The following is a 72,089-nucleotide window of genomic DNA, read 5'->3' on the forward strand; positions in this document are numbered from 1 at the left end:
GTTGAGATTGTGAGTGATCAAACAATAATCATGCCCTTAAAGTATAACATGAAAAACTACAACCAACAGTTAATATATCTCCCCTACAGATATAATGTGGTTGGAGGGATCTTCTTTAGGTTTACCATTAGTTTTAGGAATGATTAAGGGTAGATTAGTTGGCATATTGGCCAATTTGGATAATTATGGATAGAAACCTTAATATTATTTGAGGAGATTCAAACCTGCCATATATGTAGAAGGCATTGGTTGGCATTGTAGTATTCAAAGGATGGGGTTGAGGAGATTAGTTCACTATATCATGTTATCAAAGTAGGATCAGACTTTCTAGGTTCAATTCAGTGGACCACTCGAATGCTTGCACACTGGTTGGTTTAATACTCAATTGTAAACTGTCAATTACAGAACCATCACAGTTAAGGTCCTTTCAGGAATATCAAAATTTTGGGTTTATTTCATTGCAATTTGAATCATGTGTGTTTTTAAGTTCCTCAAGTATGATTCTACCCAATAACAAATTTTCATTGAAGGATTTCACAATCTCAATGGATACTTATAGTTAACAATGATAACATCTACACAATGTTCCCTAGGTTATGCTGATTTTGAACTAAGAGATTACTGGAACGCTTACATACGTATCATGCATATCACCACTTTTTTCTCCCCAAACCACAATGAAACAATAACAACAACCTCCATGACAAATGCAACGATCGTTCATTGAAGGAGGATATGGATATTTTGTATGACAAGAGCTATCGAGGTTTACTAATTGACCCTGATGCTGCTCTATTGCAAGCCTATGTTGATATCCGTGCGCCTTGAGAGAGCTAAAAACATCATACCCAAATAGTTATAAGTGGCCTTTAACAAATCCATTGTGAGATAACAACATTGTAAGCATGTATGCCAAGTATGGCAGTCCAGGAGATGACCGACTATTTTATGATAAAATTCTAGGAATCACGCCCTTACACATGGTCGTTGAGACATGCGAGGCCAAGGGAATCTCAATCGCCAGACTATCAATTTCCCATTCCAGTTATATATCGATATATTCATTTTCCGATCCATTACCATTACCAACCCACTGCTATTAACTGCTACTGAATCCAATAATGGAATGTTGCATTTTGCCAAACGGTTCTTTTTTTACATCACACCATACTTCTGCTTCATTCAACTTCCATATGCGAACAGAGTCATGGCCCTTGTGCTCCACTAGCACCTCTTGCCCATTGTAATCCCCTAACTTTTCAGGACTAATCCTTTTGCATCTCTGTGGCAACGGGATTTCTGTCCACAGCCCGTTGGCAATATTGAAGGCTACCATGAGATTAGGGATGGGATTCGGGGGATTGGGAGGCAGAGACACCCAGTAAAACTTGCCATTATAGAAGATACCCTTTCCAGTAGGCCGAATATGGTCCGGGACCATCATGGAAACTTGAGTCCAGGCGTTGGATTCTGAATCATAAATACACATCACAATTCTTCTCCTGCTACTAGAATATCTGCCCAGCAGGAGAGTGCAACGCCTTGTGGAATAATCGAAAGCCAATCCATTGAAAACGAAAGCAGGTATTGGAGGACGAGGCAGCTGTACCCAATTCCTGGTACTGGGAATGCCTATGGAAAGATCAACATATCCCCTTTTCTATGACAACAGAAGATGCCCTTGCAAGTATTCACAACGACAACGACGTGATTGAGCAAAGGAACTTTGTACATGTCTGAACTGCGTTCTTCTATAACCCAAGAATCCACGTCATCTTTTGGATTCCAATGGATCTGAATAAAAAACCCAAGGGTGGAGTACAGCGACCAAATTGGAACAAGTCCTTCGAAGGCATCACGGGAAGACAGTAGATGTTTCCACTGTTTGCACACAGTCCTCATTTTGCCAAGAACCCTAATGGGCAGCCTCGCTAAAATCATATGCAACAACTCTTTTGGGATCCTTTGCCATATTTCAGCTTCTATTGCTACAATATTTCTATTTCACAGAAAATATAAGAAATATTTTTCTTCCTGTTGAGGCTGCAACTCTTCCTGGAAACCTCCCAGCACTTCTGCGCAGTCCGCTCTATTTTTCAAGATCCAGAATTACCTCAACAACATACACAAAGATCATGGCATTCCAAAACACCACACTACATATTCATAAGAGCAACCTTTACAAAAGCATCTGACTGAAATTCATTCCTAGTTACATAACTATGAATCAATTTACCTTCTTCTAGAGTTTCTAAATGATCACAAGCTTAGAGCACACCTACCACTGTAACTGAGTCCAGAATCACACCCACCAGCTACAGCTGATGAAAGAATGCGAATACCTCCTTATATGATCTATGATTTCTCAGTGCATAACCGAGAAGCATTGTAGAGCATTAAACCACACTCAATTTAGATGTTTTCTCAACATTTGACATGAACCTCGACAGATCCAAATTTAGGATAGAAATGATTTCATCCACCACAAAACGTTGGAATTGAACCCATTTATGCCTATATGATAATGAACTTCTTGCCCTATTGCAAAGTTGATATGTCACTAAAATCCTAGTACCAATGGGAACGTAAAGTCAATTGGGAATATGCCTTCATTTTACATTTGGTACTACAGTGTAGGTGTTTGCCCGCTCAGCCGGTTTGTGGCAAACTCTCATAATTACATTCCATGGGTTAATATTTTTCCTAGTTCTTTTTCTAAATTTTGATGATAATTGAAGTGCTGGGTTTATGAATATATTCTTTCTTTTTATCATATATTACCAGCGTAACATTTTTCATTTACTCAAACTATGGATCCTGAAACTTTATTGACAATTAAATTAGAATTGTGGAAGTTAGTTTCTAAACTTGCAGAGCTGTTTTATCTATATATGTAAAAGAGAAGTAAAAGGTATGAATAGAGAAGAAGATTATTCATCGTTATATGCAAAAGAGAAGTAAAAGGTATGAATGGAGAAGAAGATTTGGAGGCTTTTTGGTGTTTATTTTGCAGTTTTGAGATGGCTAGTAGTGTACCATAGCTTGATGAGAAAATGGTATCTGGTGCATCAAGATGAAGACTCTTTTCTACTTGTAAGAAATATATGAGATATCCAAGTGTGAAGATGATGATAATGACTTTGTGAGTTTTGCTATATTTTTTTTTTAATCTGATTCTATTTATTTTGAGAATGTAGTAAAAGAAAGAAAATGGTGTGATGACATGGATGAAGAAATCCAAACAATTGAGAAAAATGAGACCTGAGAGATAGTAAATCTTCTAGCAGAAAAAGGAGTTATTAGTGTGAGGTGAGTTTATAAACCCATGAATGATGTATAATGCATAATTGAAAGGCACAAAGCACAACTTGTAGTCAAGGGTACAAACGACAATATGGAAGAGAATATAATCAAACCTTTGCTCTTGTACAAAGAATGGAAACCGTTACAGTTGTCATGGCAATAGTAGCTCAATACAAATGATAAGTCCATCAAATGGATGTAAAATCAACTTTTCCCAATGACGTATAAGTTAAGAAAAGCATTGTGTGGGTTCAAGCAGTTGCCAAATGCTTGGTATAGCTGCATTGACTCGTAACTATTGAGCAATGGTTTTAGTAAAAGTAGCAGGAAGCCAAACAGTTTACATCAAAGTTAGCAATGAAGGTGAAATTATAATTATTTGCTTGTATGTAGATGATTTTATTTTTACAGGAAATAATCTATCCATAGAAGAATCTAGATTAGCAGTCGAGAAAGAAATTGTAATAACAAAAATGGGCTTATTGAGATATTTTTTGGTATTAAAGTCGAACAAACAAATGAAAGTATCTTTATATCTCGAACCAAGTATGCAGGGGTTATCTTGGAAAGATTTAGGAAGTTGAATAGCAAGCTAATGCCAACAATTATTGCATGGTGCATAACAGATGGAGGCCTTACAAAGATGGTCTAGTGGGGTAGAATTTTCTAGCGAAAATATTAGGATACACATTTACCCTTATTCTAGTGTTGAATAAAAATATCGTGAAAAGTAATGTGTTGCTAGTTTTGGATAAAAAGACCCTCAACTTTCTTCGCAACTTTGTGGTCACTGGCCACTTATGAAAGGAGTAGGCATCTTTAGAAATGCGGTGCCATTTAGAGGAAATACTAATAGCAACAGGGAAAAGGAAATTATTCCGTTCATTTAATTATTTTTCAATTGTCTGGTCATATTGTGAGCTGCAATATATATCACAAGATTGTTTTAGTACTAGTAAACAATGATTAAATATATAATAAATTTGAACCTTTTGACATTTACAGGACATTCCTCTCAATTTACAAAAAAATAAAGTATGAAAATCATGTTGGAGACAGTTCTGAAGTTTGGAGTTTTTATTTTATTTTCAAGATTAATTAAATGGGTTTGGAAGATTGGGACTTATCTATTCACTAAGGTTTTAAAGAAATTATATGCATAAAACTTATACTAACACCTCCTAGTGGAATTGATAGTGCACTAATTTGTTGCTTGCTATTATCTTGGTTTTGGTACCACCATATAGCATATACGGGTTCAAATTCTATTTTCCATGATGGACAGTTGAATCTGTTTCAACTCTAATTGTTATTGAGGGGTTCCACAAGGATGTCACATGAGCATTTATGATGCCCATTTTAACATAGATAGCCACCTATGTTAAGGTTCTATTTTGCAGTTCCATGTTATTTATGAACATTATATACATTTGGTTGGACACGTGAAAATCGATTGATGGATTGGATATTGATGATGGACATGTTGGATGTATGACCAAATGTATGACTTACTTGGTTACAATTTATCTAGTGCATGACTTGTCAAAGTTATTGTTGCATCGTATAGGCTTATATAGATATGATTTATCTAATCAATGACTTAGTGAAATTATGATTTATCTAATGTAAGATTTATTTCCAATAGGAACAACAAAAATTGACACGTGGACACTGGGCTTAATAAACATGATGTTTAAGATCATGTACCTATATCTATTTTGTGGTTGTATATATGCATGGATGAGAACTAAACTACAGGTTGGAAAGAACCATATGATAACCAAGATATACTATTCCATTGGGGAAGGTCGAGATGACCAATGAGGAAAGGTACGATGTACATTGTTCTATTACATTTGGTATCTACTTGATATGCACTCTTATGACATGAGTAAAATGCAAATGACAGGTGGCAAGACGACCTGACTGGATTATTCGATGACAAGTCCAACCAGCTCTGTAGTGTGGTCCGTGCTCTGAAGGAGGGGTGGAGGTGTTTCCCACCGTGTATCCTCCGAAACCTGGAATCGTGGGGAGGACAGCTGAACGCTCCCCCTAGACGTGTGGTGACGATTGCCAAATGCCTGCTGGGGAAAGTTTGGTCGAGGTATTCGATGCTTCCACCATGTCGGTCTTATCAGTGGTTAGTATGGCCGTTGCCACTGATAGAGCAGCAGAGGATGGATAGGGTGGGAACGGAAGTAGGTCAAGGTGGATAGGAAGCTATAGATCAGTTGGAGACTCTTGATGGGAAGTAATGCCATTATCTGACTCATCGAATTTTAATGCTATAACTCTTTCTGGTTTGCTATGCTTTCAAACTCCTTGTATCTTTTCATTCTAACTTTGGGACGAAGTTTTCTGAAGGAGGGGTGTATGTAATGCCCCACTTAAATCTTATCCTACAAATTGTGTTAATATTTACATTATCTGAAAATATTGAGGAATATTGGTCTAAAATAAATTTATGATTTCCATTATTCAAATTCCCCACTTACCTTCTCAATTTGAATATTGTGTAGGATATGGTCTCCTTCCATTAATTCAAAATATATTTATTCATTCACACACCCCAATGTACCCTCACATTTAATAAGGAGAAGACAAAGTCCTCTCCATCTTATCATCAATATATATTTTTATTCATTTCACATTCCCCAATGTACCCTCACATTTAATAAGGAGGAGACATGGTCCTCCCCATGTAATTACACTTCACATTCCCAAATGTACTTCCCCATTAAATTCTCAATTTTAAATTCATATCACAATTCCAAATGTACTCTAGCTTGGAAGAGAAGTCAACCAAGGATGGGTGAGAGTTAAATACATTAATGAGAGGTGGTTGAGGAAAGAGGGTATAAAAGGGAAGGGGGAAGGAAGAGGAGGGGGAGTCTTGCTTAGGATTGTGGGGGTTGGTTGTGATTGTTTGGCCTTGTTATGATTTTGGGAGACCTTGGAAACCTGTGGAGGTTTCTTGGGTTTGAGAGGAGGAAATATCATTATCTAGTTTTGCACATTCTTCTTGAGGACACACTATATCTGGTTGGACTTGGGCACGGAGGGCTAGGGAACCTGTGGAGGTTTCCTGGGCTAGGAATTTGTTTCCTAGTTGGCTGGGAGGTAAATCCGGTTGGGTCGGCCAGAAGGAGCGTTCAGCTGGAGCTATCAGACAAAGGTATCATCATCAACCGCCGGAACAGGTATTTTTCCATGGACTACTCTTGTTAAGTTGATATCAATGGAATGCTCACCTTAATTTATGTTGCTTATGATAAAATGATTAGATGTTAAATGTTTAAAGCTATGTGAAAAGGTCAGCAAGCTCCTTTTATTATTTATAAATTAACAAGAAAATAGATCTGTTAGTGTATAATAGATTGAGGCTCTAATAATAGGAATCAGGCCCTTACAATCATGGTAGACTAAGGGATTTCTGGATTTGATGTCTTCTTGTCATGAGTGACTGTAGATATAGGTACATGGATTATACATGCCGTGACAATGAACGGGATGAAGAAAGAGCGCATGATAGGAGACTTTTTCGTGAACAGATGAACACATGAAGCATGCAAAGTACTAGCGAAGGGGATACATGTACATGAAACATCAAGCGGACACCAATACTATCGAAGACTACACACACCTTTCCATGCGGAGGTGAAGCTATGTTACACCAACAGCACACTTATCATTCAGCAGCACTACATCTCGGCATGGACACCACCATCAGCATGAACATACTTACACTACCATGTCAAGTCATGTCATGAATCGTCTCAACCACATCACTACTGTGGGCCACACTGTTGTAATCAATGTAATGTAACGTTGAATTCCAAGAGGCCCACATTCGAAGTTGAAGAGTCATGTTAGGTGAAGAGTCATGTAAGTTGAACGGTCATGAGGGAAGTTGAAGAGTCACAAGGGTCAAGTTCACCCTTGGCTATATGCCCCTCATTTTTATATGTAAAGGACTTTTCACCTTGGCTCCTCCCACATATCCTCGAGAGTTTATAGTCTTTTCTTTGAGGAGCAACTAGTGGCTCCAACACCCCACTATCAGAATTAGTGATGTAATGGTGTACAAATGTGTTTTGGAACTTTCTATTAATTCAGTAGTCTGTTATAGGCCATCACATTTTCACACATGTATTGTATTCATTTGTAAGACTATTCTTTGGACATTTGTAATGCATGTTGGTTTAACCTATATTAAGACAATTGAACTATTTCAGCTGTTTTAGTACATATGTTGTTCGAAATGTGTTGTATTAGTTGTTAACATTGTCTCGTCCATGTGGACTATTTCGCAGGACATTCAACAAATTCTTTCTCGTAAACTTGTTATAACGACGTCGCACTCATGTGGAATACTTCGTTGGGTTTGTACGTGCTATCTATTCACTATGTGTTTGTGACTTCCGCATCTATGTGGACTACTCCACCAGAAGCTATGCATGTCCTGTTGTGTTGTGTGTCTCTAACAAATTTGGGAATATTCCCTTTCGACTTGAGGCTCACTCTCACCCTCTCCCTCTACAGAGAAAGAACCTTGGCACAAGTGACACTAACCACTCACCAGGCACAAGAACCTCATTGTTTGAAGACAAAGTAAACAACTCTCATGTGCTAAGAAGAAAGAGCTAAGGAAAATCTTTATGATAATGGAAACTGGGCTATCATACCAAATGGGACTCCTACACCAAATGATGCGAGTTCTAGTTGGGACTTCATACCGTGGAGATACCCTGAATGTTGGCAGGTCCAACACTGTCAACACGTTAACCATTATATGTTTTCAGTAAATTATGAATCTCCACGACATCTAGTTTTTGTATCATTATAGTTATCACTTGTGCTCATAATTATATTGTGACATTTCAAGGTGCTACACTATGAAGGTCTACACATGGTGGCGTGCCCTTTATACTCTGGCATGTTTTCCACGCACAGGTAAGATCTAATCACTCCTTTTTTTTTAGTTCCTTTTATTTTGTACACAATTTGTATTCAATAGGGTTTGACTTTAGATACATAGCACTAATTTTTTGGCTCCACTATCATGCAGGTGCGTGTTGCCCTCTATAACAATCTCCATTGAGTTCGTAGTCAATACAACTACCAGCTTGATCCACCTTCCTTCTCAATGGTTCCAATTTAACTGGGCATGCCAGTGAAATTTACTAAGTCATGGTGATGATGTGTTCCCCTCTCATGAACAGTATGAATGTTAGGGTTTTAATGGGCTACCTGAAGTTTCTTAACTTATTTTTCTCCCTTAGCTCATAATTTTTAGATCTTCACTAGTTATACACAATTCATATGTCCCTTTTTTTCCCAAGCTCATTATGATGGTGTCCCTCCACAATGTGGGTGCAAACCTTGGTTCATTGTGTTATCCATCATGATATGTATGAAACAAAATGGATTCTTAATTAGCCCCATAGTAGGAACAATTCGTTTTTCACCATGCGTTACTTAATAACTGAATTTTATTATGGTTGACTATGTGTTTCTCTTAGTGACTGTGTTTCTTTATGACCTGCACAGGTGGTCCTCAAATTTGTCAATGATGTATTTTCAATTGACAGTTTCCATATGAATTTATAATTAAATATTTATCTAATTCCCATCCTTTGTATTATATTGGTTGGTTCACTGCATCTATAATTAGTTAGAATTGTGAGACAGAGTGGATCGAATTGTTATTACAAATCTTGTATGATAGTAGCTATAACTCTAGAAATTTGATTTAATATCCTAGGATATATGTATATATATCACTGTTGCCAAATGAATGGAAAAGTGGTTCATTTTACTTTCTGACTCATTATATGTCCTTTGTGTGTACTATGATATATTCTCAATTGTTTTGTTTGGTTTCTGCTTGGTATTCCTGCATATCGTGTACTACTCGCCTCTTGATGACCCTTACATTTTTTTCGGATACAAGTGCAAGATACTACTACGCATAGCTCATTAAGAACTCTAACTAACTACACCTAAAGTTGTTGGTGCATTCTTTCCAAATATATCACATGGATGTCAGTATTTTACACCTGAGATGAAATCTTCCATGCTCTAAACCATTTTCCCTCTTGTGACCTTGTCAATGTCTTTTCATCTATACATGGAATGAAATATATCTGAAGCATATCTTTTGTGAACAGAGGAGATCTAATCCCATAGGTGTTGAATACTACAATCAATATATTCAATTTATATTCATACCTCCCATTTCCTGTGTTAGCGTACTTTCTCATACAAGAGTAACCTCTACCTTGTTTTACTATTATTTACAAATAAAATCTCCAATAGAAGTTACACATAATGTGGTAACAAAATCCTAATTCATACCACTAAATTTAAGATATGGCAATGCATGTGTTTCAGCAATACAATAGAATCAGTCTCCATGTTGAGTCACAATTCCAATCAAATGATCAAATTACATACACAAATTCAACTCAATTTTCACAAATATCTACATCTCTACATTAAATTCACTTCTCTGGAAACCAAGTTTTTGTACTAATATCAACTCAGCAGTACAAAAACCACGTATGACTATTCCTAATGAGAAAATGAGAAAATAAATTACAGATAATTCAAATATCATCTTCTTTAGGGCACTTGGGAATTTCATATCTTTTTCCACCCAACCAAGAACTATATTCCTCTAATTCACCCCCCAATTCAAGAAGTTATTGCGAGGTCTTGGCCCCCTTCTTGATATCTTCAGTAGGTGTTTAATACCTTTCTTTCATGATAAAGTTTTCGTTAGCGGCGTCCCGCTTTTGTTGAACTTTTTTTATCCACTTGCCTAGGCTTTTCCAAAAAAAGCCCACCTTTTTCTCCAGTGGTGCTTTTAGGCTTGTCTAAGCTTAACATCTTTCCCCAGCTAAGCAACTTATTGGATCTTTCTCTCTTATCTATTAATCTTATCTAGAATTTTATCTATAATTCTTTTCATGAAAGAATTATCCATTCTCATTTAGCTATGAGATTATATTCTTTTGTTTTGGCAAGAATCTTGTTTCTAGGTGTTTCATTCCCAAGTATTTCTGACCCCTTCTGGGTATCTATTTATTCAAATTATTTATTTACATAACATATCTAGGTCTTAAATAATTCATTCCATCCACAGAGGGATATTACACATTGTGACAACTGTGGTCACCCATGGACAACCATGGTCCAACATCACATTGTGACAAATATTGTCTCAATAGGAAAATCAACCATGGTCAACCATGGTCCCACGTCACATAAAAGGTTGTCTCAATATGAAAATCAAACATGGTAAACCATAGTCTAAGTCTGCATTGTGACAAAGATTTTGTCAATATGAAACTCAATTGTGGTCAACTATAGTGAACCATGTTTATTATTATATCGTCATTATTGTTTAATAATTTTCTTTTTATATTTTTTGAAAATGCATTTAATGATCAAAAGTAAATATTTTCCCAAAAACTTATCTCAAAAAACTCGATATAGATCAGAGAAACCTTAATTCAATTAATAATAATATTATTAATATCATTTTAATATTTATATATGTGTTAAAATAAAAATAATATAAATTTTGTAATTAATATAAAAATATATTGATAATATTTTTAATATATTAATATTAATATTTCAATATTTTTTTTAATTATAATAATAAAAAATATTATAAATTTAATATACTAAGAATTATTACAAATTTTAGTTTTTGATGATGATGGTGGTGGTTAACATCCACTAAGACCAAACTTTGGTCTATCAGACCTAAAGAAACAAATTATTTAGTTTGATTTAAGATTTTATTCCTATGCTCAAAAAGCTTGGAGAGAAGCTTCCCGAGCTCGCTATAATTTTGACATCGTAAAAGGCTACGAAGGTTAGACTTGCGACAAAGATTATGAAACTGAGATCTAATGTGGTTGGATGCGATGCACTCTAAGAGGAAGTGGTTTTCACCCTCGATGTTCCTATTCTCACAGAGATGGTGTTGGAATAATACGGAGAGTGGGGGGTGAATCAGTGTTACAAAAATCTTTTCAATTCACACAAAAATTTGTATAAGCAACTTTAGTTAGTGAAAACTGTGTGTATACGCAACTATGGTTAATGAAACTCACGTATAACTTGTAGACTTATAATTTTAAGTTATTCTTCAGATGTTGATCATTAATCTGTGTGTCAGAACCATATAAACAATAACCAGAAAAATAGAGCAAACAGTCGCACAAAAGAACACAAGATGTAAGGTGGAAACTCAATGTGGGTGAAAACCACCTGCTGCAATTTGTCTCTATCTTATTTCAATTAGAAACTTCCTTTTACAATGATTTTGTACTGGTGCAGTGTTATACCAGTACACAGGCTCCTACCTGCAGAAGGCTACAACCTTATCTTTTCTTCCAGGGACCACGTTTCATAAATTTTCATACTAGATCCATGAATAACATCAATTATACATCAAGTATATCTACAACAATCAATCTCCTTTGTACAACCCAATATAGAATCAACCAAACACTTCTCAGAATGTTGTAACCAGAAAACAGTAACAGTAACCAGACACCAATTCTGAACCCAGAACACTACAACAATAAACAGAAGTAGCTAAAGCATATTTCATGAAACGTATGCTACTTCACTATGCAGAAACTTGTGTACATACGCAGCCCAACTACTGTATATGCTTTCTTCAGTTGCTGAACCTGTGTGAATACACACCTGTGCCGCACCGAACCTGCGTACAGATCTATAAAAGACAATTCTCCTTTTTCAATTATTCAGACATTATTATACCCAGTTTATCAGATTTACAGATCTAATCATGCGCCAAATATAACAAATCAAACATCATATAATGATACTACTATTCCAGCCTTAAGATCTTGATTCATCAATAAAACTTATCCATCTTTAGCGCTCAGGTTCCTCCTTGGTTCAGATTCAGCAATGCACCATAAATCAATCACCATTATTCCAGATCTTTCTCCTCTTAAGATATTCAACACTTCAGTCGATACCATTACCAAATGATCTCCTTCGCTTTTTATAGTCTTAGGCCTTACTCAAACCATGGTACAAAACCATTGAGAACCAATATTAGGGACCCAATACGTGGGTTCAACACTTTGGATGCAATACCAAGGACCAAAATCATAGGTTCAAATATGTCGGACTAAATACCATGGATCAAACATAAATTTTCCCACATGTACCCATGTATGCGCTTTTTCTTTGCATGAAAGTGCATGCATACGCATATGCGCCTTTTGATCGGTGTTCTCGCGTATATACGCGACTTTGCTAAGATGAACCTGCGTATACCTTATTTTCTTCCTTTCTGAGAGCCTGAACTGTAATCTGCCCTTTGAGTGAGTTGCCATCAAGGACAACACTTGTGCCATAGTCCCAAACCTGTGTCATAATGCCAACAATCTCCCCCTTTGAACTTGATGGCAACCCCAAGTCACTCAAAGTCATTCCCTCCCTTTGACATCAAGGGCAAAGGGTTATGCTCCCCCTGATTATATGCTGAATTTTTTGCTCTGCTCTGTTGTCCAAGCTCCCCCTGACTGTAGGCAAGGTTTGCAAGAAGATGTTCTACAAGAATTATAAATGACCTTCCTACCACCAAAGACTCATACATGCATCCATCTCCCAACCAAGTGGGAATTGACTCATCTACCCAACCAAGTGGGGATACACCAAGAAGTGACACATGACAAAACAAGAACATTACTTCATCCATCCCAGGCATAGTGGGGAAACCAAGATAGGCTGTTACATGACCTTGATAAGAAAAGAAATACATGACATAGAGACGAAATATCTACAGCAAGATTAGGATGGTTAACAACTTTTGTCAGTAGCATCTATCAATCATCATTCAGATCAGCAACCATGTTCTCCCTCTGCACCTGTTCCACCTGAAATCAAAACAACTGTGAAATTGAACCAAGATCTTCTAAGATAATGCCAACAATGCATTATTAGAAGAATATATGCTCCCCCTGAACCTGTGCCAGATGATCTCTGTTAGACCCATAACAGACTCTTTTCATCCTGAGTTTGGCCCCACTGCTTTTCTTCAAACCAGAATATACGCGACTGTACCCACAGAAACCGGCGTATGTACGTGGATTACCCACTTGAAACTCACGTACAACCATTAATCTCTGAGAACAGACAAGATTCAACAGCAAGATGATGCATCAACTACCCCCAGCTTCTGTCTGAGGTATTCAAATGTCTCCCTGGGCAGTGGTTTGGTGAGTATATCAGCAACTTGTTCCTTAGATGGAACATACTCCAACTTGACCTTTTTTTCAAGCACTTGTTCCCGGAGAAAATGATACTTGATAGCTATGTGCTTAGTCTTTGAATACATGATAGGATTCTTTGAAATACTGATTGCACTTGTATTATCACAAAAAATGGAAATAGGTGGAGTACAAGTGATTTGAAAATCTTGCAATGTTTGCATCATCCAAAGCAGTTTTGTGCAGCAAGATGCAGCAGCTACATATTCTGCTTCAGTTGTAGATAATGCAATGGAACTTTGTTTCTTGCTGAACCAAGATACTAATCTAGGACCCATGAAGAATGCACCACCACTAGTGCTTTTCCTGTCATCCATGCTTCCTGCCCAATCTGCATCTGTATATGCATGAAGTGTGAGATCTGTAGCTCTAGGATACCAGAAATCATAGTTTTGAGTCGCTTGAAGATACTTGAAAATTCTCTTAACGGCCTGAATATGAGTTTCCCTTGGATTTGTCTGAAACCTTCCAACTATCCCTACTGCATGAATAATGTCTAGTCGGTACCTGTTAGATAGAACAAACTACCAACCATGGATCTATAGGTTGGTTGATGTACAGCTGTTGATTCATCATTTTTGCTGAGGTTGCATCCAGTTACCATAGGGGTACATACTGGTTTCGAATCCTCCTTCCCATATTTCTTCAAGATCTACTTGAGATACTTGGTTTGTGATATAAAAATACCATCTTTGTTTTGTTGAACTTGTAAACCAAGAAAATATGTAAGCTCACCAAGCAGAGACATTTCAAATTCTTTTTGCATCACCAAGGCAAAGTTTTGACTCATGTCTTCCTCATTTCTAACAAAAATGATATCATCAACATACACAACAAGTATTAGCAATTTATCCTTGTCAATTTTTATATATAGATTGCTATTTGTTGATCCTTTTGAAAAACCTTATTGATGAAGGTACTTATCCAACCGATAATACCAAGCTCTTGGAGCCTATTTAATGCCATAGAGAGCCTTTTTGAGTCTACATACAAGTTTTCGATCATTTCCAAGGATAAACCCATCTGGTTGCTCAATATATACTTCTTCATCCAGGTTTCCATTTAGAAAGGCAGATTTCACGTCCATCTAAATACTTTGAACTTTTGAAAGCTAGAGAGAGCAAGGAACATTCTTATGGCCTCAAGTCTAGCAATTGGTGCGAAAGTTTCTTCAAAGTCTATACCTTCTTGTTGTGCATACCCTTTACAAACAAGTCTTGCCTTGTTTCTAATCACATCTCCATTTTCATTCAGCTTATTTTTGAAAATCCATTTTGTCCCTATGAAATTCTTATCTTTTGGTCTAGGAACCAATTCCCAAGTGTTATTCTTTTCAATTTGTTCAAGTTCTTCCTCCATGGCCTTGACCCAGCATTCATCTTTGCATGCCTCTTTTACATTTTGTGGTTCGGTGGAGGAGAGCAATGCTAGATAGCTTGAAGCTTCTGAAATGGTTCTTCTTGTTTGTACACCTGCCTCTTTCTGCCCCAAAATTTGAGTTTCTCGATGATTCTTCTGAATGTATCTTGATGGAGTCTTTTCTTCTATCCTTATATGTTCTTCTGGTGCCTCATGGGTTTCTTCTTCGTCATAAATCTGATTTGATGTTGAAGGATAGTCCTCACCATTTTCTAGATCCTCAGATTTTACTTTCCTAGGAGTGTTTCCTTCTTCATTAACCACTACATTAATACTTTCAACAATTTTTCCAAGTCTTTTATTGTAACACTTATATGCTTTGCTGTGGGGAGAGTAGCCAAGTAGAATTCCTCCATCTGCTCTAAGTTCAAACTTGCCAAGATTTTCATCAGTCTTCTTAATGTAGCATTTGCTTCCAAAAATTTTGAAGTATTTTACCGTGGGAGTCTTACCATATCAAAGTTCATGAGGAGTTTGAGTGCTGTTTACTCGGATGTTTGTCTTGTTAAGAATAGTAACTGCAGCAAATGCGGCTTCACCCCAGAAGGTTGCGGGAGTTCCAGATTCATCAAGCATAGCATGAGCCATTTGTTGAATTGTTTTGTTCATCCTTTCCACTAATCCATTTTGTTGAGGATTCCTTGCAGTAGAAAATTCCCTTCTTATTCCATGTTCTTCAAATCGAAAAATTCATCTGAGGTAAATTCCCCTCCTTGATCAGACCTGAGGCATTTGATTCTGCGATCTGATTTGTTTTCCACCAAGGCTTTGAATGATTTGAACTTTTCGAAAGCTTCATCTTTATGCTTCATAAGTCCTAACCAACACATCCTGGAAAAGTCGTCAATAAACAATATAAAGTATTCTTCTCCTCGAGGTGACCTTTTCCTAGTTGGACCACATACATCAGTATGGACAAGTTCAAGTGGCCTACTAGCTGATCCTTCCTTTTTAGGGAAATTAGCTCTAGTTTGTTTACCAAACTGAGATGATTTGCATATTGTATTGTCTAGAATTATAATGTCAGGGAGATCACGAACTGCCTGATATTTGCATGCTTTCCTTATCTGAGAGAAGCTAAGGTGCCCCAATCTTCTGTGCCATAGCCAGTGTTCATCATTCTTGCTTAAATAGCATTTTTGTTGTCCTCCCTTTAGTACGTATAAATTATTTGGAGTTCTTATGCCTTTGATCACTGTTTCTCCTGTACGAAGGTCACGAACAATACATCCTTTTGATCGAAATATTACCTCAGTTTCTTGATCACACATTTGACTGACACTCAATAGATTATGCTTTAAGCCATCAACATACATAACATTTCCAGCTTTGACTTTCTCTTTCAAAATTACCTTTTATGAATGCTGGGGTGTCATTTCCAAATGAGACCTTCTTTTCCTTTTCTAAGGCACTATATGACTGAAGTTTTTCCTTATCACCTGTCATATGTTTTGAGCATCTGCTGTCAATGTACCATTTATTTTCCAGTCCTTCTGCATATAAGGCTATCCCACATCTTTCTGGTTGCGGTTCTTTCTTTTTCCATGTTTTGGGACTCAATGAAGCTGGCTCCTTCTGAGTTGTTTGCCAAAACCTACTCCTGCATTCAGAATCTTCATGACCGAAGTTGTTACAGATAGAACATTCTATTTCATTTTCAAGAGCAGAAAAGTTATTGTAGGTTCTTTTCATGATTCCAGTCATACTCCTTTGTTTTTGAGCTTCTCTAGTCATGATGGTCTTGTAGGCAACACATTGAGCAGCTTTGTGACCAAAGTTATGACAAGAGAAACATTGGCCATTGAAGAAATTTCTGCGATTATCAAACCTACCAACCAACTGATTGTAGTTTCCATTGACATCCCTTCTTGAGGCAAATTGAGAATGATTTACCTGTGGTTGATTGAAGCTTCTGTTCATCCTTGAAGTAGATTGCCCCCGATTTACTTGGTAATCTTTGTTCATTCTTGAAGCAAATGGTCCCTGATTTACCTAGTAATCTGCATTATGCTTTTGTTGTCGATTGTCAACCTGTTCACTTCTCCTTGCTGCATCAAGATAACTTTTGGAGGTGGATGGCTTTTGTGCTTGCTTCTGTGCTTGAGACGTTTCTTCAGAATATCCGAGACCTGTCTTGATTAGAGGAGAACGCTGTACTTGGATAATCTCATCTAAAGTTTCAGATCCTTTAGCAAATCTAAGATTAAGAGCTTTTTTTTTCTCAATTTCTTTTCTAAGTCCCACAATTTCACATTCTAACTCTTCATTGTGTTTATCTCTTTCAGCAAGTTGGAATGTCAAAGTGTCTATAATCATGTTCTTTTCTTCTAAACAAATTTTGAGTTTAGAAATTTCTTCATAGAGATCTTTGGTGAGCTCCAGTATTGTAGCAATAATGCTACAACTCCTAGGGCTTCCTGTCTTTCATTTTATCAACCCGGTAGTTCGTACAAACTTGGAAGCGACGGTGCTATATGCACAAGTACTAGCTCTTGTCGCAGCTGTCACTTGGTCAGCTGGCACAAGTCCGCTAGGGCTCAAGCCAACTTCTATAGGTTCTCAGAAGAAGCTTGCTAATTGATGGACGAAAGCTATTCTCAAAGGAAAACTACTCTACTTGACAAAATGGACTGAAAGCAAATCAAAGCATGTAAACCTAGGAAACCCTAATTTAACTAGTCTAACCTCTATAATGCAAAGAATGTGAATGAAACCTTTACCAATGCTGTTGTTACCTCTAATAAGTGGAAATGCATGGATCTAAGCTACTTGCATCATAAAAGACATGTTTTTGTATTTTTCCTTTAAGTGGATGGAATGATTGTGATTTTGTGCTAACTAGGGTTTGGTTATGCAGATGGGATGGAGAAGGAAGGAAAGCGTGGGACAGGTTGGGGAGGCTAGGAGAGGTCCCTAGGGATCCTTAGCATCCATCCACAGAGGTTCCTCGCATTCAGATGCTCAGCAACCGAGTGAGTGGCCTCCTACAGGATGTCTGCAGGGGATCCTACAGGATACGCAGAGATTTCTACAGGATGTCTACAAATTGCTACAGGATGACCTACCGTGAGTGTTTGAAGTGATGGAGGAGTGATGGAATGGTAGGGGGAGATGTGTAAGGTAGGAATAAGGCTGGTGATGGCTCAGAAGTGGAAGAATAGGATAGGGAGTGAGTGTAGGGAGTAGGTTGGAAGATAGAGGACTAGGTCAACGAAAGGGCTAGAGAATGAAGCTATGTGAGGAGTGGAAGACTTTGGGAGATAACAGAGCGGAGCAGGGGTCAACGATGTGTTTGCATGCGTGATCAAGATGGAGAATGAGGTAATGGAACGGGAGAGAGCAGTGTAAGTGAAACAAATGCTTATGACTGTCACCAAACTGAAAATGCATCAACCTAAACTACTTGTGCGTATAAATTCAATGAACAGCAATCCAAAACGTGAAGGAGAATGTGCATGAAGCTGTGATGAAGGCGTGTGTGCAGGTGTGAATCATGTGGAAAGATCTATCATAACGAGACTATGTTGCAGCATGTATGAAGTGAAGAACTGCGTGTTTTTGTGGCTGGTATAGGCTGCACTCCAATCTCCAAACGGGGATGGCAGTGGAGACTTCCTCAACCTTTTTTGCTGGAGCTCCAATGTATTATCAACCTGCTAATCTAACTAAACAACCGAGAGCAATTCAACCATAAACTAGTCCTATCTATGCTCATGAAAAAGACTAATTCAACAACCTGTAATTCAAATTGCATGTGAAAATGAAAACTCAGAGTGCTGAAACGAAATGCAAACAACACTACAGCAGAGGGGATCTATGGCTCTCAGGTTGGGCCCTAACCTGAGAGCTATAGTCTCCTTAAGAAAACTCAGAGCTAGATCAAAATCTGCCTTCTTTATTCATAATCTGATGTTATGCCAAAACTGGCTTACAACAAGAACTAACACCGAGCTGTGCTCAAAAATTACAATAGTAATGCGAAAGTTTCAACAACCTATCAAAGGCTACGGCCTCTATACTTATGCAAAAACGATCATCCAACAGGTCTCCTTGATTTTAGGAACTCGGCTGTCCAACTGAAGTTTAACTTGGTGATCCTGTAGAACAGTTATGACTGTTGTTCCTGTAGAACAGTTGGCTGCCTCTATGCTCGGTGCTCTATGCTCGGTGGGGAGATTGGTTGGAGCTCGGAGCTACGGTGGGAATCACGAGGAAGGTCCCCAAGACTGTGGACATCCTCTCCTAAAAACCAGCAGTGCCACCTCATTGTCCCCTTGTCTCCTTTTTCGTGTCTTTTCTCCCTTTAAATGCAAAAAACCTGAAAGCATCATGCATTAGTCACGTAGATAATATGTCTACCCTTCTTCCTACAAACAACACGAACAAACTAAGAAATGCATGCATAAGCAATAAAATATGAATGGTTTGAGCAAGTAGAATAGGCCAAAATGAGCCCAAATTGTACCAAAATTGGGGCTCATCATCACCCCCCAGCTGAACCATTTGCTCATCCTTGAGCAGCTCAGTCAAGATCCTCATCCTTCATGGCTTGCACTGCTCCCCTTACATCCCAAGCTTCTGTGGTGATGTCCTCTTTGTTGATATGAAACCCGGCTGTTTGGTCCACCTTTTCCCATTGTGCATTGTCATCTTTATCTGTACTTCCTTCAGCCAATCCTAGCAGCAATGGGGGGCTGAGTTTAAGGCCAATCCAGCTGGCCTGAAGTCTTTGCATGGATTTCTTGTAAAGGTCCACTCTTGCCAATGCTTCCCTCATCCGGGTCGGGGTATGGTATTCCCAGATCTTCAAACTATGTGCCAAGGTATGCCACCTGCGTGCACATGCGTGGGCAGCAGTTTCTCCCAATAACCTGTCCATGTCTTCAAAGTGGGCTATTGCTTGGGCCTGCTGGTCAATAAATCTCAAGGAAGCTGTGGGATCATTAGACAACTGTTGGCGGGCTGAGATGAGGGCAACCGGATTCTCTGGTTCTGCTCGAATGTACAGTGGCTCTCTCACTTCTCGGCTCAACCGATTTTTCTTCGGTTGCTCTCTGATCCTCATGATTTAACCATGAAGCGAAGGCCATCAACTGCATATCACCCAAGGCGATATTGGGATCCCAAGAGACTTCATTAGGCAAAACCAGATTGTGGATGTAGAATTCTGCTAGCTTGGCTTTGTCTTCTGCTGAGCTAGTATTGCATAATTCGGCAAATTGCTGTGGGTTATGGATTTGTGCAATACCTCTTTGTGCTAATGTGTTTATCTGGAACTGTAGCCACTGATCCTTTAAGTACAACCCATAAGACTTTGCAGGATGTCTGCACTGCAGGGCTTCCATGGCCCAACTGGCCATGCAGGCCAATTGTGTTTCCTTTTGTTTCAGCTGCTCTTTCAGAGCTTGTGTTTCAATTTGGCCCTGCTGTCTTGTTTCCTGTAGAGGTGTAATTGGCTCCTCCAGATGGGTGGTCAGCTTTTGTTTTCCTTGCTGCTCATTTGTGGTGTCTTTGGAGGATGTTCCTACCCCTGCCCTTAGCTCCTGTAGCTGCAATTTCAACTTCTGGTTTTCTTCCTGTAGAAATACACGTTGACAATTAGCCACATGCTTAGCCAATGCAAACTCACTCCTGACTTCTTTAAGTTGTTCTTGCAGGGGACCGATGTCCGCCACACCTTTGGATTTGGCGATTTGCATCCATGTGTGGGAACGGACCCTCTCCTCTTCTAATGCGAAAAATAGAGGTACAGTAAATTTTTGCGGTATGACCTTTCCCGCCTCCAAGAAGGTGTAGTAGGAGTTCAGATTAGGTGAAGGGCTAGGCTCGGGGATATGTTCTCTTTCTTCCTCTCCAGGAGGTGCTAGCTCACCCTCCTTTGGTGACGAGGGTCCTTCCTCTTCTCTTTGTTCGATTTCCTGTAGCCAAGCCAAGGTGTCCTGTAGGACATTTTCGGCTTCCTGTAGCCTGGTTTTTTCATCCAACAGGTCTAACCTTTCTCGCCATGTGCTCTTCTTTGGACTTCCCTTTTCGTAGGTAACTGTAATCTTTGAGGGGGATTTTTCTTTGGGAGAAGCAGGAGTGTCTTCGATGACAATTGGGCTGCTGGACTGCGTCTGCGGTTTCCCTGTTTTTATCCGAACACTTCTCCGGGCTTTGAAGTAGAGAGGAGGGTCCCTCTTCCTTTTTCCTTTTGGCTTAGGCGGCGTACTGAGGCCAGCTAATACAGCCGCTGCTTCCCTGGCCAAAACATCCACCTTCTGCTCTTTTGATTTAGATTTCGCATGGCTTCCTGTAGAAGCTGTTTTCGGGCTTCCTGTAGAAGCCCGCTTCTCCTTTCCTGTAGTGACAGGTGTCTTCAATTTCGCTTGCTTTGCTGCAAGGGTTTTACCTTTTTGTTTGTTTGTGAGTGCTGGAGAGGTAATTGGGCTGACATGGCCCGCCCCAACTTTGTCCCTTCTACTTTTTGACCCTATTTCCCTTGCTGACAGGATGGGGGAGTCAGCTTTTTCTTCAGCATCTTTTTCTTCGTGTTGCTTCTACTGCATAGTAGTCGGGGTACTTGGGCTAGTTTCCTTCTTTTCTTCGGCCTCTGCTTCTTGTTCTTCACTGCTAGACGACCCCGTTTCTTCCATCAACATTTTTATGTCTCCTTCTCGAGTTAAATTCCGGAAGGATTCCCATGAGAGGGGAACCTTTTGTGAGTGGAGCGCATCTCCTACAAGAAGCTTGATCAGCCCATGGTGTGCGACTTGATCTGGTATGCCCTCTCTGAGCTTTGTAACGCACTCAATCAAGGATTGTAACAGGAAATAAGGAATGCTTAATTTTTGTTCTACAGGAAGATCAATCCGGTGTCTTAGTTCACTGAGCAGCCGGAAGTGATATGCATACACAATGCTGTAACGACCCTCACAGGTAATATATTTCATGATTTGCAAACTGACTTCGTTCCATGGTGGCAACAGGCTTGTCCTTCTCACCCCATTTTTGTCCTCTGTGAATGATTCTTCAGGTGGGAAGAACTCTTTCTTGGCTTGCTGGCTTAGCTTTCGTTCTTCTTTATCCCACGGGAGATCCATAGGAAGCTCAGTGATTCTGCTGATAGACTCCGGGGTGATCTTGAAGCTTAGGCCTCTGAAATTGACTGTGGCCAGCACCTTGGACTTTGGCCTCAGGGCCTGCAAGAATTCCTCGGCCACTTCCTCATCGTACCCTTGCAACTTATCACAAAAAGACATCCACTGTGCTCGTGTAAAAAGCTCTACCACGGCCTGATTTCTCCTCAATTTTTCTGAATCTGTGGGTTCTCGCCTGATAAATCCACCCGGCATGATGCACAATTTTCTTAACCGGAGGTGGTGATGGTGGAGGAGTGTGAAGTTTCGGTGACAGAGTGCAGAACAATGCGTATAATCCACAAAATTTTACAACACAGTCTAACTACTTCAACAATCCTGTAGAATGACAGTATAAGTCTACAGACAGCAATTTCACCACTTTCTCTATACCCAGACAGTAACTGACAATTCTACCACCTTACATGACCATTTGCATGAGAAGTCCAGGGTTACCTCGTTACTCGGCCACCTTTTTTTACGTGAACACCCGCGTTCCTGTAGAAGACTGCGTTCCTGTAGACTGCGTTCCTGTAGAACTGTGTTCCTGTAGGAGCAGTGCGCAAATTTCCGGGAGGACTGCAATTGGACCGCGGTTGAGGTGCGCTTCACCGGTGTTCTGGTAGCCAACAGCTCGGCGTATCAAGGTGCAGAGACGATCGGAATAGCCACTCGAGTTCGAAGTGGTGGTTGATTGAATGCATGTCAAAATCTAGCCGATTAGATTTTGAATCGGCGCGATCCATGGCGCGGGGGACAGCTCATCCCCCGCCGGACCGTTGAGCGACGTCATCAACCACTCACCGGCGTATTCACTTGCTGCCGCATTCATTCCCACAGATCTGCCGCCGCCTTTTTCTACTGAACTCATTCCCACGGATTCTCACGTGCCTGCTGCTAATTTTTTTGTGGCCGCCACCCAAACATTCAACTATACCATAACTCGCCGATGTGGCCAGTCTACTTGGCCATACGGCTGCTCAACCATTCACCTTTATGCCATGCAAACAAATCAAAGTAATATTCATGCGATTTGATGGAAGGAAGGGGTCAGACGCTTACCTGCGTGGCTGCACACGATTTTTCCAGTTTTTCGATGATGGTGAGCGGATCTACCTGCTGCATGCGCACTCACACAGACCCAGAGGCTCATGGTTACAGGTTGCTGACGATGGAGGGAATGCTGTGGTTGCATGCGCTCGCATTACCTTGGAGATGGCGGTGTTGTGAACGGTATCCACTCCAGCAGGTTGAACTGTTACAGGATTCCCGCGGGTGTCTCATACCAGTTCTTCTTCCTTGGGTGTATGCTGCACGGCGGAGGATCTGGTCTTTCAATCCCGCTTCCGGAGCTTCTGATGCCTGTGGTGTAAGATCTCCGCGCTTGTTTATCTTTGAAAATGTCTTTTTTCGCAAGAACTCATTGATCTGTTTTGCTGGTGCAGGGGACTTGGATGCATGTTGACGAGGATGGTGGAGCAAGGTAACAACGTCGTGCATGGGCCCAAAAGAGGCTTGCATGCGTCCACACCAACCCGTAGTCATCAGATCTGCTCATGAAATGCATTCTGGCCCGTTCTGAGCCTCTACAGGAAGTTTCCTGTAGAAATACAGAGCTTCCTGTAGACAGGCAGCTCTTCCTGTAGAAACTGGCACCTTCCTGTAGAAACTCGCACCTTCCTGTAGAAAATCTGTGTCTTCCTGTAGGAGACTCAATCTATAATGAAAGTGCATATACCTTGAAGAACATAAGCATTCTTGGAGGAGGTGCTGGTGAGGTGTCCTGGCTGCATGATAAGGACCTTTGACCTTGAGTTGAGAGGCTTCCTCTCCTCCATAGAACACCTGCAATCTGCATGCAAATAACTTATGGATCTTGTTGTTTTCTTTTGTTTTTTCTTTTTTTTTTCCTTTTTTTTTTTTGAAAGATAGCAGGGGCGCCTCAAGGAGGTTTTCACCCGTGCCATCTGCCCTGAGCGCCTCAGAGAGGTTTTCACTCAAGGATCTTTTTCAACTTTTTCCCTTTTTTTTCTCTTTTTTTTTTTTTTTTTTTTTTAACAAAAGCAATAGGAGCGCCTCAATGAGGTTTTCACCCCTACTACCTGCCTTGGGCGCCTCGGAGAGGTTTTCACCCCTACTACCTGCCTTGGGCGCCTCGGAGAGGTTTTCACCCAAGGATCTTTATTTTTTTTCTTTTTTTTTTCTTTTTTTTTTTTCAGATCTTCTTTCGGGGTGTGCCAGAGGCAGAGGCAGGACCCTTCTCTATGACCAATACAGATTTCTCCATAGTTTTGATAAACTCTTGCCTTGAGAGAGGTCTCCTGTAGATCTTCAATCGATGCCCATTGACAAGCATGGGAATGGCTTCCTCATCAATGGTTCGAATGAGGACAGATCCATTGTCATGGCATTTCTCCACTGTATATGGTCCTAGCCATCTGGTTCTCAACTTCCCCTTGAAATCTTTGTATCTGGAATCATACAACAAAGCCCAATCTCCCGGCTGAAATTGCTTGTCATGGAGATGTTGGTCATGCCACACCTTTCTCTGAAGTTGGACCACTTCTGAGTGAAGGAGGGCCTGCATGCGGTGCTCATCAAGTCCATTCAGCTGCAGTAGCCTTTCTTGTTGTGCATGGCTGAGATCTAGATCCAGCTGAGCTGCCATCCTCAAGGTGTTGTACTCAAACTCAATGGACAACAAAGCTTTCTTCCCATAGACCAGCTCATAAGGTGTGAAGCCGGTGGTGGTCTTCCAAGTGGTGTTGTAAGCCCATGTGGCCTCAACCAGGCGATCTGCCCAATCTTTTCTGCTGCTGCTCACTACTTTGGTCAAGATCCCCTCTAATGCTCTATTGGTGACTTCCACCTGCCCATTTGCTTGAGGATGATAGGGAGTGGAAGTCCTATGCTTGATCTTGTGATGAGCTAGGAGATCTTCAACCAAGTTGGATGTGAACTGGCTCCCTTGATCGGTCACCAACTCTCTTGGGTAGCCAAACTTGTAGAAGATGTTCTCTCTTAGGAACTCGGCCACTTTCTCTTCTGTTGCTGCTTTGATTGCTTTGGTCTCTGCCCACTTTGTCAAATAGTCAGTACACACAATGATGTAGGATCTTTGCCTCGAAGAGGGATTGATTGGACCCACAAAGTCCATGCCCCACTTCTCAAATGGCTCAAGAGTCACTTGAGGTTGGAGAGGCATCTCATCCCTTTGGGTCGGTTTCCCCATTCTTTGGCATTGGTCACACTGACTGACATATCTTCTGACATCTTGATGAAGTGTGGGCCAATAGTAGCCTGCCTGCAGGATCTTGAAGGCAGTTCTCTTTGCTGCAAAATGCCCTCCACAAGGCCCATCATGACAAGTGAGGAGGATATCAAAGACTTCCTCCTCCCTTACACAACGCCTTAAGATCTGATCGGGGCCGAGCTTGAACAGGTTGCCCCCAATCCAAGTAAATGAGGCACTTTTTCTGATGATTCTGCTCTTCTCTTTTGAAGAGAGGTGCGGAGGGAACTGAGCCGAAACAAGGTAGTTTGCTATATCAGCAAACCATGGAGAGAGTACTGAGATAGCAAACAGATGCTCATCAGGCATCTGGTCATCCACCGTCCCATCTTCATCTGCAGACAAATCCAATCTAGACAAGAAGTCAGCAACAACATTTTCTCTACCTGGTTTATCAACAATGGTTAGATCAAACTGCTGCAATAAAAGTAACTATCTAATAATACGAGCATTCACATCTGGTTTATTCATCAAATATCTAATAGCAGCATGGTCAGTATGTACAAAGGTCTGGTAACCAGTAATATAATGTCGGAACTTGTTTAATGCATGGACCACAGCCAAGAATTCCTTCTCGGTTATAGTGTAATTCAGCTCAGCTTTGGACAAGTTTTTGCTAACAAAGTAAATGGCATATGGAAGTTTCTGCTCAACTTGTCATAAAGCTGCACCTATGGCTTTGTTCGAGGCATCAGTGTGGATGTGGAAAGGTAGGGCCCAGTTTGGACCTCTCAAGATTGGTGCTGACACCAACTTGTCCTTTAACTCATTCAAACTCTTCTGACAATCGTCAGTCCACTTAAACTCCACATCTTTTGCCAACAGACCAAACAATGGCGAGGCTAGCTTGCTGAAATCTTTAATGAATCTCCGGTAGTATCCTGCTAATCCCAAGAAACTCCAGACATCCCTTACTTTTTGAGGAGGTGGAACCCTCTTGATGAGAGCAATTTTGTTAGGATCCACCTGCAATCCTTGGGAAGAAATGGTATGGCCTAGCACGGTCCCCTCAGTCATTAGGAATTCACATTTTTCAGGACTAAGGGACAAGTTCATCTCGGTGCATTTGGTTAGGACTTTCCCAAGGTTGGACAATGCTTCCTGGAAGTTGGCCCCATAAGGAGTAAAGTCATCCATGTATATTTCCACTGCATCATGGACCAATTCCGAGAAGATGCTCAAGACAGCTCTCTGAAAAGTAGCAGGAGCATTGCATAGCCCAAAGGGAAGGACTCGGTAGGCAAAGGTACCCCAAGGACAAGTGAAGGTGGTCTTATCTTGGTCTTCCGGACTGATTTGGATTTGATTGTACCTGCTAAACCCATCCAGGAAAGAGAAGAACTTCTTTCTTGCCAGTCCATCCAACACTTGATCTATGAAAGGTAGAGGGAAATGGTCTTTCTTGGTAGCTTTGTTCAGCTCCCGGTAATCCACACAGATTCTCCACTTCCCATTCTTCTTGGGAACCAACACTAGAGGGGACACCCATTCACTATCTGAAATGGGGTAGATGAATCCGGCATCCAACAGTTTCTGCAATTCTTCCTTGACAATGTCCTTAAGAGCTGGATTCATTCTCCTCTGAGGTTGCCTAACCGGTTTACAATCCTCTTTGATGTATATATGATGGGTACAGACCGAAGGATGGACTCCTTTCATTTCCTTATAGCTCCAAGCAAAAGCATCTAGGTGGTTGGCCAACAGACTACACAGCTCCTTTTCCTGGGAAGGAGATAAGGAGGAGCTGATCTTCAATGCTTTCTCAGGGCCGAACTCCACATTCTTAACTCTAGGAGTGACAGGGTTGGTTGTACAAAGATCCACTAAGGTGCTAGCTTGGGCATCCTCCACCAATTCCTCTAAGGGTAGTGCACTGGTAGGTGGATCCTGGATCAAGGTCTCGATCAAGTCATCCTCGGTTAGGGGGTCTTTCCTAGTGGTATCTAAGGTGCACAGAGGTGCTAAGTACACCTCGTCTTCTTCTCCTTCTTCCAACCAGAGTGGTAAATCATGCTCTAAAGAAGGTTGGGCAGGAGGGTATAGGACTAGCTGCTTGGACATGGGACCATTTTTGATGGTCATGTTTCCTGCCCGACAACTTATGTAAGCATCTGCAGTAGCTAACCAAGGCCTTCCCAAAATGAGAGGATATCCAGTAAGCTTGGCCTTTGGTTGCAGAACCAGGAAGTCTGCAGGGTATTCCCAAGAATCAATGGAGACCATGACATCCTCCACAATCCCTTCGGGAGTCACGGTGGAGCGATCTGCTAATTGCAGTACTGTCAAGGTCTTTCTCAAGGAACCATGAAGATTGAGTTTAAGCATGGTATCCCTGGTCATCACATTGATGGCCGCCCCCAGATCAGTCAAGGTGTGGCGGATAATGGTGCCATTGATGTGAACATCTACTACAGGACTTCCAGGATCTAGGTACTTTGGACAGATGACTTGTCCTAGCATAAGGTCAGACAGTTGTCCTATGACATTGATAGTTGAGGCATCTTTCTTCCGTCTGCCTGGGTGTTTGAAACACTTCTCCTTAACCAGCTTGTTATATATTGGCACATCCTTGATGGCTTGGAGAAGTGGGATTTTTACACACAACTGCTTGAGCTCACCCAAAAGCTCATCTTCTTCTGGGTTAGGTTGTGTGGTGGTTGTTAGTCTTTCAGGAAAGGGTGGAATAGGCTTTGGTTCACTCTCCTGATGGTCTTCCTCATCCTCTGGGGGAGGAGGCTGGCGATCTGGAAGAGTCTTTCCAGATCTAAGATTGATCTCCTGGATCTCCACAGCATAGGTAGGGCATGAGGTTTCCCCAGTGTATACCTGTTGGGCCTGTCTATTGTTGAGGTTCGGGTTCGGTTGAGCAGGCATTTGAGGTTGCCTTGGAGGAGCAGGAGGTAATGGTTGTGGTTGAACTGGAGGTGGAGGCAGAATGGCGGGTGGAGTGTTGTACTGAGGCCTCCACCCCGACTGAGGTGCATTCCATTGAGGCTGTGGCTGGGTATGTGAGTGATATGGATGAGAAGTAGGTTGAGTGGGGTACTGAGGTGGATAAGACCATGGAGGAGGCATGGACCATGAAGGATGAGCAGGGGGACCCCAGGAAGGCATAGGAGTTGACTGGTTGGGGTTGTAATAAGCTTGAGATGCCCCTTGCATCCCCTGCTGATAAGGTCTAGATCCTTGTGGCCTCCTTTGGTTGAGGTAATAGAGAGGCTCTGTGGGAGCTTCGGTCCCTTGGTACATGGCTTTAAACCCAGGTAAGGTTGGACACTGATTTGTTGGGTGGTCCTCCTCACAAACGAAACACACTTCAACCGAATGCAATGGGCATTTGTTCTTAGGGTGTCTGCTGGTGCACCTAAGACAGAAGACAGCCAAGGCTCTCTCAGCTTCTTCTTTCTTCTGCTGGATCCTGAATGTGTCCAGCTGCATGGCAATGGTCTGTCTCACCTCACTCTTAAGATCTTCTAATTGGTTTGTAAACTCATGTTTGGAGAAAGAGACACCAGTGGAGAGGAGATTTCCTCTACCTCGTTTCCTAGCTGCCCTGGAATGATTTCTAAACACAGTCTTGATGTCCTCATAAGGCAGTTGGTAAATATCCCCCCCAGCTAACATGTGAAGGGTGTCTAAGAGATCTTCAGGGACTCCTCGGAGTAGAACCAACTTGAGGGATTCAGGGTCAAGTGTGCACCTGGCCCGCTTATAGCTAAGTTGGAACCTCTCCTCATAATCCTCTAAAGACTCATCACTCCCCATGGTCATCCGAAAGATCTCTCCCTTGGTTTCCTTAGACCTACAGTAATCCCGATACTTGGTATTGAAGGCTTGCTGCATCTGAGCCCAAGTAGCGATGCTATTCCCAGGTAATCCCATGAACCAGCGTAGTGCTGCATCCTTAAGAGTGGAAGGGAAAAGCTTCAGCTTTTGCTCATCTTCAGTATAGTCATAGGTTCTACAAAGGACAGCAAACTCAAACAAGAAGGTATCAGGATCCTCAGTGGTCAGTCCATGGAAGTGAGGCAAGGCGGAGGGGCTAATGTTCTTCATTTTCACCTCTCCATTGGTCTCTCGGATGGGGAAAGCTCCTTCTATTCTCTCATCTTCTCTTCTATTATCAGCCATGGCTTCAGATGGAGTGGTCTCTAACTCTTCTTCTTCTATAGGGTCTTGGTATATCTCAGGATGTTCACCTATAGGTTCCTCTGGGTCACTGTCACCAAAGAAGAGAGAAGGGTGACTCAGTGATGTGGTGGGGGTGGTTGGTAGGAATTTGCCTGATCTATCTCAGTTCCTACGAGGCATGAAATGGAAAGGACTTTTCTTTTTTTTTTTTTGAGTGCTTTTGCTTTTTCTTTGGTACCTGCAAAACTGAAACAGAGTGATCTACAACTAACTATATTGCTCAAATGAAATTTGCGGAATTGGAAAGCTAATCTAGGAAAGCGAGAAATATTAATCTAGGAAAGCAAGAAATATTAATCTAGGAAAGCAGGAAATGCTAATCTATGAAAGCAGGAAATATTAATCTAGGAAAGCAGGAAATACTAAGCTAGGAAAGCAAGAAATACTAAGCTACTTTTGCAGAATGGAAATGAAATAAACTACTGAGCAGAAGTAAGAGTACGAAAGTAGAATAAGAGCAACAATTACTAATACTCTGACGCTTCCCCGGCAACGGCGCCAAAAAGATGGTGAGCTCCAGTATTGTAGCAATAATGCTACAACTCCTGGGGCTTCCTGTCTCTCATTTTATCAACCCAGTAGTTCGTACAAACTTGGAAGCGACGGTGCTATATGCACAAGTACTAGCTCTTGTCGCAGCTGTCACTTGGTCAGCTGGCACAAGTCCGCTAGGGCTCAAGCCAACTTCTATAGGTTCTCAGAAGAAGCTTGCTAATTGATGGACGAAAGCTATTCTCAAAGGAAAACTACTCTACTTGACAAAATGGACTGAAAGCAAATCAAAGCATGTAAACCTAGGAAACCCTAATTTAACTAGTGTAACCTCTATAATGCAAAGAATGTGAATGAAACCTCTACCAATGCTGCTGTTACCTCTAATAAGTGGAAATGCATGGATCTAAGCTACTTGCATCATAAAAGACATGTTTTTTTATTTTTCCTTTAAGTGGATGGAATGATTGTGATTTTGTGCTAACTAGGGTTTGGTTATGCAGATGGGATGGAGAAGGAAGGAAAGCGTGGGACAGGTTGGGGAGGCTAGGAGAGGTCCCTAGGGATCCTTAGCATCCATCCACAGAGGTTCCTCGCATTCAGATGCTCAGAAACCGAGTGAGTGGCCTCCTACAGGATGTCTGCAGGGGATCCTACAGGATACGCAGAGATTTCTACAGGATGTCTACAAATTGCTACAGGATGACCTACCGTGAGTGTTTGAAGTGATGGAGGAGTGATGGAATGGTAGGGGGAGATGTGTAAGGTAGGAATAAGGCTGGTGATGGCTCAAAAGTGGAAGAATAGGATAGGGAGTGAGTGTAGGGAGTAGGTTGGAAGATAGAGGACTAGGTCAACGAAAGGGCTAGAGAATGAAGCTATGTGAGGAGTGAAAGACTTTGGGAGATAACAGAGCGGAGCAGGGGTCAGCGATGTGTTTGCATGCGTGATCAAGATGGAGAATGAGGTAATGGAACGAGAGAGAGCAGTGTAAGTGAAACAAATGCTTATGACTGTCACCAAACTGAAAATGCATCAACCTAAACTACCTGTGCGTATAAATTCAATGAACAGCAATCCAAAACGCGAAGGAGAATGTGCATGAAGCTGTGATGAAGGCGTATGTGCAGGTGTGAATCATGTGGAAAGATCTATCATAACGAGACTATGTTGCAGCATGTATGAAGTGAAGAACTGCGTGTTTTTGTGGCTGGTATAGACTGCACTCCAATCTCCAAACGGGGATGGCAGTGGAGACTTCCTCAACCTTTTTTGCTGGAGCTCCAATGTATTATCAACCTGCTAATCTAACTAAACAACCAAGAGCAATTCAACCATAAACTAGTCCTATCTATGCTCATGAAAAAGACTAATTCAACAACCTGTAATTCAAATTGCATGTGAAAATGAAAACTCAGAGTGCTGAAACGAAATGCAAACAACACTACAGCAGAGGGGATCTATGGCTCTCAGGTTGGGCCCTAACCTGAGAGCTATAGTCTCCTTAAGAAAACTCAGAGCTAGATCAAAATCTGCCTTCTTTATTCATAATCTGATGTTATGCCAAAACTGGCTTACAACAAGAACTAACACCGAGCTGTGCTCAAAAATTACAATAGTAATGCGAAAGTTTCAACAACCTATCAAAGGCTACGGCCTCTATACTTATGCAAAAACGATCATCCAACAGGTCTCCTTGATTTTAGGAACTCGGCTGTCCAACTGAAGTTTAACTTGGTGATCCTGTAGAACAGTTATGACTGCTGTTCCTGTAGCACAGTTGGCTGCCTCTATGCTCGGTGCTCTATGCTCGGTGGGGAGATTGGTTGGAGCTCGGAGCTACGGTGGGAATCACGAGGAAGGTCCCCAAGACTGTGGACATCCTCTCCTAAAAACCAGCAGTGCCACTTCATTGTCCCCTTGTCTCCTTTTTCGTGTCTTTTCTCCCTTTAAATGCAAAAAACCTGAAAGCATCATGCATTAGTCACGTAGATAATATGTCTACCCTTCTTCCTACAAACAACACGAACAAACTAAGAAATGCATGCATAAGCAATCAAATATGAATGGTTTGAGCAAGTAGAATAGGCCAAAATGAGCCCAAATTGTACCAAAATTGGGGCTCATCAATCTTCTTCATTTATAGCATCCAAGAAGTCATCATCTTCAAAAGCCATCAAAAGTCTATCATCATTACCTTGTTCATCTTCATCACTATTTGAAAGTCCATCACTATCTTCATGTGCATAATAGCTCTTCTTACTTACATTTTGTTTTCTATTCCATCTGACGGGTTCCTTACCTTTGTCTAGTTTATCTTTATGAGGACACTTTGCAGCATAGTTACCGACTCTTCCACAAGCAAAGCATTTGAAAGGCAGCTTACCTCTAAATCTTCCAGTTCCTTGTTGAAGGTTCTTGAAAAAATTTGATTCTTCTTCTTCTTTGGACATATATCCTGACTCATTGTAATCTCCTTTTCCTGAGGCCTTGAATGCGGCTTCTCTCCTGTCTGATGGTCCCCCTTTTCTCATTTCGTAAGCAGTTAGAATTCCGTGCAGTTGGGACATGGTAAGACTCTGTAGATTCTGCTTTTCTTCTATGGCAGAAACTTTTGAATCAAACTTAGAAGACAAATATCTTAGAACCTTTTCAACCAAAACAACTTCTTTTATTTCTTCACCCAAGTGTTTCATACAATTTACAATCTCATCTATACGTAGGAAATAGTTAGCCACACTTTCATCATTGTGCATTCTGAGACTTTCATATTGAATTCTAAGAGTTTGTAGTTTTGCTTGTTCTACCTAATCATCTCCTTCATAGCTCAGAACGATCTTGTCCCATATTTCTTTTGCAGTTTTGAGTTGCATAACCTTGACAAATTCTGATTGAGATAGACTCCCCAATAGAGTATTGACAGCCTTTGCATTTGTTTCATATTGCTTCTTACCAACCGTATCTGTAGGAGTTGCTGATGGAAATGTGTATCCTGTTTCCACAATATCCCAAACTTCTGTACCAAGACATTGAATATAGGCTGTGATTCTTACCTTCCAATAGACAAAGTTGCTCGCATCAAAAATTGGTGGCCTGATGGATGCCTCTCTCTCGTAGTTTCTCATGATGATAGATCTTCCTTCAAGTAGTCAAGCTTCTTCTGAAGGACCTGCTCTGATACCAATTGTTGGAATAATACTGAGAGGGGGGGGGGGTGAATTAGTATTATAAAAATCTTTTCAATTCACACAAAAATTTGTATACGCAACTTCAGTTAGTGAAAACGGCATGTATACGCAACTTTGGTTAATGAAACTCGCGTATAACTTGCAGACTTATAATTTTAATTTATTCTTCAGATGTTGATCATTAATCTATGTGTTAGAACCATATAAACAGTAACCAGAAAAATAGAGCAGACAGTCACACAAAAGAACACAAGATGTAAGGTGGAAACCCAATGTGGGTGAAAAGCACATGTTCTAATTTGTCTCTATCTTCTTTCAATTAGAAACTTCCTTTTACAATGATTTTGTACTGGTGCAGTCTTATACCAGTACGCAGGCTACTACCTGCATAAGGCTACAACCTTCTCTTTTCTTCCAGGGACCACGTTTCATAAATTTTCAGACTGGATCCATGAATAACATCAATTATACATCAAGTATATCTGCAACAATCAATCTCCTTTGTACAACCCAATATAGAATCAATCAAACACTTCTCAGAATGTTGTAACCAGAAAACAGTAACGGTAACCAAACACCAATTCTGAACCCAGAACATTGCAGCAATAAACAGAAGTAACTAAAGCATATTTTATGAAACATGCGCTACTTCACTATGCAGAAATTGCGTACATACGCAGCCCAACCAGCGTATACGCTTTCTTTAGTTGTTGAACCTGTGTGTATACACACCTGTGCTGCGCCTAACCTGTGTACAGATCTATAAAAGACAATTCTTCTTTTTCAATTATTTAGACATTATTATACCCAGTTTATCAAATTTATAGATCTAATAATGCACCAAATATAACAGATCAAACATCATATAATGATACTACTATTCAAGCCTTAAGATCTTGATTCATCAATAGAACTTATCCATCTTTAGCGCTCAGGTTCCTCCTTGGTTTAGATTCAGCAATGCACCATAAATCAATCACCAGTATTCCAAATCTTGCTCCTCTTAAGATATTCAACACTTCAGTCGATACCCTTGCCAAATGATCTCCTTCCCTTTTTATAGTCTTAGCCCTTACTCAAACCATGGTCCAAAACCATTGAGAACCAATACTAGAGACCCAATACCTGGGCTTAACACTTTGGATGCAATACCAAGGACCAAAATCATAGGTTCAAATATGTCGGACTAAATACCATGGATCAAACATAATTTTTCCCACATGTACCCATGTATGCACTTTTTCTTTTCATGAAAGTGCATGCATATGCATACGCCCCTTTTGATCGGTGTTCCCGCGTATATACGCGACTTTGCTAAGATGAACCTGCGTATACCTTATTTTCTTCCTTTCTGAGAGCCTGCACTATAATCTACCCTTTGAGTGAGTTGCCATCAAGGACAACACCTGTGCCATAGTGCCAAACCTGTGTCATAATGCCAATAGATGGCAGATCCTTTCCATCCATGGTGTTTTAAGAACTGCCAATTTTCTTCTTTGAGCTAGTTAAAGCAGAGAGATACTTTTGATCTTCTAGGGTGGGGTTGATGACCTTCTTATAATAACTTAGTTTTCTTTTAGCTACTAAATCTTTCTCACACCACATTTTTTCTTTGAACTTAGAAGTAACAATATTTTTAATGTTATTAATGTTTTGCAATGCATCATTCTCGTTGATCTCCCAATGGTTTAACCAGGCCCTCATGTCTTCATACCACCCTTGGTTGAGCCTTAGGTGGTTTTGGCTGGAATTTAAAGCTCGCTTAGGAAGTCTATGATCTCCTATGTTATTGAGTTTGTGCTTGTACAACAGAAGCCTAGTCATAGCTAGGCTCTTGATATGGGAAAGACCTACTTCTATAAGGAGAATAAGATAAGGTGTAAATTTATAGTTAATGTAAGAACAATTACTTATTATAAACCATATATAAGTATTTGAAAAAAATAATTTTATTACAAATAATTTCAAACCACAGTGAAATCAATTTATTTTTTTAATTCTTCATCTTCTTCGTTCAAACTTATTGATTAAAAACAAAAAAAATACTTAAGAATGTTGAATATTGGGGAGCAGAAACCACGTCACGCCTGCAATTAACCATTTCCTTTTTTGATTTTAATATATAATATGTATTACATTTTATTGATGAAATCCAATGTACGAAGAAACCTATGCACCCGAGAAAAGAAAACTCCATTGAATATTCAATAAATCTGATGCATGACACATTTTCATTGTCCTTGACAATAATGTAGATAAGGATTTTTTAGATTTTTTACACCATCGGTGTCATACCCCTACACTGGCGGTACTCTTCCAACCGCACTATAGCGAGGTGCAACACTACCAACTATTTTCTTTTCACCAACACTTACGATTGTAGACTATGCCTAACATTCCATACTTAGTTTATTTTTCGTTACCAAGTATTATCTTTGTCCTTCATACAGTGAAAGCCCATAACATTCACATAAACAACATTATACAATAGAAATGAACAACAGTATAAAGGGAGGGGCAACTCCCTGCAATATAAGTATGCCCGAATCAATATATATAATCTTCTTTTATAAGTACAAGTTAAATCTTAGCAAACCCCAAATTTATACTTAGCCAATTTTCCAACTTTAGCAAACTCGGTTGTCCAGCTCGTCAGCGCCTTTGCACGATCACCGCAAGACTCACCAACCCTTCATTCACCTCGTCGCACTTCTTCACCTGACTCGCTATTCATATGGTCAGCAAACATCCACGACCTCCATTCGGTGGACCACACATAGTCCTGCCTGCCCGACTCTTCGTTCACAACCTCCGGTTCAAACCTTCGTTTCGGTGTGCACGGCATGCCCTCACCCGATCGCCCAGTCGCACGTTCACCCGCGCCTTCACACGACTCACCCAAGTCGCCTTCGCACAACTCACCCGTGTCCGCCCGAACACCTTCACCCGAACTCGTTCACCCGAACAACTTCACCCGAGTCACCACACGACTTCACTCGAGTCACCACACGACTTCACCCAGTTTGCCCAAATGACCTCACCCGAGTTGCCACACGACTTCACCCGGCTTGCCCGAATGACTTCACCCAGGTCACCCAACGACCTCACCCGGCTCGCCCGAACGACTTCACCCAGGTCGCCCGACAACCTCACCCAGCTTGCACGAACAACCTCACCCGGTTCACCTGAACGACCTCGCCCGAGTTTCCTGCCCGATGACCTCGCCCGAGTTCTGCCCAATGACCTTGCCCAAGTTTTCTGCACAAGTTTCCTGCACAAGTTTCTCACCCGAGCTTCCCACCCGACTTTTCTACATGAGCTTTTCAACTGAGTTCTGCGCGTCATGCAGGCTCATCCACGCGCCGCAGAACTCCTCAATCGAACTCGTGTTGGCCGAATGATGATGGCTCGTCTCCTCAAACACTCCACCAATATATACAGGCGGGTGGTGGGTTATGTCACCCGGCCGACCCACTCCCAATGCCCAAGCCGACTCGTTCAACATGTTGCCTTCGCTCGAGTGGAGGGTCGGCCCGCCCAACTCATGGGAATGCCCTCTCGACTTGCCCAACATCGTATAAACTTGCCCTTGGCTCGTTCACTTCACATTTTTCATGAGCTCCTCGCCCGTCCTTCGTACAGTGAAGGTGACCCGAACCGCAGGTCCTTACATCGTCCCCCACTTGAAGTCATTGTCATCCTCAACAATATCTCATCCCAGCAACCATCTGTCACCAAGATATCCATACCAAGGCATATACTCCATCGGTATGTCATACATTGGAAAATCATCTCAATCCATGATCATCAACAACATTCGCTGCAATCCCCACATGCTGCTCCCATTGTGGAAAGTTGGCCTCTCCATGTCAAGCTACACGCCTCCTACAACATATCGTATTGACCTCATCATGTGTCGTCCTCATGTGAACTGCTGCCATGATACTCCAACAAATGCTAACACATCTCTACACACTACGCGTCACCATGTTCGAACTAGTCGAGTGATCAGTCCAACTGTCACACTCAAACCATGACAGTGAACATGCTCATGCAACCATCAGTCATTTCTCAGAACATCCTGTTACATCCTCAACTCAATCAAGAATCCATCTCCATACAAGTGTAAGCCATGCTCAGGTCCATGAAGTAGTCTTCATCCCATCTGCAACATGATGTCCATGATGTTTTCTATCCAACATCATCATCCATCTGCAAAACATACATCTCCTCAAAGTGAAGAGATCATCTCATCAAACTCTGACTCTCGATGTGCCACATCCAGGTCCATGAAACAACCTCCATCACATCTGTAATGTACCATCCCTCAAGTCTGCCATAGAAACAAGTATACACCTGTCTCATCTATCCATGTGCTACCCATGATCATAGATCAATCAGCTCCCATGTGTCAAAAGTGGTCGAGTCTCAGCTCAACCCATGCCCAAGTGTTGCCACCAAGGCATCATCATCGTTGTAACTCCGTCACCCCAAAGTGTCTCATATCGATCCTCCTCATCAAGTCACTCTCCCAAGCCAATTCTCTGACCTCAACTCCTCAATGCATCAGATCCTCCAAGTCCACCATATATGAAGTCCCCAAAGGTCACAACGATCTCATGTCATCATGAGCTCCATGATTCATCTCCAACCAACACTCTAGCAAGCACACAAGTCTCGGCCCAAAGGTCTCTGCAAGATGCCTTAGCTCTCCATGTAGTAGGAATGCTCCATAGTCTACTCACAACTCCATCCAAGTCCATGGCCTTGTTGTACAAGAGTGCACAACCTCTTCATAGACACATAAATAACACATCTCCATGTCACACCAACGAATCCACCTGCACGACATCCTGCCTTGGCACTCCTCATTGGATGCCCATAAGTGACACCTCTACAAGTGCTCCTACATAATGTCCCTACATAAGACTACCATGCTCCATGTCTCCAACCTGATGTCCATGACTAAGTTGCCCATGTAGTCCAATCAAGTAGACCCATCACAACAATCAGTCATCCTCATCCAAGTTTGCGATCTTCAGTCTAGTGAACTCTGTCGCCCAACCATATCATCATCACATGAGTCTCTCCATCTTAGCTGCCCCACTAAAGGTTCCACCAAGACTTGCTCTTGGTCTCAGCCATGAGAAGTCCACCCAAGCAACTCAAGTGTGTGCCCTTCTCCAATCTGTCCATGAGTCATTCCGGGCACTTAGCCAATTCTCCATGTGGCTAAAGCATGACCCAATCCTCCACAACGATCATCATGTTCCTCCCTTGTCACGGGCCTTTGCACTTTCTACCATAAGGTCACAAACAAACCCAACAAGTCCTGCAATAGTCAACAATCCTTGCTTCTCCATACAAAGTCTCATCATAGACATCCATGGTAAGATGCTCCCCTGCATCAGCAAACTAATTTTGCTTTTCCCTGCATACAGTTCATCTACCAAATGCTCAAGTGAAACACAAGTATCAATAATACTTACTTCATCATCATGAGGCTCCTTCGTGTGAGTATCCCCATCCATCCATATCTGCAAACTGCATGATCCTGGTCCAACTTGATTAATCTCAAGTTCATTCTCCATCATGGTTATATCTGCAACATCCTCACTCATCACAGCTTCCTCTTCCTTGTCAGCACAATCTGCAACTTCATCCTGCTCCATTGCCCAACCAAGTTGAAGAAGTTCATCTTCAACATTCTTCTCCAAGACTTCAAGTTTATCTCGAATCCGGGGGTTCTCTCCTTTCAACTACTTCAACCTGTATAAGGTAAGCAAGAGCTTCCCTTCACATTCTTCCAAACCTGCCATGCCTTGTCGTTCAGCTTGGCCCAAGCACAAAGCTTCATCTCTGCTAAACCTATTTCACCATTCACCTGAATCACCCTGATATTCCACCAATTACCTGCAAAACTTGAACTCCTTTCAAGTCTTTGGTCTTCGTAAAATCAACTCCTTGATTCAGTTCACCAAGTTTCCTACAAAACATGGACTAGCTCTAATACCAACTGTCGTGCCCCTACACTGGCAGTACTCTTCCAACCACACTATAGCAAGGTGCGGCACTACCAACTGTTTTCTTTTCACCAATACATACGATTGTAGACTATTCCTAACATTCCATACTTAGTTTATTTTTCATTACCAAGTATTATCTTTGTCCTTTATATAGTGAAAGCCCATAACATTCACATAAACAACATTATACAATAGAAATGCACCTTATAAAGGGAGGGGCAACTCCCTGCAATATGAGTCTGCCTGAATCAATATATATAATCTTCTTTTATAAGTACAAGTTAAATCTTGGGAAACCCCAAATTTACACTTAGCCAATTTTCCAACTTCGGCAAATTTGGTTGCCTAGCTCGTCGGCGCCTTTGCACGGTCACCACATGACTCACCAACCCTTCTTTCACCTCATCATACGTCTTCACCCGACTCGCTCTTCGTTTGGTCAACAAACGTTAAAATCATGCTATCCTACCCGACCTCCGTTTGGTGGACCACACGCAGTCCTGCCTGCCCGACTCTTCTTTCACAATCTTTGGTTCCAACCTTCGTTTTGGCGTGCATGTTGCGCCCTCACCCAGTCACCCGTCCGCACATTCACCCACGCCTTCGCACGACTCACCCAATTTGCCTTCGCACAACTCACCCGAGTTCGCCCGAATGCCTTCACCCGAACAACTTCACCCGAGTTGCCACACAACTTCACCCAAGTCGCCACATGAATTCACCTGGTTTGCCCGAACGACCTCACCCAGGTCGCCACACGACTTCACCCGTCTCGCCCAAACGACTTCACCTATGTCACCCAATGACCTCACCCGGCTCGCCTGAACGACTTCACCCAGGTCGCCTGACGACCTCACCCAGCTCGCACGAATGACCTCGCCCGATTCACCTGAACGACCTCACCTGAGTTTCCTGCCCGATGACCTCACCCAAGTTCTGCCCAATGACCTTGCCCCAATTTTCTGCACGAGTTTCTTGCACGAGTTTTTCGCCCGAGTTTCTCACCCGACTTTTCTGCACGAGTTTTTCACCCGAGTTCTGCCCATCGTGCGGGCTCATCCATGCACCGCAAAACTCCTCAATCGAACTCGTGTTGGCTGAATGATGATGGCTCATCTCCTCAAATGCTCCACCAATATATACGAGCGGGTGGTGGGTTATGTCACCTAGCCGACCCATGCCCAACGCCCAATCCAACTCGTTCAACATGTTGCCTTCGCCCGAGTGGAAGGTCGGCCCACCCAACTCGTGGGACCACCCTCTCAACTCGCCCAACATCGTATAAACTCGCCCTTGGCTTGTTCACTTCACATTTCGAATGAGCTCCTTGTCCGTCCTTCGCACGATGAAGGTAACCCAGACCGTAGGTCCTTACAAACGGTGTCTGGTGCACATGGTTTATCACAATGGGTTTAATCCTTGATATTGAGCATGAATTTTGGATGTAAAAGACGTTCCAGAGATCCTCTAACCTTCACTTTCATGTGAAGATCTTGATTCGGCTAGCTCTTTGGTCCTTCAGTGATGAGAAAACTCCTTCAACATATTTCAATGGAAAAGGGTTTTCTTACACTGAGCAACAATATGCATTTCTTCGGCAACAGGGTCTCCTTAAAACCCTCAACATGGCGGCTCTGCCTAGAACCCTCCATCCATTGCCATGCAGATTATAAACTACCTGGCTTACTACTCCCTTAATTATTTCCTCCTCTAAAAAAACCAGTGATAATTTTCTCTAAAATCCTACTAATTTTTCGGGCTAAAACCTTACTTCTGATATTAATATGAAGGATTGAGAAGACAAATAAGTATAGCTAAACAATAACATAGATTAACATATATTAATTTATATATAATTAAGACAATGATATTGTATAGAATTTTATTAACAGGGAAATAATTATTCATAGTGTCCAAGACCTTGGAGTATGCATATATTATTCAACGAATTTCAAATGTGCCTTTTGCACATATCCCGTCTTACATTTCTTGATATTGATGTTATTCTCATTTACATATTCGTTTATCAGGTAGTTCCACCACAAACATTTTGGGGACTCTCCTTGACAGTCCTCGGCGAACCCAATAGTAGGAAGCTCTGCAGTTGAGTCCATTCTTTAAAAGCACAGTACTCGAAGCAACAGTTCTAACAGGCTCCGCAGTTGAGTCCATTGCTTAAAAGCACAGTGCTGAAAGCAACAGTGTTGGTGCCATAGCCTTGGCTATATAATTCTCCTGTCCACACGCCTCTCATGCAAACAAGCTGTATATATCAAAAATGAAAGTGCAGTTAATTTGTATTCAGAAGGTAAAACATAAATAAACTTGCAACCAGAATTCATGTAATTTGCAATGACAGGGTCATATACAGTTGACAAAGTCTGAGAGAAAATTTCTCTAAACCACCATGGGAAGTTCGGCGTGTTAATCGCAGAACAAAGTTGTGGTATACCCCTATTGCTGGACGTGATTAAGCTTGACCTTTAATCCTCAAACCAATCTGGCTATGATAAGCGGCTCTTCATATGGTCTGAGAGTTGGGTCCAACCACAATAGAGCTCTGCTCTAGTGACATCGTTGCACAGGGATGTTGTCCATACTACATTATGCAAGACCTATGGAGGTTCTATTGGAATGGAGCACGTCAACGGTGGATATCTATAGTTTTTGTCACGCCGGCCAGTAGGGAGATATGTTTCTATGACCATCTTGGATTGAAAAGACTGGAGAAAATCCATATAGGCTTAACTTCAATCATATGCAGGTTGTTTTAGGAATGGAGCCCGACTAATGAAGGATAGAACGGGAGGATATGAGGATTTGCTGAGGCTCTTCACGTTTCAGACTACATTGGAAAACTGTCAGTACCGATTTGATTTAGTTTTTCACACGAGATGGAGTGGCAAGAAAAATGATACAATGATCCCTGCACATGACAAAACAAAGCATCAATTGCTACTCGACATAGAGAACTGCTGCAAACATACTCGTTTCCAAGTCTAGGTGGATCGAACCAGCAACCTCCCTAGACAACTTCGAGTGCAAGGGCATTAATTATGGCAGGTGGGTCAGATATTTTCGAAAACAAGGGTGGGCATTGGTGCAGAAGTTATCCCAATCTGGGATGAATTTTTCGTGATAATTATGATCCCTGGATAACCTCTGAATCCTTTCTGACCAACTTGAAGGCATTCCGAATTTTTGTCACCTATGGACAACTACTTCAGAAGGTACGCTCTGCATTTCATTGGAGAGCGCCAGGTAATTTGTGGTATGCTCCACAACAGACACTATTTGCCCATCTGTTTATCCAAGTGGCGGTCACAAAACATGGACCGATGGATGATAGGTGAGATTTCCTCATTGGTGAATCAGACACTATTGGACCATCTGTTCATCCAAGTGGCAGTCATAAAACATGGACCGGTGGACGACAGGTAATATCTCCTTGTGAATCTTGCTTTCCCGTTTGAAAGTTGTGAATCCTTCATGTTTGGTGAAAATATACAGGTGTAGGAGACTACCTTGTACTGATCATTTTATCCAACCACAACTGCTATGCCATACGCAATACTGTATACCATGTATTGATGCTAGACGTGCTCCATATACAACTTATATTGTGTGACAGAAATACTAACAAAATTTTGATTGAAGCCTGCGATGGCATGAAGCAGCTCGTTGTTGTGTGACAAATACACAAACAGAAGTCTGATTCAAGCCTGCGATGGTGTGAAGCAACTCGGAGTTATTCTGAGACAGGCGCAGGGACAACATAGTTTACATTCCGCAGCAATAACTCAACAAGTTAGAAGTTTGTAGCAAGTTTTATAGCAATCTTAGTGATGTGCCGAGCGGACTGGAGCTTTAATGGAGGTAGGGGCCATGCAGGTACATAAACAAGGATATATTTTGGGGAGCGGTGTGACAGAGTATTCGTGGTGCTGAGGGGATAAGGCAGGGCTTCCCGTTACAGGGTATGAGGCAACCATGAGGCAACCTAGTGACACTACAGTGGTGGAAGAGATGCTGCAACATCAGAGACAGCTAAACTCTGGCACAGGGAACACCTAAAGAAGCCCTCCAGCATACAGACTGGAATTGTAGGTGTAAGAGATTTGATGAAGGTCTGGTCTGGTTGGTAATAAAGACTACTCGGTCCCTCCTAAGTATCCTGGAAATTTATGTTGCAGCATGTGGAGATGTTTAAGAGGAAACACGGCTACAGATACTATGATTGCACAACCAGGGGATTTCACATAATGCACTGAACAGAGTCTAGTTTATTCTAGACAAAGCTAATTGGGGATTATACACAATGATGGCACAATCACCGAATATGGACCTTGATCTTGACATACAGGGGCTGATCGACATCATGGTGGCCGCAGAAAACTCCTGCAGAATCAAACGACATACCAAGAAACACTGGTCATCATCCACGGTTGGGGGTGAGAGCAGAATAAGAGGTCAGAGCAGACCAAGAGGTCAGAAAATTATTGGGACCAGTGGTCCACATAAAAGCATTGATCTACCTGACCCTGAACTAAACTTGGAAGTGCCGATGGTAGACCAGGACTGAAACAAGACACATTTGGACCTGAAACTCGGTCACAAGAAGGAAAAGGGAAAAAAGCTTGTTCGAGCAATGGAAGAAGTGCAAAATCTCATACTGGGGTAGACCTATATTTGGAAAACATGGTAAGATTACGAAAGAGAGTGCTGTTCGGAAGATGGGAGTTCACTCGAATGAATGGTGTACATATGAAAAACTGGATACAAAATAGCTGGGCTGCGCTCCTTAGATACCGTCCTAAGGTTAGTGTGATGGTGAACGGCTGGTTCGGATTTCATTTCCTCGAAGAAGGTGATGCAATTAAAATTGTTGCTTTACCCTAGGTCAATGGTAGAGGTTTCCTGGTACTACAGAATTGGAAGGTTGGTTTTGATGAAGTAATGGAGGTCCCCAACAGGAATATCATTTGGGCTAAATTGCCTGGACTTCCAATTGAACTATGGATATTAGGTGCGATTCGAGATGTGGTGAGCAAAATTGGAAACTTGTATTATGTCGATGAAGGTTGTATGGGGTTGTTGGACAAGAAGGTTGCATGGTTCCTAGTTGAAGTTGACTTATCTATTGGACTAGTGGTTACCATTGACATATTCTGGGGCACATTCTACAAAAGATAGCATGTGGATTACTGGGGAATACCCTTCTGATAGCATGTGGATTACTGGGGAATACCCTTCTGATGTTTGATTTGTCCCAACATTGGACACCTCATGGCCAACTGTCCTAATTGAATCTGAGGCTCTGTATGGAAAGCTAAGGAGATAATACTTGACATAAATCCATCTACCTTGTCAGATCATGTACACTTTGGTTGCCTCTCTACACAAAGTTCTGCTGATCTTGGCAGTGGACATACCACATATGTGACATGATAACATTGGAATGATGGATGAAATGAATCGGGCTCCAAACAAGGGAGGATTGACAATGAACAGGGGAAAAGTATCTCGGAACAACAATAATTTCGATACTGTTAGGTCTCCTCTTAATCGGATGGGCAATGAAATCGAAACCTCAGGCCAAAAATCATGTAGGAACTTCTTACTGTCTCGTATTTGTAAACAAAAAGGACCTGTCACTGAATCTATCGTGATCTTAGATGATGAAGACCTCCATGCATCAAACAAAATCCCAAGCTTAGAAATCGCTCCTCTCATTGTAAAGAAAAACAACAGGAAAGCCAATGTATCAATGGAGGAAGAAGGGAACATTGGCTCGGGCACATCCGAAAAAAAGAAGAAAGGGACTAGATACAAAAGCATTTCCCTTTGTGGTACATTGGGCACAGACCTTAACAATAGATTCGCAAAGGCAATGGAAGAAACATTATATCCTTCATTTGATCCTGGACCGTCGAATGGATCAAATGATTCTATCAAGGCTTCACAATTTCAGGACCTTAGAGCACCGTTCCCCGACTCTTCCATTCCATAATGAAAATCATGTCACTGAATATTAGGGGCCTAGGATCTGCCCAAACTAGAAGGTCCTTGGAACATGGTATTAGATCAAAAGAACCCACTATTGTGCTACTTTAGGAAACAATGATGACCAATGAAATGGTGTCAAAGATACTTCTTTGGATGTGTCCCAATTTGGGACCCAAACATCCACAACTTAGAAGCATATAGGTCATGCATGCGAATTTTCTTGTTTGACTACCGTAGAGGATCCCCTCATAAGATACAAATTATGAAAATTTACGCCCCATACTCCAACTGAAAAACATTCTGGGATATGGCCAACACATCTGGGCTACTCGACATCAAACCATTGATCATTGCAGGAGATCTCAACTTCATGATGGGGTCTATGGAATGCTGGGGACAAAAGGCCAAACCTGACCCATTGGTTGGACATTTCAGAGACCTATTCCAACGCAAATCACTCAGGGACATAACACCGATCCCTCTATGCCCAACATGGAGAAATGGACGTTCTGGGGATGAGGGTATATAAAAAAGAATAGACAAATTCTTTGTGGACTCCTAGACGTGCCACTGGATGAACCAAATTTGCACATGGAAATTTTTCTCGAATATCTCTGACCATGATGCCATAATACTAGAATGGTGCGATGAATTGGACCATCTGAATCTACCTTTCAAATTCAACACAATGTGGATAAATGACCCAGACTTCCAGTCCTTAGTCCATCAAACATGGTGTGCCCCTGTCGCTGATGATACAAACAATCCTATACTGCGGGTTAGGAACAAGCTTATGCGGCTCAAATCTGAAGTCAAAGTCTGGATATATAACCGCCAATCCAACATGAAAAAGGAGCTTCATTCTATTGAAGTCAAAATTGCACATCTCTCGGATCCAATTCTTCCAAATTACTTCTCTTTTCAGCAACAACAGGCAATATTGGACTTGGCACTCAAGCGGGATAAAATTCTCAAACTCCAGGAAGAGGAGTGGAGACAGAAAAGTAGGCTAGCATGGATTAAAGGCGGAGAATGAAATGCAATTTTTTTTCACCGCGCTGCATCCAAGCAGAGACAAATAAACTCCATTTGGGAGATGCTAGATGCTTCAGGGAATACTTTGTCCAATAATAGAGACATAAAATTGGAAGCTTTTCGCTATTTCAGACATCAATTTTTGGACAGGGAAACAGATTACATCACAGAAAAATGGATCTGGTGGACTTGTTCCCAATAATGCTCAACGATGAGGACATAGCAATCATGGACACTCCTATTAATGAAGACAAACTACTACATTCCATCAAGGAGATGGCCAAGGACAAGATCCGTCGCCTTAATGACTGGCATATCAAACTATTTCAACATTTTTTTGATTTGATGGGCTCTGAGCTGGTCAAAATGGTGGAGACTGTCAGAACTGATGGACATATTCCAGGGGCCATCAACTCTACTTTTCTTACCTTAATTCCCAAAAAATCAAAATATTTAATTTTTATCTGAATATCGGCCTATTTCTCTCTACAATTCTATATATAAAATGATGTCAAAACTCCTAGCCAATAAGATAAAGAAGATTATTTCACCATATATTTCGTCGGAGCAATTTGGTTTTATGTCTAACAGGAGAATCCAGCATGTCGTTTCCATTGCTCAAGAGTGTACTCATTCTATGAAATCCAAGAAGCTAAAATCTTGTCTCATGAAGATTGATATCAAGCATGCATTCGACTGTGTTAACTAGGAATTTCTCATAATGATTTTATACAATATTGGATTTCTTCATTGTCATGTACGGTGGATCATGAATTACATCAAATCGACTTCCACAGTGGTCATCATCAACGACGAACCTACAAATTTCTTTAAAGTTTTCAGGGGACTCAAGTAGGGTTGTGCTCTGTCCCCACTACTTTTCATACTGGTCATGGACGCCCTCAGTGGAAGTATCATCGCAATGAAGGAATCTGGCTAAATTACTCACTGTAAAATCTCATGAAATTGCGAGGTGACCCACCTCATGTTTGTTGATGATGTGTTGTGTGTTGGGGCCACCGAGATCATAGAATGGGACACATTCCACAAGATATTTGACAAATTTGGAAAGGCATCTAGTTTAGTCATCAACTCCTCCAAAACAGAATTAATCACTGATGACCAAGGCTCAGACATAATCTTGGCTATTGCTGCATCTTTTGGGATAAATATTTTCTCCATGACTGATGGCTTCAAATACCTGGGATGTTTTTTGAAACCAAACAAACACCTTTCCCATGACTGGGAGTGGCTTATTACAAATTTCAAAAACAAGCTAACTTGTTGGGACCATCACTGGCTCACCTTGGGAGGCTGTGTTACCCTGATCAAAGAAGTTCTACAGAGCATACTTGGATGCATCTCTTTCACGTCCCACAATCCATCATCCACCACATTGACAATATTATTTCCACCTTCTTATCGTCTGGCACATACAACAGAAAAAAGATGCACCTTGCCAGTTGAGGACTCCTTGACTCCTGAGGCTTCAATATTGCTCTCCTTGCCTTGTCCCTCTAGAGGATTTTTATGATAGAGGCCTATGGAAGAAAATCATGTTTAGCAAATACATTGCATAGACAAATATGGAGGATTGGGTGGTTGTTCGGGTGCCCCCTACACCTGGTGCATCCGTTGTCTGGCGTAATCTTCGTCTAGCAATTCCATGGATATGCAGCAACTTGCGGTGGATGGTTTCGGATGTTAGAAAAATTCTTGTCAGCCTAGACATCATCAAAGGTATGAATGGCTCCCATTAACTTACAACACCCTTGATACATTTTCTACACACAGGGGATCACTTCGCTAGGTAATGTTGGGGACAGGGCTTGTCTCCCAAACGTTGCTCCTGCTTGAGCACATGTTGGGCGGATTGGCCTACCAGACCACCTAGTCGGGGAATGGGATGAATACTGTTGCTCTGTCCTCATGGCTAGAATCCATCCCACTTTACGCTCAAACCGACTGGTGAGGGGGGGACATGTTGCGACCGACTGCATTGCGGTCAATGAAGTATATGCCCACATCACTTCTTGTTCTCAATCACTTCCATTTGCTGCTACTACTGCTACATGGTGGAAGTGGAATGCCCCACTTAATATCAAGTGCTTCTCATGGTTGGCCCTACATAACCGTATTCTTACTTGGGACTGGCTGATTGAGAAGGGTTTCATGGGCCCTAGTAGATGCCCCATGTGTGGGTTGGATTCAGAGGACTACACACATCTATTCATAAAATGTTCTTTTGTTGCAATTGTTTGGACAAAGGTCTCCATACTTCTTGGTGTCCCTATGCCTAGTGACTCTGTCTCGATTATGGACTGCTTCACCACTTGGTCTCTACATGCTAAGGCACAATGGACTATCCCACTATGTGTTATGGGGCATATGGCGAGCAAGAAACATGCTTATTTTTGAAGATAAACAACCTCATGTCCAACTAGTGGCATTGAACATTGTTGAATATTTCCAAGAAGTCGGTCATTGTATCCACTTGGATCCTGGAAGGAACATCACACTGGTTGATCTAGACAACATCTTCCCCATCTGCCATTTTGATGGGGCCACCTCGGGGGAATTTTGTGGCTGTGGGGTTTACCTTTCACTTGATCCCACATCTCATTACCAATTTCGCTGAGATGGTGGTGATGGAGACAATGACAGAGAGGAATTGATAGCTCTATGGGGTGCACTGCAAGTTTCCTCATGGATGGAAATGGACAACGTTCTGATCGTGCGTGACTCACTAATAATGATCAATTGGATTTAGGGGAAACAATTGTTTGAGGTACATCGTCATTGGTATAGATAAAGAACAAACTAATTGGACTACCTCAATTTAGCAAATGAAACGTATAGACACTCGCTTTGGCCCTCCATGTTGTGAATGGGTCATTTTCCGAGTAACCGAGAGGTAAAGGGCCAGAGCAGTTTGAAATGACAAAATAGTTAATACATGATTAACGAAATCATACCTCAGAATCCACCGTTTTCGAAACAATGAAAATCGCTAACCTGACAGATGATTTTCTAAGCATGGCGATTTTAGCGAGTTTCTCCGATGTTCGCCGAGCAGAGATCGAAGTCGCAGTAGAAACAGAAGAAGGGATCCATGATGTCGCCGAGAGGGTTTGGGAACGCATAACCATGTCTGCCATGGAAGGTCTTTCATATTCCATGTTGTAGCTCTTCAACCGTTCGCTACGGTGTTCTGCCTCTATCGAAAATGGGAGCTCTGAGCCGAAAGCACAAATGCCCACCCAGATGGAAACGCTTTACGCGATCAGCACAATTAATGGATAAATTTGTAAAGCTTCACATGAAATGCTTCAACTCTAGTGATTAATGCATCTGTGTTTCTGTGTTTATAAATTAGTAATTATGGATTTTAAATACAAATCTAACGTTAGTTTAGAGTCATTTAATTTGAAAAAAATTTCAACATTGATAAAAGACAGGAGGTTTTTATTGAATTACAGAATGAACCTCTCTGCTCAATAAAACTTTACATATCATTTTTAAAAACCATTTTTTTTAAATTTAAATTACAATCTTTCCATTGGTGCTCTGTCCATCCATAATACTGAGGAAATATAAATTAAATCTCTTCCATCCATCTATAAAAGAAATAAAATTCAACCCAAATACATCCACTTGGAGCTGATATAGAAACGGTTCGGCTAAAAATAACTAAAAATAAAAAAATGTGTTCTATTAAAAAAAATAGTTTAAATATATTAAGGAAATGGTTAAATATATTAAGGAAATGGTTAAATGAGTTAATGGTGAGAAAATTGGTTATTTAATTAATAAATAGATATATAATTAAGCCATAATTTATGTCAATTGGATTTATTTTGAATGATTAGGAAGAATGATTGCTCTCGATTAAGTATTGATTCTCTCAAGTGTTTTGATAAGTTTTTTTTGAATAACTTTGAGCCTTGAGCAATCTCTTATATTTTTGTACGGGTTGAAATGTAGAATGCTTATTTTATATAAAATATTAATAATAAATAATTTTAAATATTAAATTAGATAATAGAAGACAAATTAATTTAATTTATAATGTATGAATAAGAAGAATAGATACACTATCCCACAGGGCATGGAGCAGACAGTGATAGGGAATTTTGTTGAGGAACTATGTGGTTTAAAGGGCACGAGTTCGAAACTTTGTGGGAAAAAATCTAGCCATGCTAAGGGTTGGTGTGTCCTATGATGGGTGTGATCCCTAGGTGATTTTGACAGTTTAAATGCCCCTAAGTTGCAGCTACTCAAGCCACAAGTTACTTGTATAGTCGTATCAAGACTCACATAAACTAGCAAAAAGAAAAAAAATGGATATACTTAATTATTATACAAAAAAACAAGATTATGGTTTTTGCTCCTTTGGCAACAACGTGTCATCTCGACCCATCCTATTGATACTTTCTCTCTGTGACACCGCAACCCTACTTCTCCCTCGTTGGCAATGCAAGCTCCATTTGTTATTGCTCATTTGGTCATATAGCCTCTGGTTTGAGGAGGTCAACCCCTACCCCACTGGCCCCTATCATCTTGGCGTTCAATGCATTAGTCGAATACAACCATTTCACTGCTAGATCTCATTCAAGTAAATTTGTTAAGAACTTGATAAGATCCATAAGATTTTAGTAAATGACAACTTGTCATGGGAAGTGGCATTGCAATTAGCGAATCACGTGCTAGTTGGATACTTCTATGGGATTTATCTTCCCCCTATTAAGTAAACTCCTAGGTGGGGAAAATTTGGTGCTTGTTGATCAAAGGGAACATTTCTTCATTTTTCTATGGTAAAGGGTTTTATTCCTTCTTGTTTGAAGGGGAAAATGATTGAGATATGATTTTTTTAGTGCCCCATACTTTATGGGTGCTCAAGGACTGTACCTAAACAAATGGAACCACAATTTCAATATCAAAAATGACATTCCCTTAGCTATTAAGGTGTGGGTGAAGCTTCCATGTTTCCCCTTCCACTATTGGAATGAGGATACCTTCATCAGTAAGGTAAATGTCCTTGGAAATATATCAATAGTGTAAATCCATGTGAGGGAATGCAGGTCTGCACAAGGATCTATATAGAGCTTGATTTGTAAAAAATGCCTTTTATAAGGAATGCAACTAATCCTAGACAAGTAGACCTTTCTACAAAGAGAGGATTATGATAAAATTCCACTTAAATGTAAACTATGTCATGAATATAGACATTTTGCAAAATACGTTTGTAATAACCCCAAGTTAAAAGTTCATGTAATAAAGGTTAATAAAGGAAAAATAAGACTAAGGCCATCATACACATATTCTAAGTTGAATGTTAAAAAAAACTCTATAATGGACATCCATTTTTTTTTATTATGGCTAAGGAAATTGGCAAAGGCAAAGAGCCATTAATTTAATTTATTGATGAAAATAAAGGGAAATAGGAGAAAAAATAGGTGAAGGATCTGTTGGGTTGTGTTATATTCTTTCCACGACTAGCCCACATAGTTAACTGGAGGTTAGAGGGGGGGAGGTCACAGGGGGTTTGAGGGGCACCCATAACCCCACACTATGGGGTCCAGGGTAGCGCCCCGGAAAATTTTGGTTTTGGACTCTATGTTAGGTTGGGTGGACCCACCTATGGTTTTGTGCATGATTTTAGCACATGTTTTTGGACGCGATGGTTTTCGGTCCATAGTTTTGGACATGATGGTTTTTGGTCCATGGTATTGGATGCTTTGGCATGATAAATATGTATTGTAACATTGAAAGGAACATAATGAAAAATCAAGTTGGTAGTCCTGATTTTGGGTTCCAAGGGAAAATCTCTGTGTATATGTGTTTTGTGTGTTATGCTCTCACATTGTTTATTTTCTGTGTTTTAGAATTCGTATGCAGGTAATTTATGTACGGGGTTAAAACCTACATTTGGTATCAAAGCTATTTTTGGCTCAAGGGGATGCCTTTGTTGCTGAGGGGTTTCGCTCGGGCCTGTGGTAGACCCTGTTCAGTGGGAGATCTGCGAGATCGATTCTGTTGGTGAAAGAAGATGGTGGGCAGTGGAAAGATAGAGATCGAGAAATTTAATGGTCAAATTTTTGAGTTGTGGAAACTCAAGATGGAGGATTTGTTGGTGGATAAAGATCAGTGGATAGCGGTAGATCTGGGTATTAAACCAACGGGAGTGTCTGATGAAGAATGGAAGAAGTTGGATCGGAAGGCAAAGAGCACAATACAATTGTGTGTCTCAGATTCAGTATTGTTGAATGTATCATGGGAAGCTACGGCAAAAGCTTTGTTGGACAAGCTAGGGACTTTGTACCAATCTAAGTCTTTGGTGAATAAACTGTTCCTGCGGAAAAGACTGTATGACCTGAAGATGAAAGATGGAGACTCAATGATAGAGCATCTGAATGCATTTAATATTGTGGTAAGTTAGTTAGCATCTGTTGATATTAAAATTTCAGATGAAGATAAGTGCATCAATTTGTTGTGTTCTCTACCAGATTCATGGGATAGTCTAGTTATTGCAATAGGTAGCAATGCAACTGCCTTGCAATTTAATGAAATAGTCTCATCCTTGCTAACGGAGGAGATGAGACAGAAAAATATGAAGAGCTAGAATGGTGATGCCTTGTCTATATGAGGACAGTCCTAGAATAGAAACAAAAATAAGTCATCGAGTGGGAGATCTAAATCTCTAGGAAACCTGTAAAGATTTTGTGCTAGAAATGCGCAAAAGAAGGGCACTACAAAAGGGAATGTAAATCTAAAGCTCCTAATAAAGGAAAGGGAACTGACGATGCTCCCTCTGCAGAGGCAGAAACCTCCTCAGATGAAGTTGGGGATGTGTACTTCACTTCTTCAAGTAGACATGTAGATCATGAGGTGTGGTTGATTGACTCAGGTGCATCCTTTCATTTCACTCCCCATAGAGAGTGGTTCTGCGAGTATGAGAAATACAATGGTGGTGATTTCTTCTTGGGGGATGATAGGAAGGCTATAATCATTGGTCATGGAAAAGTAAAGTTGAAGTTGCAAGGTGGAAGGGTTAGAACACTTCCGGATGTTTTGCATATTTCTGCATTGGCTAGAAATCTGATTTCTGTAAGCAAGTTTGATGATGCAGGTGTAAAAACAATGTTCGAGAAGGATACCTGCAAGATGGTTCGGGGAGCACTCGTATTGATGCGAGGAGTTTGGATTGGGACTCTGTACAAGCTGCAAGGTAGCGCTGTTGTTGATGGGTGCAATATTTCTGTGGTTCCTGATAGTGGAGCTGAAAATCTAGTGGTCTCTGAAGAGAAGATCATGTTGTGGTATCAAAGGCTTGGACATATTAGAGAGAAGGGCCTTCGAATACTTCATGGTAAAGGTATGGTGGAAGGTATGAGTAATAGCTCTCTGGATTTTGATTTCTATGAAAATTATGTATATGGGTAGCAGAATCGGGTGAGTTTCCCCTCTGGTAGTAGGAGGGCGAAACATATATTAGAGTTTGTGCACAGTGATGTGTTTGAACCTGTGAAGGTTCCATCACTAGGTAAGTCTGTGTACTATGTATCATTTATAGATGACTTCTCAAGGAATACATGGATATATTTCCTTAAGAAGAAATTTGAAGTCTTTGACAGGTTTAAAGAATTTAAGGCTCTCATGGAAAATCAGAAAGAGAAGAAGTTAAAGGTGCTGAGGACAGATAATGGTGGAGAGTTTTGCAGCAAGGAATTTGAAGAATTCTGTAAGAAGTGTGGTATATCATGGTAGAAGACTACTCCATATACACCTCAGCAAAATGGAGTTGTAGAAAGAATGAACAAGACGTTGATGGAAAGGGCAAGAAGCATGCTCAGTGGTGCTGGGTTAGGAGAGGAATTATGGGCAGAGGCGGTGGATACTGCATGTTACCTGGTCAATAGGTCACCTTCATTAACGTTGGAGGATAAGACTCCACAAGAGGTATGGACTGGTAAAAAACCCTCTCTTTCACATCTAAGGGTATTTGGATGTGATGCATATGTACATGTTCCAAAGGAGAAACGAACCAAGTTGGATAGTAAATCTGAAAAGTGCATCTTTATTGGGTATAAGGATGGTTTAAAGGGTTATAAGCTTTGGAACCCAGTAACAAGGAAGGTTGTGTACAGCTGAGATGTGGTGTTCAAAGAGGTGAAAGATGTTACTAAACATAAAGTCCAACCAAAGGAACCTGAGAAGATAGAGTTTGAGCTAAAGGAGGAAGAATCAGACTCTACAACAGAGGAGGAATCAGAAGATGAAGAGCCACAAACTCCGGCTGTGAGAAGATCGGTTCGATAAATAAGGCAACCAGAAAGGTATAGTCCATCTGCTTTCTGTTTAAATTTTGCTTTGTCTATTACTAATGATGATCTCAGAACTGTGAAGGAAGTAGTAGATTCAGAGGATGGAAAACTCTGGAAAGAGGCCATGGTTGATGAAATAGCATCTTTGAACAAAAATGAGGCTTGGGATCCGGTGGAGTTGTCGGCTGGAAGGAAACCCATTGGCAAAAAATGGGTGTTCAATAAGAAGACAAATGCAGAAGGAAAGGTGAAGAAATACAAAGCTTGATTGGTAGCAAAAGGTTATTCCCAAGTTCCGGGAATTGATTTTGGTGATATTTTTTCTCTTGATGCCAAGGTAGCTTCTATTAGATTACTTTTATCTATTGCTACTGCTTTTGATTTTGAGGTAGAACAGATGGATGTGAAGACAACATTTCTTCATGGGGATCTGGAAGAGGAAATCTACATGAAGCAACCTAAAGGCTATATGGTGAAGGGTAAGAAAGAACTGGTATGCAAGTTAAAGAAGTCTCTGTATGGGCTAAAACAGTCACCAAGGATGTAGTATAATAAATTTGATACATTTATATAGGGACTTGGCTTCAATAAAAGCAAAGCAGATCACTGTGTGTATTTTAAATTAATTGGTGACTGTGTTATTTATTTGGTCTTGTATGTGGATGATATGTTGCTGGTTGGAAATGACAAAGAAATTATCCAGGATCTGAAGACCCAATTGTCCTCCAAATTCGACACGAAAGATCTTGGTGCTGCAAACTATATTTTGGGCATGGAAATTAAAAGATATTGGGGAAAGAGGAAGCTCTGATTAAACCAGAGGAAGTATGTCGAGACAATACTGCAGAGGTTTAATATGCAGCATAGTAAACCGGTGAAGGTTCCTATTCTTGTAGGTGTAAAGTTATTTGCTGAACAGTGTCCCAAGACACAAGAAGAGGAAGAGGACATGTCCTATGTTCCATATGCAAGTGCAGTTGGTAGCTTGATGTATGCAATGGTCTGTACTAGACCAGACATTGCACATGCAGTGGAAGTATTGAGCAGCTTTATGTCAAAACTAGGAAAGGAGCATTGGACAACAGTGAAGCAGGTTTTCAAGTATTTGCATGGCACTAGTGATTATGGTTTGTGCTACCAAGGAAGACCAAGATTGGATAGAATGTTGGATATTCGTGTCTTTGTTGATGCAGACTGGGTAGGAGATTTGGATCAGAGAAGATCTACAAGTGGGTATGTGTTTAACCTATTTGGAGGTGCAGTCAGTTGGATGAGTAAGAAACAATCTGTAGTGGCACTATCAACTATAGAGGCAGAATACATGGCAGCCACTCATGCAAGCAAGGAAGCAGTTTGGTTGTAGAGATTGTGTTCAAGTATGGGGTTAGTACAGGAAGCTATAAGGATAGATTGTGAGAGCCAAAGTGCAATTTTCTTGGCAAAGAACCCTGCATATCATTCAAAGACAAAGCACATTGATGTTCAGTATCACTTTGTGAGGGATATGATAGAAGACAAAAAGGTGTTGCTAGTAAAGATGGACACTTTTAAGAATACTACAGATGCATTGACAAAATATGTGAGCTTTGAGAAGTTCTCTTGGTGTAGAGAAACAATGGGCATTGTAGGGCTCGATCAATGACTAAGCTCTCTTGTGGCCCCTTGTGGAAAGAAAACAACGAGTGGGAGAATGTTGGTTTGTGTTATATTCTTTCCACGACTAGCCCACGTAGTTAACCGAGGGTTAGAGGGGGGAGGTCACAGGGGGTTTGAGGGGTACCCATAACCCCACTCTATGGGGTCCGGGGCAGCGCCCCAGAAAATTTTGGTTTTGGACCCTATGTTAGGTTGGGCAGACCCACCTATGGTTTTGTGCATGATTTTCGCACATGTTTTTGGATGCAATGGTTTTTGGTCCATGGTTTTGGACGCGATGGTTTTCCGTCCATGGTATTGGATGCTTCGGCATGTATAAATATGTATTGTAACATTGAAAGGAACATAATGAAAAATCAAGTTGGTAGTCCCGGTTTTGGGATCCAGGGGAAAATCTCTGTGTATATGTGTTTATGTGTTATGCTCTCGCATTGTTTATTTTTTTTGTTTTAGAATTTGTATGTAGGTAATTTCTGTACGGGGTTAAAACCTACAGGGTTACAAATTTTCATGAGAGGAAAATTGAAGGAAAATAGAGGAAAATGAAGAAAGTAGAGGCCCAAATAATAAAAAGGCTTTTGAGGATCAATTCACAACTTTTTGGTCATTACATATTTTTTGTCAATTTAGCTTTGGAGCTCTCTTTATTCTCTCATACTCTTGCACACATAGAGAATTCTTGGAGCACTCTAGCATTGGAGAAAGGAAGGCAAAGGAATGACAAGGAAAGCAAAGAAAGAAAGGAGAAGGTTGGATCAATAGCTTCAACAAGAGTATTTTGTAGGTAACAGATTGCGTGTGTGATTTCCTAGCTGAGGTATGAATGGATGGTGCATGCATTTGTTTATTTGGTTTATTCGATGTCATAGGCATGGGTTTTGCCTAGTTTTACAATAGTTTCAACCTCACCTTTCCATTTCCTAGATAGAGGTGATCTGTTGGGATTCATTTCTTGGTTGAGCTTTGGATTAGTGGAAGGTTTTGGAACTGGTTCAGTTGGTCTCTTGAAAATTCCCAAGGGTCATAGGTGGAGGTTGTTTCATCTACGGGAAGCCCTTGACAGGTGAGTGGAGATAAGAAAATTCCTCAAGGTATTGATGAAGCAACTTTGAGGCATCTAAGCTTATTTGGGCTTCACAATCTCTTGGTCAGTTTTGGCGAGATCCCGATAACCTGAGGGTTGAGATGGTTTAATCTTTAGGAATCCCTAGTTGTTTATGTCTTCAAGTACCACATTCATGCTTGGAATATGGCACAGTGGTGATTTGTTGAAAGAAATATTTGGTTCACCCTAATCTATGGTCAGGCAGTACGTGGAAGTCCTTGACATGGTTGGATTTTGCACAAGTTAATAAGAGTTATTTTCTTATTGTAATCTACAAGCACTTGTACTTGTTATTATGATGATTTGCTTATTGTTCTGTCATGGGTAATAATTTTGTTATATGTTGGTTATAAGCATGGATTTGTAATATGTTATAGTTATGACTTGTTCTCGATTTAATAAGTATATGAATGGATGATGAATGCATGGGCTAACAAGTGTTATTGAAATTAATATGAGAGGGAATTAGAACTTATTGATGATTATCAAGTGAACCACAAACTCTTAAGATCATATATGCATTCATGATTTGTAACTCACATGTTCACCATATGTTTGAAGAAACAATTTTCATGGTTAGACCTGGTCAGGTAAAGTTCTTGTTCAAGTTTTATATGAATAGCATTTTCAATGTGTCATTTATCATTATGAGAAGTTATAGTTAGTTCTGGGCAGTAGTTTGGAGGCTCTCTTGGAAAGGTGGCTCAGATCTCAAGACCGCACCCTCTAAACTAAAATTTTTGGGCTATAACCGTAGGGAAAGAGGCTTGTGTGTGTAGTTGGATGCTTATAACTGCACTCTTTCCTTTTCATACATGCGTTTGTGGACCTAGGTTAGTGAAAAGGGAATCCGGCTCAGGGCTTGGTCTCCTGGGGTGGTTCTATGGTCCCTATGTGTCCTGTAATCCTTGACGGATGTTTGTAAGTTGTAAATTTTTGGCCTCACTTCCATAATTGAAGCTTAGGGGCTAGGTCATGTCATAGTAACTCTTTGTCTCACGTTTACCTTTCTAGGCTAGTGAAATTAGGTAAATCTAGGAGGGGGTGGTTACATGGTGATATTAGAGCGAGTTGCATTCTCTTTGGGTGATATTTGATATGACAAGGTGTTTTAAGAGCACGGTTCAAATAATTGCACTAAATGGGCTAGATGCATGTTGTTACTCATGCATTGCCATGGTTATGGTTATTGCGCCTGAGGTCCTTGAGTGCAGTTAGTATTATCATGCATGATGTCAACATATTGATATGATTACGTATATATATGTATCATGCTAATCTGGATTGATTTTGTAGATGAGATAGCCCCTCATGAACTTCACTGAGGTATGTTGGTCATGTTTATATTTGGTTATCTAACATGGTATGTTTACGGGAAGAGGAAGAAGATAAAATATGACAAGAAAAATGGTGGATTACCATTCATGTGACTCTCCTTATAGATCAGATGAGTAGCACAAAGATGAGTATTCTCCTGACATAACATATACTTTGAGAAGTTTAAGGGCATAGATTAGGAGTTGCAAGGAGGATAATGGCAGAATCATTTAGTCAGAGGAAAGACTTGCCAAGGCACACGAAAATCAAGAAAATGTCACTGCAGTGGTTCTTCAAAATTTATCAAATTTACAGAGACAAAGACAACCAAAAATTAGTTATGGACAATAGGAAAGGAAAAATGGGGCACTTGGTAGCAAGTCTCATGAAGGTCACATGTTGGACAAAGATGACATGGTCAGAGGTGGCAGATGGTTAGATACACCTGATAGGAGAGGTAGTGATGATGGATTCTATTCTAGTTCTGGATTAGAGGGATAACATGGTCATCATCGCTATCATTCTTATAGAAGGAGTGAGAGGGGATACTTTTTAGATGACATTAAGAAAGCCAAGCCTCTTACATTTGATGGAGAGTTGAAGAAACCAGAAGATACAAAGGCATGGCTACTTGGGATGAATAAGTTGTTTGAGTTACATGATTATACAAAGAACATGAAAGCTAGGATAGCTATTTTCAATCTCAAGGGAAAAGTGAACATCTAGTGGGAATATGTGAAGCAATTCAAAGGAATTAAGACAAAGGAGTTGATTTGGCATAAGTTTAAAAGAATCTTCCAAAAGAAGTACTTGTACAAGAGATAATATGACGGTAAGGCTAAGAACTTCTACGAGTTGAAGATGGGATCTATGATAGATGAGGAGTACATGACTAAGTTCATTGAGTTGTTGAGGTATGTGCCTTACCTTAACGATGGGAAGAAAAAAGTGCAAAGGTTCATCAATAGACTACCATTAGCATTCAAGGATCAGATTGAGTATGATGATCCTCAGTCATTGGAGGAAGTCATTGGGAACTTGAAGCATTGTTATGAGAAATCAAAGTGTAAGTCATAACCTGAGATAGATTGGAAAGGGAATGAGAAGACTAAAGGAAAGTGGGCACCGAAGTGGGGAAGATCTCAAAATGTAGGTGAGAAGGAAAATGTTGCTCCTTAGAAGAAGTTTAATGTGGTAGAAAGGGACATGGACCTTAACCTGGAGAGAAATAGAATAAGGGTAGTGGAAGGGAACCATTATAGTGTTGGATTTATGGTAAATATCATCGCAAGAAGGATTGTCCATTATATTAGGGTGAAAATGATGGGATCTACAATGCGCGATGCATAGAAAGTTGAGGATGTGGGCCATTACATTCCTCAGATCTATGTAGCATTTGATAACAAGCAGGAAGATCACTAGGCATCCATCATTGATATGGAAGGTAAGATATGTGATTGAGTTGTTTCCATTTTGATTGACCCTGGATCTAATTATAATTGTATTAATCCTAACCTAGTGGATAAGTGTAGCTTGAGAAAAGAAGTACATGAAGAGTCTTAGTTGGCACAGCTGCTTACAGGTACTAAGAAGGGAGTTCATCACTGGGTGAGAGATTTTTCATTTGAGTTGAACGGTATGTCGACAACAACACACTTAAATTTTCTTCCATTGCGATCATACAATATTCTTCTGGGTATGCGTTGGTTGTACCTTCATAAGACTAAGGTATATTGTTATGAGAAGGCTATTGAGTGCTTGGATGATGATGGAGAAAAAAAAATATTGCAGGGAAGAAGCCTACATGAGTATGAATGGTTACAACTATGTAGGAAAAGCACAGTTGGATGAAAGGGAATGTATTATTTGCAGTGAATGTTTATAGTGACAAAGGTATGGATTTTGAGGATGCGAAAGTCTTGAAGAAGTATCCAGATTTGCAGCAGTTTTAGGATGTAATTCCAACAAATATTTCAGAGTTACCATCTCATAGGGAAGTGGAATTTTCTATTGAGTTGGTACTAGGAGCAACACTAGCATGAAAGGCACCTTACAAGATGATAACTCTAGTTTTAGTGGAAGTGAAGTTGAATTTGAAGGAAATGCTTGATAAGGGACATTAGGCCAAGTGTGTCACCTTGGGGTGCACCTGTATTGTTTGTGAAGAAGAAGGATGGTACTCTCAATTTGTGCATTGATTATTGATAGTTGAAAAAGGTGACTACCAACAACATGTATCACTTACCATGAATTGACGATTTTTTTGATCAGCTGAAGGGAGCCACAAAGTTCTCAAAGATTGATCTGAGATTTGGATACCATTAAGTATGTATCAAAGAAGAGGACATTTACAAGATAACATTTTGGACTAGGTATGGGCATTATGAATTTGTTGTGGTTCCTTTTGGTTTGAATAATGCTCCAGATACTTTCATGCATTTGATGAATAGTGTGTTACATCCTTATCTGGACAAGTTTGTGATAGTATTCATTGATGTCATATTGATATATTCTAAGAATGGGGAAGAGCACGCAGAACACCTCGAAGCAATATTGAGACTATTGAGAGAGCATCTGTTGTATTCCAAGGTTTGTAAGGGCACTTTCTTTCAAAATAAAGTTCATTACTTGGGGTATATTGTTTCCAAGGAAGGTGTAATAGTGGATACGGAAAATATGAGAGCTATTATGGACTTGGCAACACTTAGAAATGTGGATGAGGTCATATCATTTATGGGGTTAGCAGGTAACTATAGGAGTTTCATCAGGAACTTCCCATGTATTTCCTATTGTTTTACATCTTTGCAAAGGAAAGGAAAGAAGCTTGAATGGATTGAGGAATATGCAGCCAATTTTAAGCAATTGAAGTAGTTGCTTACAAACACTCTAGTACTAAAGATTGTAGATCTAGATAAAGAGTTTATGGTGTCTGCAAATGATTTAAAGAGAGGACTTGGTGAAGTCTTGATACAGTAGGAACAAGTGGTATGCAACGAGTCAAGGAAATTGAATGAGCATGAGTAGAATTAAGTGACTCATGGTCTTGAGATGGAAACAATAACTCATGCATTGAAGATGTGGATGCACTATCTTCTTGGCAGGAAGTTTTTTTTATAAGTGATCACAGTGGGCTAAGATACTTGTTTGACCAACCTAATATGAATTCCAAGAAAGCTAGATAGTTGGCCATGCTCAATGAGTTTGACTTTGAGATCAAGTACATCAAGGGAAAGGAAAAAATGGGTGGAGATGCTCCTAGTAGATGTAACAACCCTAGTGAAAATTATATGTAATAAAAGTTAATAAAGACAAAATAATAACCACGGTTATGGGGCACTTATTCCAAGCTTAATGTTGGGCAAGAAATCCTAGTGTTGTTGTTCATTTGGTTTATTATGGCTAAGGAAATTAACAAAGGCTATGGCAAGGGATTGGAAAGGAAAAATGTCATTAATTGGCATTTTATTTATGAAAATAAAAGAAATTAGGAGAAAAGGAAGGTGAAAGGTGACAATTTGCATGTGAGGAGGAAAATGAAGTAAATAGAGGCCTCATTAATAAAAAGGCTTCTGAGGATCAGTTAGTACCATTTGTCATTTCATTTTTGGAGCTCTCTCTCTATTCTCTCTCTCTCTCTCTCACTCTTGGACACTTAGAGTTTTCTTGGAGCACTTCAACAGTGGATCAAAAATGCAAAGAAGGCAAGAGGAAGAAAAAATCAAGCAAGGAAGAGTAGGATCTAGTAGCTACAGTGGGATTATTTGCAGGTATCAATTTGCATGTGTGATTTCCTTACTATATTTAACATGCAAGGTTATGCACGTGTGTTCTTGGTTCTTTTGCTATCATGGGCAGGGTTTTTCCACATGTGACAATGTTTTTTAGCCTAGCCTTGCCATTTCCAGATAGACATGGTGTGGTGGGTTCTTTTGTATCTGGTTGAGCCAGATTGTCGAATGGACTCGACGCTGAGTGGGGTGGTCCCATGATTATTCACAAGGCCTAGGAATCCCGGGATGGATAGATGATAAATCATGAATGTGAACACCTCGATTGATCCTAAGAATCCCTTGACTGGTGAATGGTGGGGTACACAGTAAATATCAGTGGTGAGTACCCTTGATTGGGACAAGGAATATCGCGATGGGATACCCAGTAAATCCTAGAGGGTGGAGACCTCATAGGCCTAGAAATCCCTTGACTGGTAATGGAAAGATACATGGTAAAGCTGACAGGTTGGGACTAAAAAATCCCTCACGATGTAGGAAGAGAGATCCAGGGACATCCATGCTTGTTTTTGGCCTAGTGATCTAGTGAGGATTGTAGTAAAGCCTGGTATTATATGTTTATTGTTTATGGCCTATTGATCTAGTGGGGATTGTGGTAAATAATGGCTCTATTGTTGAGGGTGAGGTGGTATACCCTCAGGAATCCCTGGTTGATTTTGGTTATAAGTCCCACATTCATGCTTCAAATATGGCATGGGGGTGATTGGCTAAAAGAAAGATTTGGTTCAGCCAATCTATGGTTGGGTGGTACGTGGAAGTCTCGAACCTAGTTGGCCTAATAATTCATTAATAAGAACTATTTCTCCTTGGTATTTTGTGAGAAAATTTATTGGTTCATATGAGGCATTTATGGCTAGTGTATCCTTGTTATTTATTTTAGTTATGTGTAGGTTATGAGCATGTTTTATGATAGTGATGATGTATGGATCTCATCATGTTTTGATTTATAAATGAATGTACAATGAATATATGACCTAATAGATGATAATGTAGCTAATGTGATAAAGAATCAATTCTATTTAGTGATTCTTAGATAATTATGACACCCCTATGCTCAAATATGTTGTTATGACCTGTAGAATGTATATCTGATGTTACTTTTGATTCCTTAAAGTTTCATGGAGTTCTGGGCAGTGGCTTGAGCCCTAGCCCTTAAAAATTGGCAGACAATTCGAGGTCATAGGCTTAAAACTAGCTGCAAAGGACCCCAGTGACTTGTGTGCCCATATCATGGGAGCAACTAAGGCTTTAAGGCAGTGAAATGTCAAGTTTTGACAAGAGTTGATCACATGGAAGGGTTGGTTGGCTCTTGTAGGTTTTGTGGTATGTGTAGAAGGTCATATTGGTTTTGTTGTGTTAGTTCCACTTCCTTAATTATCCATGGGAGTTGAATCAGATTGTAGTAGCCTCTTGTCACATGTTAACCCCACCAGACTGGTTAACTTGGGTAAATTTGGGAGGAGGTTGTATCAGTGTGCTATTAGAGAATGGTTCACCCCTTTGACTAGATGGGTGATGTGTGTTTGTCATCCATTCATGCTTGTTGGATATGTGTTACTTATAATTGTCTTCTATTTTCTTGTTGCATATGCATGGTGTTGGTCATGGTTGCAGTGATGTAGCCATGTGAAACTAGATGGTGTGTTGGTAGATGTGTTTATCATGAGTATAGTCAGTTATGCACCAATTATGCATGTCAATGTTTGTATGTATTGTGTATGCATGCATGTCGCTCATCTGTTGATTATGCATACATTGATATGGGTGTAGTTGTCATGCATGAGGTCATGATGTGTGGTTGATATGGTCATGCATTGATGACTGGACTATGCTTAGGATGATATCTATATGATGTTATGATTATGTTTATACATGTATTATGCTAATCTAGTTGATCTTGCAGATGGGATATCCTCTCCGAACTATATAGAGGTATGTTGATTATGTTTATATTTTGGTTTAGTTGACATGGTATGCTTTGCAGGAAGAAAATAACAAATATTACTAGCAAGATGGTAGAATACAATTCCTGAGACTCTCCCTATGGATTATATGAGCAATGTGGTGTTGGTAATTATTCTGACTTAGCAGACACATTGAGAGGTTTGAAGGAAGAATTAAGGAGTTGCAAGGAAGATAATGGCATAATCATGCAAGAACAGGGTAAACAAGTAGAAGTCAATGTAGTAATCCTTCAGAGTTTTTCAGACTTGTAGAGACAGGGACCAATTCAGATCAGTTGTGGATAGGACAATAGGACTAATGGGGCATATTGCAGTAGATATCATGGTGGGAACAGGTCAAATAGGGATGACACGGCTAGAGATGGCAAATTATTGGATACTCTAGACTGGAAATGTGATGAACAAAGATACTATTTGATCTCTGCTTCCTAGAGGCATTATGATCATCACCGTTATCATCCTTAGAGAAGTGATAGGGGATATTTACCAAATGAGTTAAAAAAGCTAAGCCACCTACCTTTGGTGAATATTTGAAGAAGATAGAGGATGTACAGGCTTGGTTACCTAGGATGAAGAAGTTCATTGAGTTGCAAAATTAGACAGATAATGTGAAGGCTAGAGTAGTTATCTTTAGCCTGAAAGGTAAAGAAGACATATGGTGGGATGTTGGGAAGTGGGTTAGAGACATTTGGACAGAAGAGTTTGGTTGGCATGAATTCAAGAGACTTTTCAAGAAGAAGTACTTGTCAAAGAGGTACTATGACAACAAAGCCAAGGAATTTTATGAGCTAAAAATGGGATCGTTAACAGATGAGGAATAGATGACTAAGTTCCTAGAGCTATTGAGGTATTTAACATATCTTAAATATGAAAAGACTAAAGTTTAGATATTTTTTCAGTGGATTTTCATTAGCATTTAAGGATCAGATTGAGTATGATGAGCCTCAGTCATTGGAGGAACTTATTGGGAAATTGAAGCATTGTTATGAGTAGTTAAAATGTAAGACAAAATCTTAGCAAGGTTGGAAAGGGAAAGAAAAAGTTAAAGGTAAATGGTAGTGGAAATGAACAAGGCCTCATAATGTAGAAGAGAAAGAGAATGTTGCATCATACAATAAGTTCAATGTAGAAAGAGAGGGACATGGGTCACAACAACAGAATAGAGGTGATAGTACCAGACAATTGGAGTGTTGGATATGTGGTAAAGAGCATCTCAAGAGAGAATTTCTTCGGTATCAGGGTGGTAGGCTTCAGATTTACAGCACAGAGGAGGCACAGACTATTAAGGATTTCGAGCAAAGAATTTCTCGTATCTATTCAACGCTATATAATAGACAGGTATATCATGAGGCACCTGTCATTGAGAAGGATGGTAATCTTTATGATCAAGTTGTTTCTATTTTTATTGACCCTAGATTAATTATAGTTGTATTAGTCCTCACGTTTTGGATAAGTGATGTTTGAATAAATAAGTGCATGTAGAATCTTGGTTAATACAATTAGATATAGGTACAAAGAAGAGAGTTCATAATTGGGTAAGATATTGCACATTTGAATTGAATAGTATGCCTAAATCAACACATTTGAATGTATTTACATTAGGATCATACTATATGTTGTTGGGTATGGACTAGTTGTAATTTCCTAGGACCAAGGTGGATTTTTATGACAAATCCATTGAATGATTGGATGATAATGGAGAGAATAGAATATTATAGGGTAAGAAGAAGGCAACATCACTTAGTATGGTGATAGCTATGTAGGCAAAGTGTAGTTGTAGAAAAGGGTGTGTACTATTTGTAGTACATATCTCTAGTGACAAGGTAAGGAGGATAAGGATGCAGAGGCATTGGGCAGGTACCTGATCTTACAACAGTTTCAGGATGTCTTTCCAACAAATATTTCAGAGTTGTCACCTCATAGAGAAGTGGAATTTTCTATTGAGTTGGTACCAGGGGCAACACCAACATGAAAGGCACCTTACAGGATGAACACTCTAGAGTTATTAGAGTTTAAGTTGAAATTGAAGGAAATTGTTGATAAGGGATACATTAGGCCAAGTGTATCACCTTGCGGTGCACCGGTATTGTTTGCAAAGAAGGATGGTACTCGGTACTCTTAGGTTATGCATTGATTGTAGGAAATTGAATAAGATGACCATCAAGAATGGGTATCCATTGTTGAGGATTGATGACATGTTCAATCAATTGAAGGGAGTAGCAATATTCTCAAATATTGGTTTGAGATCTCGATATCATTAGGTACGTATTAAAGAAGAGAACATCTACAAGACAACTTTCTAGAACAGGTATGGGAATTATGAGTTCATTGTAATTCTATTTGGTTTGACTGATACTCCATCTACCTTTATGTGCTTGATGAATTGTGTGTTGCATCCTTATCTAGAAAATTTTGTTATTGTATTCATTGATGACATCTTGACATATTCTAAGAATGAGGAAGAGAATTTCTAGCATTTAGTAGTGGTATTGAAATTTTTGAGAGAACATCAGTTGTATGCTAAGCTCAGTAAATTTAGTTTATTTCAGACAAAGAGGCATTACTTGGGACATGTTGTTTCCAAGGAAGGCATGGCAAAGGATCCAGACAAGATAAGGGCTATCATGGAGTGTGAATCTCCTAGAAATGTGGAGGATGTAAGATCATTTATGTGGTTAGCAGGTTATTATAGGAGGTTCATCAAGAACTTCTCCCAGATGGAATATCTTATTACGTCACTATAGAGGCAAGGTAAGAAATTTGAATGGATAGAGGAATGTGAAACAAGTTTTTAGCAATTAGAGAATCTATTTACAAATGCTCTCGTGTTAAAGATTGTAGATCTAGACAAATAGTTTGTGGTATGTACAAATACTTGCAAGAGAAGACTTGGTCCAGTCCTTATATAGGAGGGATAGGTAGTGTGCTATAATTCATCGAAACTTAATGAGAATGAGGAAAACCACCCAACTCATCATCTAGAGTTAGCAGTGATCATTCATGCGTTGAATATGTGGAGGCACTATATTCTTGGCAAGATGTTTGTATTGATGGGCGATCATAGTGGGTTGAGATACTGGTTTTACCAGCTGAATATGAATTCTAGGCAAGCTATATTGTTGGCTATGATTAGAGAGTTTGACGTTGAGATCGAGTACATCAAGGATAAAGAGAATAGGGTTGCATATGCTCTTAGCATGCAGGTACAATTAAATCGCATTGTAGCTATGATTTCTTATGGGATAGATCTACAAGATCAAATCTTACAGGATAATAGGAATAGAGAGCTTATACACAGGTTACATCAAAGTACATATACAGGCGCATGTAGTGGTAGAGGTGCATAGGACATGGACTAGCATCTCTTAGTAGATGGCTTGATCTGATTTAGTGACAGGATATATGTGCCAGATAATAATGAGCTCAAGAAGATTATCTTGAGGGAGTTTTGTATGAAACCGTATTCAGGACACCTAGGTTATTAGAAAACATTGATCACAGTGGAGAAGTTCTATTATTGGACAAATTTGAAGAAGGATGGGGTAGAGTTTGTGGCTAGGTGCTTGGATTATCAGAAAGTGAAGGAAGAGTGTAAGCACCTAGGTGGATTACTACAACAAATTCTGATTCTAGACTAGAAATGGGAGGTAATTTCCATGGATTTCATTACAGGTTTTGCCGAGCACATCTAGACAACATGATTCCATCATGGTTGTGGTGGACATGTTGACAAAGGTAGCACAGTTCATTCCATTGAAGTCCACTTATTCATCCAGTGATGTAGCATAGGTCTTCATGAGAGATGTGGCCAGATTGCATGGCGTTCCGAAGAAGATTGTGTCAGACAGGGATGCTAAGTTAACTTCTATATTTTGGAAAGATTTGTTTGCATGTTTGGGTACAAAGTTGGCTTTCAACACAACTTATCATTTGCAGACAGATGGATAGACAAAGAGGGTCAACTGGGTATTGGAGGACACATTGAGGATGTATGTGATGCACCCGCAGAGAATATGGGAGGAGTATCTTCCATTGGTAGAGTTCACTTATAATAATGGTTACTAGGAGTATTTGGGGATGAGTTCATTTGAGACACTCTATGGGCGAAGTTGCAATACTCCCATCAGTTGGAGTGATCCAGTGAATAGGTTGTTGATTGGACTAGATATGTTGGCAAACATGGAACACGAAATGTAGGTAATCAGGAAGAATATGAAGATAGCATATGACAAATAGAAAATTTATGTAGATTAGAACAACATGTTTAAGGAGTTTTAGGTTTCGGAATAGGTGTAATTACGCGTCAAGCACAATAAGACTTGAGGGTTGGATCATGTGGAAACCTAGCACCTCAGTTTTGTGGACCTTTCAAGATACTTTAAAGGATCAGACTAGTAGCCTATCGACTTGCATTGCCTCCAATAATGAAAGTCCATGATGTTTTCCATCTGTCATTCCTCGAGAAGTATCTTAAATATGTTGATCATGTGATTGACTAGTATGTATTGCAGGTGAAGCCATAAGGAGAATTCCAACAGGAACCACAGTGTATATTGCAGAAAAACATGCTCATGCTCTGGAACCAAGAAATCGAGTAGGTTAAAGTGCAGTGGAAGAAATTTGGGTCCAATGAAACTACATGGGATATGGATGATCAGATGTGAGCCATGTATCCTTCTCTATTCGTTGGCTGAGCGAATGTTTTTGGTATATGTTTGGTATGATTTTTTTGCTATGTGTATGTATATGTACATGGATGTATATATCTCCATGAGTTGTGTATAAATCTCCAATAAGTAGTATGGGTGTCATTTCATTATGGTTATCATGTAGTTATGTTCTCATGTTGGTTTACTTCTCAGCAAGTTAATCATTGTAAATACAACATTGAGCTATGTAATAAAGCTCCATGGGCATTATGTTTTGATTTCAATAGTGATGTTGGTTGTAGGTGTCATCGAACACCGAGGATGGTATTCCCCCAAGGGGGAGGGTTATGTAACAGCCTTGGTGAAATTTCCATTTAATAAAAGTTAATAAAGGAAAAATAATAACCACGATTATGGCACACTTATTCCAAGATGAATTTTGGCCAGGACATCCTAGTGTGGGTATTCATTTGGTTTGTTATTTCTAAGGAAATGGTCAAAGGCAATGGAAAAGGATATGGAAAGGAAAAATGGCATTAATTGACATTTTATTTATGAAACAAAGGAAATTAGGAGAAAAGGAAAGTGAAAGGTCACAGGTTTCATGTGAGGAGGAAAATGAAGGAAAAAAATTGAAATGAAGAAAATAGAGGCCTTATTAATAAAAAGGCTTCTGAGGATCAATTGATACCTTTTGTCAGTTTAGTTTTGGAGTTATCTCTCTATTCTCTCTCTCTCTCACACTCTTGGACACTTAGAGTTTTCTTGGAGCACATCAACATTGGATCAAGAAAAGAAAAGAAGGAAAGAGGAAGCAAAGATCAAGCAACGAAGAGAAGGATCTAGCACCTACAATGAGATTATTTGCTGATATCAATTTGCATGTGATATTTCCTTGATATATTTAGCATGCATGGTTATGCATGTTTGTTTTTAGTTCTCTTGCTATGACGAGCATGGGTATTTTCATGTGTGACAGTGTTTTCTAGCCTAGCCTTCCCATTTCTCGATAGACATGGTGTGGTGGGTTCTTTTTAATGTGGTTGAGCTAGATTGCCATATGGACTCAAAGCTAAGTAGGGTGGTGCTAGGATTATTCACAAGACATAGGAATCCCATGATGGGATACACGTTAAAGCCTAAATGTGAACACCTCGATTGAGCCTAGGAATCCCTTGATTGGTGAATGGTAGGATACATGATAAAACTTAGTGGTGAGTACCCTTGATTGGGCATAGGAATCTCAGGATGGCATACATGGTAAAGCCTAGAGGGTGGACACCTCGTAGGCCTAGGAATCCATTGATAATTAATTATGGAATACACATTAAATATGAGAGGTTGGGGTGAAAAAATCCCTCATGGTGTTGTTGAATAGATCCGATGGCATCCATCCTTGTTTTTGTCCTAGGGATCTAGTGAGGATTGCAACAAATCTTGGTATTGTATGTTTATTGCTTATGGTCTAGTGATATGGTGGGGATTATAGTAAAGCTTGGTTCTATTATTGATGATGACGTGGTGTAGCCTCACGAAACCCTTGTTGATTTTGGATATAAGTCCCACATTAATGCTTGGAATATGGCTAAAAGGTTATTGGCTGAAAGAAAGATTTGGTTCAACCAATATATGGTTGGGTGGTATGTGAAAGTACTGAACCTCGTTGGCCTAATCATTCATTAATAAGAATTATTTCTCCTTGGAATTTTATGAGAAAATGTACTGGTTCATATGAGGCATTTATGGCTATTGTATCCTTGTTATTTTGGTTGGTTATGTGCTGGTTATGAGCATGTTTTATGATAGTGATGATTTATGGCTCTCATCATGTTTTGATTTGTAAATGAATGTACAATGAATATATGACCTAATAGATGATAATGCAACTAATGTGATAAGGAATCAATTCTTCTTAGTAATTCTTAGATAAGTATGAAACCATTATACTCAGATATATTGTTATGACCTTTAGAATGCATATTTTTTATATTTTTGATGAAATCCCTATCATGGCTAGTAGGGTTCTAGCAAAGTATTTTCACTTGTATCATTTTTTCGATGCTATTTTTCATTCCTTAAAGTTTCATAAGTTCTAGGTAGTGCCTAAAGTCATGGCCCTGAAAAAGTCGTAGATAATCTGGGGTCAAAGGCTCAAAACTAGCTCAAAAAGATCCCAATCACTTGCATGCCCATGTCATGGGAGCAGCAGAGGCTCTAGGGTAGTGAAGTGTCAAGTTTTCAAAGGGTTTGATCACCTAGAAAGGTTGGTTGGGTCCTGTAGCTTCTATGGTATGTGCAAAAGGTCAGATTGGTTGTCTTTTGACAATTCCACTTCCTTAACTGTACATGGGGAGTTGAAATAGATTGTAGTAGCCTCTCGTCACATGTTGATCCAAATTTGAATAGGAATACAACAAATTAGAGATATAACCATAAACACAGAGATACAACAGAACTAAAACTTCATTTCATGAATTTAAAAGAATAGAAATATGCTTACATACAAAATTGTAATAAACTAACTCGGGCGATGACAACTTATCTTTGAGAAGAGAACAACAATGTGGGAAGAAAATGAGGTTTCTTTTAGTTTGCATCAACCAGACAATTTAAAAGCTCAAGAACTTCATGGTATGATGGCTATCGGAAATCAAGAAAGTAACGGATACATTGAAGATTGGTTTCACTCCATCATTTGTTTGCAATTTTAAGCACTATGGACCACTTCAAAAATTGTAGAAGCCATATTCCCTTGTTGATATACTGTTGTAGGTATATAGACCACTAAAAGAAACCTCATTTTCTTTCATAGCTTCATACAAACACAAGGGAATTTGCAGAATAATCTCCATTAGAAGTGGTCCATATACCTACAATCGTTCCAT

At 40.3% G+C, this 72,089-nt stretch overlaps 1 long non-coding RNA gene across 1 annotated transcript; it reads right to left on the minus strand.

Annotated features, from left to right (window-relative positions):
- Positions 1-41,273: 41,273 nt before the first annotated feature.
- Positions 41,274-49,727, minus strand: LOC149152932 (uncharacterized). Its single transcript, XR_016263015.1, has 2 exons — positions 49,417-49,727; positions 41,274-41,623 (listed from the first exon to the last, which is right to left on the minus strand). It is a non-coding gene; the product is annotated as an uncharacterized LOC149152932 (long non-coding RNA).
- Between the last annotated feature and the right edge of the window lie 22,362 nt (positions 49,728-72,089).

This window comes from Pinus tabuliformis, chromosome 9, assembly GCF_031772625.1.
Source record: "Pinus tabuliformis cultivar Carrire ecotype Pingquan chromosome 9, CPIR1, whole genome shotgun sequence".
NCBI classification, from domain to species: Eukaryota; Viridiplantae; Streptophyta; class Pinopsida; order Pinales; family Pinaceae; genus Pinus; species Pinus tabuliformis.